Source organism: Ambystoma mexicanum, chromosome 2p (genome assembly GCF_040938575.1).
Source record: "Ambystoma mexicanum isolate Mex_15411 chromosome 2p, UKY_AmexF1_1, whole genome shotgun sequence".
Classification (NCBI taxonomy): Eukaryota; Metazoa; Chordata; class Amphibia; order Caudata; family Ambystomatidae; genus Ambystoma; species Ambystoma mexicanum.
In genome coordinates, this window is record NC_090923.1 from 1,139,123,261 (window position 1) to 1,139,195,144 (window position 71,884).

A 71,884-nucleotide genomic window follows, 5' to 3' on the forward strand; every position below is an offset into this window, starting at 1 on the left:
CAAAATCTTCCCCATTGTCATCCTCCGAGATTGTGGTCTTCTTTTTCTTAAAGGTACCCTCTTGACTCGACGATGACACCATTTCCACTTCCTCCTCCGAGGATTGGTCGGGCCACTCGTCATCTTCATCAGAATCCTCTGAGAATATATCTTGCCACAAACTTTCATCTTGGATCTCACTGCTTTTTTCCTTTCTCTCTTCTGTGGTGTGCCCGGGAGGGGTGTGGGGGGGCATGGAATCTCATGCCTTGCAGGCTCTCTTGCTTTCCCCTTTCATTCTCCCTGGTTTCCCTCTCAGCTCCTCCATACCAAACTGGCCCCCAGAGCCTTCTGAATAATTTGACCAATCCCTGGGTGGCTCCTCTTCTGGCTCACTTGTGCTCTACCCTCTGAGCTGGAGCTGGACATTGTAACCTTCACCTCAAAGGGAGTTGCCACAGATTCAATATACATATATATATATATATATACACACACACACACAAAACACACAGGTTTCTTGGGCCTGTACCCATCACAATCAACACACTACAGCGTGTGCAGTGGCCCACAATATGGCTTATCTTTGCCAACCAGGTTTTACTTGGGACTGTGCCGGTCAATCTGTTGCTTTTAGGCAACTTAATTCACTTTGCCACCAAGTGGCGCTCTTTCGCTGTCAAGCGATTCAAATATCAGAAGCTGACTGCTTCGAACGTAATTGTGCGTACTGGGCTTCTATATTCAGCCTTCCGGGCAACTAAACGCTGTCGGACTGATAAGGATATAACTCCTCATTATCACTCTCTCGTCGCAGTGGGTGAAGTTGTAGACACGGCTTGACATGGAGCAGGGGTGTGGCGAAAATACATCTTCCTGGCGTACTCTTCCCCTTAATGCTGGTTACGTCTCCTCCTCCAGAGCCTCCTGACCGGCGGACCGAAGTGATTTGCACCCAACTCCCCTGCAGAAATACTCCACCCTACTCCCTTATGCTGCGCGAAGAGTCCTACACGCTTGTGCTGCTGCTTCAATACAAATCACACATTAACTGTTCCTCACACATATTATAAATATATATAAAATCAAAAAATGGTACTTAACTGGCTGCCCGAGCAGCAAAGAAAGAGGAGGTTTTTAAGATGGTGGACAGATTTATGGACGTGATAATGGACTATTGGTGGAATAAGGTCACATGTTTAAGGACCACTAACGAGGAGAACTACTACAGACTCGATTTCATGGGATGTGCATTTTTTTTCTTCGCTTTATTGTTCACGTGCTTGTTTATTGTTGTGCTGCTCCAGATAGTAAGTATAAGAGAAGCATAATCCGAGCCTCCGGGTCTTGACATAGAATGTTCATCAGGACCTGAACTAGCATGGATTTGGTAATTAAGACACATTTGAATTATTAGTCTAATTGCCACCACTTTATAGATGCCTGTAAACAGGGGCGCAACACCATTGAGCTGATCGGGCTCTACCCACCACCTCCCACCCCCCTGAAATGTTGTGCTGTGTTGACTCGACCTGGCTGTCCTACAGAGCAATGGCCGGACAGAACAGGGCACAGACATTAAACGGTGCCTGGGCTTCGCTGTTAACAAAGGCCCTGCAATTTAAGCATTTCATTTCACATGCATACTTTTTTTAGGCATTTGTGATTAGTGCTTGCATGCCAGGGGAATGATTAGAATTGTGGGTGGGGGAGCAGGAGAATTCTTACAGCAGTGTGTGGTTTCAGATGTGAGGGTGAGAACTAACCGCCTGTAACAGTGATGCTGCACTAGACTACTCTCTTTAGAATACATAAAGAAGTTGGATGCCCCCACACAAGTAAGTTTGCCCCTCCCCCACAGTCTCTGAAGTGAAGTTGGTGCCTCTCTCAACATTTGAAGGGTTTGCCCTCCCCCGAAATGTTAGACTAGGTGCACCCCTGGGGAGAGCTCATGTGCGCACTTACTTTTTGTTAAGCAGAGAGGTGAGGGAAGCCTTTCCTGAACCTTGCAGTGTTAAAGTTTGACTGTGTTCATGCAGAAAAATGTATTTTCACAAATGAAGCTAAATTTTAAAGCTATTTCAGGAAAGGCTTCCCTCACCTCTCTGGCTAACAAAAATCAAATGCATACTTCTGCCAGCACCCCTCCCCACGGATGAAATATAAAATGTGCTCTTTCACATCCGAGGGGAGGGGTGTGGTGTCCCCTTTAAGGTGCGCACGCAGCAAAGTGATGTAACTCTGTCGCGTGCGGTTGAACAATAAAAGGGGTGTTGTCACGTGTGCTCGGGCAGAGCAGCGTGGAGGGCGGACGCGAGACGGTGCATCCTGTGTGTCTGTATGCGCATGGGCGGGGCTCACACTGAACAGGAGATCCCGACTCTGGGACTCCCTTGTTACACTGGCGGCGAGTTGGTCGTTCAGCTGAATCCAGACCCGCGGGGCCATGCGGCAGTGAAGGTAGGCGTTGGTTCGCTTAACAATGCTCTCTCCGGCCCATGGCCAGCATGCTTGGAAGCTTTCGGCCCCCATTGTAACGCGCGTGGTGCAGAAGGTTGCAGCTCTTTTAAGAGTGTCCGTGTGCCACCCGGGCTCGATTTTTGGACAACCCATGATCACGCTGGGCTGGATCATCATGGGGCGTGGGGTGGTAAAAAGCACCCACCCATTGGAAGAAAGAAAATCCTCTTTTTCTTCTCGCTGTGATTGTCAACCTTATGGTAGAGCCAAGTGAAACAACGCAACATTGGTGGTCACCTCTGCCATTTTCCAGTTTTCCTGCCCTGTGACTCTTCCTGTGTGGACATTGGTGAGTGCAGCTGGGGAAGACCCGATTTCCTAGCTGTGCTCAATATTAAAATCAGCCCTTCTGGTGTGTGGAAGGGCAGCTGTGTGCAAGGTGGTGAGGAGGAAGACGGGCACCGGTGGTGCTGGACTCTGGACTGTCCATTTTAATTCAACGTGGGTTGCAGCCCTGACCATAGTGGGGTGTTTGTGCGCTCATCAACATTGGGGATGAAGCCCAGGCAGATGGAGGGCCCTCTGCAGGTCTACCAGCCGCACCAAGGGGCGCATGAGTCCCGCGCTAACAGGGTGCACTGGCACCCATGCCTGAGTTTGATGTCTTGGGGACACCATCGAGTCTAGGCCCTCGCTAGAAGTCGCGGATTGAACGAATTGACATCTACTTCAGGGCCACGGGGAGAAACGGACGAAGACAGTAAGGTAGCGACACTGCTATACTCGGCTGGTCTGGCGGTGCACCAGATCTTCAGTCAATGGAACCTGCGGATGCTACGTATGCAGTGGCAAAAGATGCACTGTGCAAACATTTCATGCCCTTAGCATATGTGGACTACGAGAGATTTGTGATGTGCAGTGCCAAGCAAAACGGCGATGAATCTCTGGGTGGGTTCTATGGATGCCTCTGGCGGATGGCGATAGCTTGTGTGTGGGACAATGAGCAGGCCATGATCCGGAACCAACTCATCCAGGGCTGTGTGTCGGGGAAATGCCGACAGCATGTCCTTTGAGAGCCATGCCTTACGCTGCCACGCATTTTGGAGTTAGGGCGGTCAAATGAGGTGGCAGGGACGCGGGCTTCGCAATGGATGCAGCAATTCGCCCTGCCAGGTCGGCAGAGGTGTGTGTGATTAGCCGGAGCCATGGTGCGAAAGGGGCACGTCGGCCAGATATGCAGCAGAGAGACAGGTTTACTCCGGGGCCTGAGTCCTGTTTGAAGTGCAGATATGATCTGCCGCATCCCGCTGAGTGCCCCACTAAGGGCAAGGCCCGTGGGCGATGTGGCACGATGGACCATTATGCCCGAATGTGCAGAGCCCTGCTGCTGGTGATCGTCCAGAGGGGGGGCGATCAGGACTGGATTCTCCCAGCAACAACGTCCACCAAACATGGCGGTTGTTGATTAGGAAGAGGATGGAAACGTCCAGGACCTGGAGGAGAAGGACGTAGAAAACATCTTCTTTATTTCAAGCGTGAGCGTCCAGAAGGCCATGGCCAGCCCAAGTGCATGGTTCAAGTGGATGGATCGCCAATCCTGGTGCTGGTGGACACGGGTGCTTTGCTCCATGTCATGAGCAGGCTACACTATGAATTGCTGAGAGAACCCCCAACCCTGCAGCGCCCAAAGGCATGCATTTCCACATTTGGTGGGGACAGGCCCATCCTGCTGGTGGGGGCCTTTGTATCGAAGGTCGAGCATGGCAACACCTCTATCTTCTTTGTGACTGGACGTAAGCACCAAAACCCTTTTGAGCTGTGCGGTGGCTGAGGGTCTTGGCATGGTCAGTTTTGCCTACAGTGTGTACGTGGAGGAGGTACTGGCAGTCCTCAAGAGGTCTGAGGAGATGTTCACAGGAATCGGACAGATAGTAGGCCAGCCTGTGAGGCAACACATTGCTGAGTCCATTCAGCTGAATGGCTTTGGTGCTTGCCCCCAAGCACCAAAGAGTCCCATTCCATCTGCGGGATCTGGAGGATAAGGAATTGGACAACCTTGTGAACCTAGATATCATCGAGAAGGTTGAAGGCCCGGCGTCGTGGGTGTGCCCCATTGTGATTGCCCGCAAGCCCAAACAACCGGACTCAGTCAGGATTTGCGTCGTAAGACATAGCCTGATTAGACTGCCTCGCCCAGTCCGCCGGCCTCAACAGAGCCCAAAAAATAAATGAAGCCAAGAGCAAGAGAGAAGAATTACGCCAGTTGCAAGCGGATCACATTGTTTGTAAGCTTCAATACTTGAAACAAAAGCAATATGAGAAAGGGGACAAGGCAGACGGCCTCCTTGCCGCCAGACTCCGCGGGCAGCGTAAAGAAAGATGGGTATCAGTCATAGACAGTGAACTCGATTCCATAGATGACCATCCCCCGAGCATTCCAGAAGCCTTTGCCAGCTTCTATGAAAAGCTCTACACCTCGGACTCCACATCACACGAGCAAGCAATCACAGAATACATGAGCAAGATACCCCTCCCGAGCCTGTCCTTAGAAGTAGCCCAGACCATTGACGCCCCCATAACTGGAGAAGAGATAGCAGAAGCAATTAAGAGACTTCCAGCAGGGAAAGCCCCCGGAAACGATGGCTACACAGCCGGCTTCTACAAAACCTTCATGGTCGAGCTCTTCATAACATCCTCCAAACTGGGTCCGCCCCTGAATCCTTCTCTGAAGCATTAATTACGGTCATCACCAAAGAAGGTAAAGACCCCAAAATGTGCGCATCCTATCGCCCTATTTCCCTACTGAACACAGATGCCAAAATGTACATGCCAGCTATAATTCACAGCGACCAGGTGGGATTCATCCTCGGCAGACAAGGAGCATCCTCCACCCGCAAGACCCTCCATCTAATACACGAAGCCAGGAAAAAAACACACCAGTACTGTTCTCAATCGACGCCAAGAAAGCGTTCGACAGAGTCGAGTGGCACTTCCTAGAGGCCACGCTGAAGAAACTAGGACTAGGCCCCACTCTAAGACGAGGAATCAAAGCAGTCTACACCTCGCCGCAAGCATCTGTCGCGGTGAACTCCCAGTACTCACGCTGGTTCCCCTTGACCAGAGGTACAAGACAGGGATGCCCCCTTTCTGCCATACTATTTGCGTTGTCATTGGAACCACTGGCACAGTCTATCATAATGCGTGAAGGTGTTGAGGGACTACGCGTGGGTGGTCGTGAATACAAGCTGGCCCTGTACGCAGATGACATCTTACTGCATGTGCAAAACCCAATGACGTCAGTCCCCCAGGCGATCAAACTTAGAAGAATATGGGGCACTAGCGGGCTTCAAAATGAACAGAACCAAATCTACCCTCTTTCCGGTCCATGAACCAACTTCGGAACAACAAACGGAATTGGAAAGGCTGGGGCTCATCATTGGCGTGTCGACATTGAGGTCTCTAGGCATCAACCTGACCAGGGACGTTGCCAACTTGTACGAAGCCAACTTCCCCCAATTTCTTGAAGCTCTAAAAGCAGTTTTACAAAGTGGCAGCCTCTTACAATTTTGTGGATGGGGCGACTGAACGCCGTGAAAATGGTCAGTCTCCCACGATTCCTGTACCCTTTCCAGGTACTCCCAGTAACAGTACCAGAGTCCTTCTTCAAACAAGTGAGGATGGCTATAACTAGATTTCTATGGGCAGGGAAAAAACCCAGAATACTATACGCAACCCTGATACTACCCAAGTACCAAGGCGGAGTGGGCCTCCCCGACATTGAACGATACTACCAAGCTGCCCAATTACGGATCCTCATCCCCCACCTCAGGGACAGAAAGTATCTCCAATGGGTTCAACTGGACAATAACAACCTAACCCCGGCGACCCTCACAGAATGGATATGGGTCCCCCGGCCACAGCTCACAAGAAGATTGCGTAACCGTCCAATCTTAGGAACGATTTGGAATATATGGAAAGAAGGAAAAGGAATGTTGGGCGTAACCACATGGCCCTCCCTCCTTACTCACCTCTGGGCCCCAGGAGTCACAGAAGAGATCCTGGAACATCCAAGATATCAATCGTGGTTCGAAGCAGGACTTGAAAGAGTGGGCCAACTATGGAGGAATGACAAATTCATCTCAGTCACAGAACTAGAAGGGGCTCTCCCGATACATCCCAAACAGACTCTCCTATATTTGCGCTTGAAAAGCGTCATGTCCAAGAAAGAATGGAAAGATAAGATACGCAGAGATCTAACGCCCTTTGAAACAATTTTAGATACGATCACCACAAGCAAAGGGCACCTATGTATAGCGCCCTAATTGGGACTGATCGAACCTCTAGCACTCGTCTAAAAAGCAAATGGGAAAAAGACTCGGCATGGAATTAGACCAACCTACATGGGACAAGATCTGCTGCACACCATCCCGGATATTGATCGCATCATAATACAAGCTACATGCAACAAAACTACTTCATCGATGGCAGTACAATCCTCTTAGAGTTTCGAAAATGTATCAAAACAATAGCCCGCAATGCTGGAGAAGATGTGGAATGGAAGCAGACTATTGGCATATGTGGTGGGGCTGTCCCAGAGCCTGCATATACTGGACAGAGGTTTTAGGATGGATCAAACAGATTGATGGCATTGAGAGAAAACCAGCCCCCTTCCTAGTGTTGTTTGGCTTAGAAGAAGAGGAGGAGGAATTCACAAGGGTTAAAGGATTGGTGATGACGTTGCTGTTAGCAGCAAGAGCGTGCCTGGTCATCCGATGGAAGTCCTCTCACCTCCCAATCAAAAAAGAATGGATCAATGATGACAGAAACATCCACACGATGGAGAAAATCACAGCAGCCCTCCATGAAAAAGCAGCGAGACACGAAGAAACGTGGTGCAAGTTCATCAATCAACACATAGCGAGTGAATAAACAAACGGGCTGAAAACCAGAACTTGAGAAAATAACTTCATTGATAAAGAACAAAACGAGCCGCGGACATGTTGTAAAGAAACCTGGCCTGCCATGAAACCTAAGTACAAATGTATTTCAGGAAATCAAAGTCCCACTTAGCGGTATATATGCATAATTGGATATCCGTCAAAAGGTAGAGCATGATAAGCCGTTGGGGAAAGGGAGGGGGGAGGGAGTTTAACACTCTACCCTGAAAGGGAAGGGAAGGACAATAATGGTCTACTGCAATGTGTTTATCCAATCTATGTGTCAAACTGATGTACAATCCGAATTAACATTGCATGTAACTGTGCGCACTTCCCCTGTGATATAAAATCAATAAACTTAAATTTAGAAAAAAGTAAAAAAATAGCCCCTCTTGAAAGTAAGAAAGAAAAGAATCCTTCCACCACAACTCGTGGTTCTCAGATGAACTCCAAGCTCTCCGTTCACAAAAGCGGCAGGCACAAAAAAACTGGCAAGCAGACCCAACTGACTTAAACAGGAACATCTTCAAACAGATAGCTCTCCAATACAAAAAAGCAATTATCACAGAGAAAGCTAACTCTTTTAACAACAGGATCTCCAAGTCCAATTCGCAAGTCAAACAGATATTTACAATCTTCAATGAAATGGTCACACCTCCGGTTAGCACAGATGAGATAATCAAAGACGAAATCTGGTGCGCAGGCATCCAATCTGCAATGCTCAACAAAATTGATCTCCTCCAAAAAAAATTCATAACCATTGCAAAGCCCTCCCCAACCAAAATAACAACCGGCTCACACAAGCCAAGCAGAGAGAACCCCATCAAACCCAATTCAACTTTAGAGACACTACCGAATCTGAGGTCCTTGATCTCATCAAACACCTCAAACCATCACTCTGCAAAGGAGACATGTGCCCCCCTAAAATTATCAAGGAATGTGCCAAGGACTTACTGGTGACTGCATTCATTAACGCTTCATTTAGAACAGGCTCCGTACCTGACAGTCTCAAAGAAGTGCAGGTACGCCCCCTTCTAAAAAAAACGACTTTAGACCCAGCTCAGCCCAACAACTACAGGCCTATAACGACAGTCCCATTCCTTCTAACAATCCTGGACAAGGCAGCTCACAACCAGATCCAACTATACATAGAATCCAACTCTATATTGGGAAAAAGACAATCTGGGTTCCGCATAGGACATGGAACAGAATCCGCCCTACTAGACCTAAAAAATAAAATCTCACAGATTATCTCTCGGCAGCATTTGATTTGGTCGACCATAAAACCCTAACCACCCTTCTCACCCAGGCAGCCCACTTTTCCACACAAGCAGCTTCATGGATTACGTCCTTCCTGGAAGGCAGAGCCATGAAGGTATTCTCTAACATAGCAAATACTGATCCCACTACTATACACTGCAGAGTCCCCCAAGGCTCATGTACAGCCCTGACCCTCTATAACCTCTTCACTAAACCCCTCTTCAACCTACTTGACTCCATGGGTATAGCATATACTAACTATGCTGATGATACTCAAGTACTCCTACCACTATCGGGCTCCTACCACCAAGACTCCACTGCCTTACATGATACCTATGCCACTATCCAAGCATGGATGGCTGTTAATGGCTTGTGTCTTAACAGGGATAAGACTGAAATCCTTATCCTCGGGCAGAAAGCCACAATAGCTAAACTTAGTCCCCAATACGACAACTTTACCATCGATAATTCTACCATCACGGTTTCTTCCTCAGTCAAGACACTAGTTGTCCACATCGATGCTAACCTATCTATGAACAAACAAGCTAGCGCCATAGCCTCTGCGGCAGCATATAGCACCAAACTTATGAATGCCATTAAACCCTACCTACCTGCACCCAACTGCCTTGCAAAAGCCAGAGCAACTATAGGCGCCAAACTCGATTATTGCAATGCACTTTTGGCTGGCACATCCTCCAAAAACATACATAGACTACAAACTATACAAAACAATGCCCTATGAGCTGCCCTGAGCATTCCCAGGAGAGACCACATATCCCAAGCCAGACAAGCTGTGCGCTGGCTCCAGGTCAAAGACTGCATTACAGTCCACACTATTACCCATAGATGCCTCAACAACACAGCTCCCTCATACCTAGCTATATCAAGATCCACCTCAACACGCCCTATTAGAACTCAGTACACCAACCAGTTACACATCCCTGTATATGGAGAGCTAAAGCCAGAGGGCTAGGCTTCTCATACATTGCACCTAAACTATGGAACTCACTCCCTGCCCTCCTCAGAGCTGAACCGTCCATTCATGCTTTCCGTAAAAATCTAAAGACCACTTTCCAGAACTAACTCAGTAAGCAACGCACATCTTCCTAATGTATTCAAGGATATTCAAGGATAAAGTCAAACTCTGTATAAGATACATAGATGATATCTTTTTAATTTGGGAAGGATCCGACACTCTATTTCAAGAATTCACTGATAGATTATTGAATTCACTGGAGAACATAATGCCAAACTAATTAACTTTTTGGATCTCACCATCCATGTACAGAATGATCATCTAGAGACTTGGACCTTTCGTAAGCCAACTGAAGTGAATTCAATTTTACATGCACATAGTTGCCATCAACGCTCAACAATTCACAATATTCCTCTTGGAGAATATATCCGAGCGAGGCGTAATTGCAAAGATGACCAGAAATTCCAACAAGAGTGTACATTTCTAAGGAATCGTTTCAAAAAGAGAGGTTATCCAAACAAATGTCTGCAAAAAGCTTTTGAGAAAACCAAGAATCTACAACAGGAGGAGACTTTAACCCCTAAAAACATATCGGAGCAAAAACAGATGAAGCTAATGTTCATAACCCAATTCAATAAAGATTACCAAGTAATCAGAAAAACGTTACAAGAACATTGGCATTTACTTCAGTTGGATGAACATCTGTGCAAATTTATTGACGACAGACCGACAATCATTTTAAAAAAAGCTAGTACTCTCAAAACAATTATCTGTCCATCACTGTTACCAGACCTAGAGAAAGTGAAACAAGCCACCTGGCTCACCAAAAATGAACCAGGTTTTAGGAAATGTGGTTTCTTCACGATGTGCAAATTTGCAGGTGATAAAACTAAAGAACTTGAAGGCCCCAACGGAAAATGGATTACAATCAGACATATGATAAATTGCAGAACAAAGTATGTTGTTTATGCCATTAAGTGTACCTGAAATAAGTTGTATATAGGTAGCACTAAAAGGGAGCTAAGGACAAGAATCCGCGAGCACTTGGCTAAAATTGGAAGTCAGGACCTGTCTCTGCCATTATCTGCACATTGGCAAAAGAATCACCAGATGGATGATAAGTCAAGAATTCAATTCATCGGTCTACAACACATTACAATGAATAAAAGAGGTGGAGACAGAGTCAAAGCATTACGCCAAGCAGAGGCTAGAGTGATTTGCCTTTTTAACACAACTGCGCTTGGTTTGATTGGACACTGAAATGGCATTGTTCCTATAGAACAATTATGTATGCTGCACAATACTCTCTTCTGCGTTAGAAGCTTTAGTCATGTGTCTTACTACATAGGTAGATTATTTCCACATGTATATGTATTCGGATTACAGGGAATCTTAATTATGTTGCGCTATTATTATTCGTAATGTACTTTGAACACAACTCAGTTCATATAATTATTGCGAGCAGTGGTGACCTTTTTCCTTTTCAATCTTCCCCATTCCACTTTTTTAGGTTTCCAAATTCACTAGAATCATTGATGTAAGAACACACTTTAGCAGGTTTGAGTTGATGTACCCAACGGTATAGATAGTCAAGCATTATTGGAGTCAGTACACCTTTAACAAATCATGCATGTATCCAAGTTACTATGACAACCAGCATGAGTCTTTAACGGAACTCTTATCATTAACTGCGGTTTGTTTCAAAGCATAACTTTCATATGTTGTACACTCGGATGCATGTCTATGAAGTTAGACATGTACTTAATTTATCTTTAGTTTTTTGCTAAGCTCAGGAATCCGCGTGCCATTTGCCTAGGAACACTGTGCAGCGGCGGATTTGGCTATGCGTCGCCTTGGAACGACTTAACAAATAGTTCCAAGATGGCGTCCGCCACCTCAGTAATCGGAAGAAGCCAACGCGTATGACTGGTGTATCACTAAGTAAGTTTCACTTATGCTTATACGCTCTGGGCACTTATAAATTCTTTGTTATATTGGGCTACAACCTACAAGATCGAAGAGTTCACTTAATACGTATTACTGAATGGCTACGGCACGCATTTTGTGCTCCAAATGTAATGACATAACATATTGTGTTGACCGCAGTACTGGGACTAATGGGGCCTTTCTTATTTATTAGGACATTAGATCTCACGTAGATGGGATTAGACCCAATACACCTCAACCTGACAAAGACGAATTAATGACCCCCTGCATGGGTAAGTCATTACACTATGGAGACGTAGCTTTAACCAGTAACTTTTGATTTACACGATCGTGACTAATGAAAAAATCTTTTCTTGTGTTCTGTGTGTTTTTGTCCGTCCCCCTTTCGCTTTCCCTGCATCTCCTAATTTGCCATTTGTTCAATTTATTATATTGTTGTGCTTTTCACTTAGCCTGTGCTCTCCTTCCCAATGCCAACCCTATAATCTCTCTGTCTTTTGTGCACAATTGTTTATGGGTTTACACGTGAATATGGATCAATATTTATGTGCATTTGTGCGACTTAATGTATTCATTTTTTGTTGATTCTCACTCATGTTCGTTTGGCATTGGATATATGAACTGGGGGCTTTTCATAATTTGTGCTGTTTAAATTACTTTACATTAGAATCTTATGGATGTAAAAGTAATCAATTAGCCCTGATTTGAGAAAGGCCAGGAAGGGCCGAAACACCTGTTATCACCTTAGGGCAAACCTAGTAACCTAACAATAAACACGTTTTCACTCTATTGGGCGCAATGTCATGGATTTTCTTTGTATTTTTGTACTATAATCTTCCTAATGTATATTGTATTATAAATGTAATTGAAACACTATGTAACCATGTACATTCTTTCATATCCAACATTCACTTGACAAATGTACAAATATGTATCCAAATATGCTGTCACTATGTAATTAATGCCACGTGATAACTCTGCAACTAAGTTATGTTTCTGCCAAGTGCCATGATGTCTTTGGGCTGCTGCGCGCTATACAAATACAAATAAAATAAATAAATATTTTACTTTGGAAATTCCATGCTAAGGTTAGCACAGTCAGTAGATTAAACACGCACAGGATTGACAGAATAGTATACATAATCATTAATGTAGCGTACGGCAGCTGGTAAACACATAAGAGTCCCATTGCCACAGCCAACGGACTCTAACAGGAAGTAGAGATGCGTTTGTGAGGAATCGAACAACGAACGCTGGAAGGTAAGCAAGGATACTCTGGCGATTAAGGGGCCTTGATAAGCAGGGAAATTTGATATATTAACTGGAGACATATGTTTTTACTAACTCCTGTAGCCTGTACCACGGCACCCACGCCGCATTAAGGATTGGCTTAGCACCATTTAAGACCATTTAAGACGACCACATACAAACTACAAATACAGGTAACACAGGTCATAGATTTCACATACTTAAATGATTCTAAGCTCATTCATTGTATAATTGACATACTATTCCTATATTTCTCTCTTCCTTTTGGTTAGATGAGCTGACAACAATGTGAAACATGGGATCTATGATATGTTTTTACTCTACATTATCTTTACATTAATTGTGATTTTATTGCTACTGTATGCTCACAGATTATGAGGTTCGTCCTGATGAAGGAATAATCATTTTCCGAAATGCATTGGCACTAGGACATTTATATGTATCTGTATTTGTGCTTAAGTCTGCCTCACCAAAGAAATATTTAGTGAATGCAACTAAATATAGTCACTTCAAAACTGAAACTAATGACTACGGCTGATTTATTACAAAAATTAACAAGAAATACTAAAAACTACCTTTAGAGCAAAAAAACAATGGATTTTGGAAACCCCTTAGCTGGGGCAATACCAGAGAGCAACTGAATAGCTGCATCTTTTTATCCAGCTTTCCTGCTACACAGCCTGTGTATAGTGCTAGGCAGCATCCCCACTGCAGAAGGCCCCCCCCAATGGAGTCAATGCCTCGAGGAATGCAGCCATGGGAAGCAGTACATGCAGATTTTGGATCTCCGGGTCGCGATGTCCACTCCCTGGTGGTCGTGGACCAGTGGTCTAGGTACCCAGAAGTGCAGTTCATGGAATCAGTGGCATTTGAAGACGTGGCGGTGGCACTTGATAAAATCCCCCAGACCTTGCGCTTGGACAACGGACCACCCTTCCAAGGCGAGAGGTTCGCTGAATTCCCGAAAGAGTATGAGGTCACCACAGGAAAGTTACCCTGGTCTGGCCCGAGATAATGGCGAGGCCGAGCGCTTCATGAGGACGCTAAACACAGTGTTTCGGATCATCCGCGGACTGGGCGAGTGCCTTTGCACAGCCATATACTAGTTTCTTCGGGAGTATTGAGCTACTCCACACTGCTCGACCGGGGTGGCCGCTGCTGAGGCCATGTTTAGGAGATGCCTGAGGAGCCTGCAGCCAGATGCAAGTGACCGGGAGCCTGCTGTCATTGATCATGCTCAGGTGGAAGAAAAAAGGAGATACAGGAATGAGAGCAAGAGTGTGAGACGGGGACTTCAGTACCAGCTGGCACCAGGAGATGAGGTAATTGAGAAAATCGGCATCTCCAGGGGAAACGGTCACTGACATATGAGCCAAGCCCAATGGACGTGGTTGCTGTGAAGGGGTCGATGGCGACGGACACCAATAGAACAGACACAGTGACCATGAATGCCTGTTTTTTCAAGAGAGTTTCAGAAGGTACGAGGCTGGGGGTGTCCCAGGGCCGTGACTGCGTTGAAGAGCCTTGATGAAGGTGGTGGGGTGGCTAGCCTACAGGTTCCCCGGATTCGGGGGGATGCAGGAGAGGAGAGTCCGAGCTGGGAAGGGGGCAAGAGGTATCCTCAACGAACTGGGAGAGGGATGCCAGCCTACCTCAGTGATTATGTACTGGACCTCTGAATCATGCAGGCTTAGACTGTGATATGTGCCAGCTGTTTGCCACATGTTTGAGTGGGTGGTGGTTACGTGTTAAACTGTTAGTACATGCTAAACTGTTATTTTGTTTGTTATGAAAAAGGAGGAGTGTGGTGTCCCCTTTAAGGTACGCACACAGCGAAGTGATGTAACTCCATCGTGTGCAGTTGAACAATAAAAGGGGCATTGTCACGTGTGCTCGGGCAGAGTAGTGCGGACGCGAGACAGTGCATCCTGTGTGTGTATGCGGGTGGAGGGGCTCACGCTGAACGGATCCCGACCACGGTACTCACCCATTACAGGGGGCTGATGTGTGAACTTGCTTTTTGTTAAGCAGAGAGGTGAGGAAAGCATTGTTGCATTCTAGCTCATTGTGTATGTATGTATTTGTGCAAGGAGTGTATATTTGTATTACGTAATGTGTGTGTGAAGGAGTGCATGATGAATGGGGTACTGGTTGTGCATGCGAATGAGTGAGTCTATGATGAATAGGGCGCAAGTGAACTGAGGGGCGCAGCCTCTAAGTTTGCCCCACCCTGTTTCTAAAGTGGCCTCTCCTATCACGTCAGCCCCCCCGATCAGTGTTGCCAACTTGGCGGCTTTCTTGCTATATTTAGTAAGAAATCACGCCCCCTAGCGAGAAATCTAGCTACTTTCTTCCATTGGTATGGGGACTTGTGTCATTTATGCAAGTTTTCAAGCCAATAGAAAAAAGTAGCTAGATTTCTCGCTAGCCATGCGGCTAGTAGTTTGGCCATTGTTTCTGAATAAATATTCTCTAACCTGGACAACTTGCATCACATTTCATCAAAAACTCCTGCTTGCGTACTATTCAAAAAGTCTGTCCCAAAAAGAATGACGAGCCATTTGCAACCGTGGGCCACTTTTTCATTGGTGCCCGAGACAATTTTATGCCCCAGTCCAACCGTGACGCTGACCTAGCAGGGGGTTTGCAGATCAGAAGTAGCTAAATGAGGTGCTTTGGTAGAGCAGTGCATTGTGTCAGTACTGGAACTGTTGCTCTCCTTCATGTCAGGGGTGAGGTGCATTAGCAGAGCTGCATGTGAGTCCCAGTACGGAAACAGAAGAGAAAGCTTCAGGTCAGGATTATTGTTCACTTGCATGGCGGCTTCTGTGGGCTACAGGATTGACCTATCACTGGGTGCTGCAGGCAAGCAATGAAGTTCAATAGTGGAGGTGTCTGTGTGCCAAAATGCTAAACTGGCACAGGGTGCTGTAGTTCACTATTGATGCACATTCAGGGGCGTTGCTTATTCTGTAATATTGGGGCGCGTGCGTTTTTGAGAGTTCCCAAAAAGCAATGGTGCAGATCCAGCTAAAAAAGGACAGCATGATGAGACAGGAGCCATGTGCATATGCTGTTACAATGAATAATAGCGATATTCTACTGTGATTGCGGCACCGTCACTCCTTCCATTATATCGCGCCATGTTTGCGGGACGCAATCCTGATAATTATTCAGACTCAAACCACTTCGAGGGAAATTCAAAACACTCACATTCTGGCCAGTTCGAGGTTCCCATAGCGTTCAAACTTGTACAGCTATTTAGGGCTGAAATAGTTCCTGGTTTGAAAGCGAGCAAGGGCCCTGCACAGGAATTTTACACGTTTTTAGCTTTTTCCGGCAATTCATAAACAAGCAAAATATAGTTATTACAATTTCTGACAGGTGTTTACTTCTGGCAATGACAGATCAACATGCATGGTGTACTGCACTTATGCATTATGTTATGTACTGTCATCTGTAGGTGATCAGACCACGCCACACGCATACCTGCCTATATTTGAAAATCAAAATTCTTGATTCATGCCCCGCCCAGTCACACAAAACTCTGCCCATTTTCACATGACTCCGCCCACATGTCAAAAAGGTAAACTCTGCTGTAATGCGATGTGACGTCAGAAATGTGCAGTTCAAATTGAAATATGCATATTTCATTAAATTGCCTTTTCACAACCAACCAAATTACTTTCGCCTTCCATAAAATCAACACGTTAAAATGTGCACATGTAAACTCCAAGAACGAATACAAAGGTTTTCCCTGAATTTTGCAGTACCGAAATTGGACATTTCACCTTAGTTGTTTTTCATTAGGTTATGTAGTGCAGTGTTGAGTTGTCCAGCCTGCAAACCTGATGGCTGTGGTCCAATGGGGCTGAGTCCACCCCAACCTGGGCAAAAAGAACGAAAGCAAAAGAAACGCGCGTTCGCATTGAAAGTCGTCAAAAAAGAACGAAAGGTGAAGCAAAATAAACATGCATTATTTTGCTTCACCCGCCTTCTTTTGCCAATGTGCTGGAAGCGTTACAGTCATTGCTGCAGAGATAAAGCCACACTCAGGCAGGGAGTCTGCAGTGGTGCAGTCCTGCAAGCATAACAAAAAAAAAGCAATCAGTGAAAGCTGTCCCCCACCAAAATTCCTGAGATTCCAGGGTCTTTCCTGGTCACCCGGAGAAATGGTTAAAATTCCTGAGTCTTTGGGAAAAATCCAGAGGTTAGGCAGGTATGGCCACACGTACAATTAGGCAGCTAGCCGGCTGAAAAATTGAACGAGAGGCTACAACAAGCATGCCCTCGGCAATTACCCATCATGCAGATGGCAAATTATGCAAATTAGGCGATTACATCATTTAGCTACTTCTAGCTACTTTTAGGACAGCAATAGCTACTTTCCTTACTGAGGAGTTGGCAACACTGCCCCTGAAAAGTGGGATTCGTTGAGCCCCTGCCTGTAAATTACTGCTACACAAGTGGGAAAATGTCAGACACGTTGCTGTCACCCGAGTTTTATCCAAAAATACCACTTGGAATTTTTCCTCTCAGAAGTGCGATGGGTCTTCATTTATAAGTAACACAGCCTGTATTTCAGCTGTTTTTTTCTCCAATGTGCAGGGGGCGGCGTTATCGACGTGCTGCTCACCGATCAACTTTCCAAAATCCATTCAAAAACGAATTTTACCAAATATTCCAGGGCTGGATTCATCGTAGTGGTTTCTCCGCAACTACTATGTGTTTTCCTCCATGTTCTTCATTTTTTCTTTTACAATCGTCCTTATCTTCCGAGTTCAGTAAACAAATGTGCACTTACAACACAAAAATAATGATTAGTTCGGCCATGTTGGCTTGGGAATGGATTTGTGTTTATGCCTTACGGATGTTAATTTTGCGTCACGTAGACGTGCTGTCTGCATCCATTGCGTTGTGTTTACGGCTCTGAAGCTTGTTTTACGGCTCCATCTCCGACACTCTTTTTGGCCGTGGTGCTGTAACTCCTCCCTTTCTCTGCTTCACCAAGATGGCCACCGGGGTGAGAATATGGTGCTGTTCAACCCGGGGCAGGGAATCTGACCCCATCCTTCTCCAGGAGGGGTATAATGGGCTGGGAAAGTGTGGGTTTCTCTGTGGGTTGTTGTAAAGAGAGGTTTGGGCGGGCTGTAGGGCACGGGAATGAGTGCAAACACGACCCAGGATGTTAGAAATCGTAGACCCTCATATACGATTCTGAGCATTTACCTGAAATAACGTATCTTCTCCCTCTTCTTCCCTTGAGTCGAGGGCAGGGAGGGGCGAACCCTCGCACCTTCTCTACATGAAAAACCGGTGTACTGAAACACTCAATTGAAAAGCAATTGTAGTCTCTATGTCGTGGAAGATTTAATGGGTTGGAATTGCTCCGGGTGGACGGCGGTGAGAAGGGCTGGGAGACTCACTTATCCTTCGGACCCTTCGTTTAGAGTAGACTATAGCTGTAAGGAAGTACACTTGAACTAGGGAGCATGTCAAGGCTTGTGTTGGGTAAAAGACTGCCGTAAAATGTGAGCGGTCTTTATAGGCTAGCGTGTTGATTCTCTGTGTGTTATTTGGTTTATTAGCCGACTGGATAGTGCGAGAATCGGGAAATAGTGTCTGATATGAGAACTTTTTTTGTCAAAGCAACTGCCGGGTCACCTAGTAAGCGGGTGTTCTCTTGGATGGAGGTATGGGGTGGGGGCGGAAGTTGTTTTCTACACATTTTACCCTTTACCTAAGACTCAAGGTTTTAGATTTTGGCCATTGTGTTTGTCCCATTGAGTGCCCCTAAGCATACAGTTTATGCCACATAGATATTCTTGTATGGCACTAGTAGGCCAGAGTAGGCAAGTAGCACCAAATGTTGGCACAGGAGCTAAATAGCTGCCAGCTATTTCGATCCTGACTAGTGTAGAGGATAGGTGGGTTGGCAAGTTTTTGGCTTTGGTATAGTACACTGTAAGTGGGAGCAGGGCAGTTTTAGAATCTTTGGTAACAAAGATGGGGTGACACTGGTTGTAGGTCATGCTTTGACTTAAAGGTGGTCCTTTTTGTGGTTTGTGGCATTGTTTTGTTATCAGAACAGTCTTGTCTGCGCCAAGAAGCCGTAAAAATTGTCAAAGCTATGCTTTGCAAGGCAGTGTGTTGCACGGTCTGGCACTCATGTTGACATTGTTTTTACAGACTGGGGAGTATGGATGTGTGCTGTTGTTGGTTGTGCTAGGCTGATTTGCAGATCGTGGGCGAGATGACCTGTGTGAAGGTGATTGAGTGGACTAATAAGGATTCTCACCAACTGCATGTAATGGCTCCTTCTCTGCAGACTCTCTACACTTACCCTGAGAATTGGCGGGCGTTCAAGGCCCTTATTGCAGCCCAGTACAGTGGGGCCAAGATCAATGTCCAGTCTGGGCCCCCCCAGTTCCAGTTTGGACAAACCAACAAGACGCCCGAGTTCCTGAAGAAGTTTCCCCTTGGGAAGGTGAGTGATAACCATGTGTGTGGTCAGTATTGCGGGAAACGGGAAATGTGGGGTTCAGGCAGTGTTATGTTATCTTGCTTTTGTGTAGCGCCTTCTGTTAAAGCTCATGGCTTCGAAAAGCGTTGCCTCTCAAGAGAGGGAAAGGGGAAGTGTCATAGAACATTCAGTAGTGGTATGGAGAAGTAAAGACGGGTAGGTAGTAGCGATGAGGCAAGGGATAGATAAGATGCACAGTAAGGCATACAAATGAAAAGGTATATAAGCTAGGTGTACCTTTGTACCAAAATGATAGCTGTATTCAATGCAGCACAGTGCCAAGAGGAGAGTTGGCTAGAGAGGTGTCCTCTGCCAAGTTGAGGGTATGTCTGGAAGTTAATTACTGCATGATGAGCCTGGGCATGTTGAAGCCATGCCCGAATAAATACATGCAGCAAAGCCAATGCTCTTACTTTACTATGCCCCAATATGTGGCAAGGGTTGTATGTCAAATCTTAATTTCGCAGGTTTGCAAAAGCTCCCTGAAAAATGATTAAAATCCCATCCCACAATTTTTGGTTAACCCATTTGTGTCATGGTTGCCGTAACCCTACGCAGGTGCGCGAAGTGCTTATGACCCGACTTTGAGCTCTTCCACATGTAATGGAGAGCCAAGCAATGTAAAAATATATTCCAAAGAAAATTCACTCTGTAAAGCCCTTACACCCAGAGATTCTATAAACGGTGTGACGAATACATAAATGTCAGCCTTTCTCCTGAAAAGGCAGCCTCTTCCCATGAGGTCAGGGTGTTGAGGCCGCTACCTGATAGTCCCCTTCGAGATGGTACACAGCAGGAGGCACTCATGGGGAGATATCCCATACAGTCGTCCGTTTCCCTGGAGGGAGTATGGGCCTGATGGAATCCTCACACCTTCACATACCCTAGCCTCTTTTCCATCTAATAACTCCTTGACTAAAACCATGTACTGTTGTAAGGCAGAGGATGTTGCTCTTCTAACTACCTGGGCGAAGAAGAGTGAAAAGATCCCATTTAAGACATCCTGACGGATCCTTTAGAGGTTTTCTTTTTGGTTCGACCTTGAATAACAGTTTTTATAACCAACACTATGACATCTGTCGGTCTCCTTCTATGCACACCCTTGAAGAGTGGTAGCAGTGAATATTTATTATTTATATTTTGCGTATGCTTCAGCAGAGTAAAAACAAACTTTTAATCGATTTAAACATTTCATTCTGACTGAACATTACTTTTCCAAACACCTCACTATACGTTCTCTATTTTCGGAGCATATTGCTTTTCCAAAGGCTGAATGTCTCCCAGGTGGATGTAAATCTTCCAAAGAGAATTTTATAGAACCCAAACATGTTTTCCAATGCAATAGCCAGATTTCTTTCTGCTGTGGGCCACTTTGTATCCACCACAAACGGTATCTACTACTCCAAAGATTTCCATTTGAGCGCGGCTTTTGTGGTCCATAAGTGATGCTTATGAGCAAATCTATTTGCATGTGGCGTGAAGATGGAGAGATAGTATATCAGAAGAGGCATGCAACCTGTTTTCTTTTAACCCATAAAACATACTCGCCTTGGAAACAAGATGACACGAAGCAACACAGGATTGATCCCCGGGTCCGCGCTTAGAAACCAAAGTGCATTATAAATACGGCAAAGTCAAAATTTGAGTATTAGATATGCATTTGCTACACCCTGCCATAAAATTGTATTGTGGCCTGGTGGTACTATTACGGCAGTTCCTAAAAAATGCCTCCATTAAATTGTATTTTTAACACTCGTCTTGGCTGTGTACCCAGACGCCAGCGATTGCGATGAGGTGCTTTTTCCTACATGCAGGAAAACTGGGCAGCAGAAGGGTCTCTGTTCATATCGTCACACCGAATACTTCCAAGATCAGCTGCAACTCTTCCACCTCCCCACCCCCTTTAAATGAAAGGGACCAATTCCGGACTAGATTAAACCGTCTGGGTAAATTTTGCTCCTCTGATTTGGCAACCAGAGCATCTTTGTATGGGAAAAGATGCTTTTTTTTGTGGTGGTAGGGCCTGGGATTTTGAGTGCTGGTTCCTCTGGGGCTGATTTGTCAACATGATAGTTGCAATTTGATCTGCCAGTGATGTCTCCTGGCTACTTTTTTTTAATGCTGATTTTGCATAAGGAGGATAGGCGCAATGTTTTGCACTCATTGGGTCTCTTTGTGAGTTCTGGCTGCTTCTATTTCCCTCCAGGTTCCAGCCTTCGAGGCAGGTGACGGGTTCTGTGTATTTGAGAGTAATGCCATCGCTCACTATGGTAAGTAGGGGCCATGCTATAATTCTGGTTGTGAGCACACTCGATCATAAACAGTTGGTCCCCCTGCCATGACATCATTCAGGCTATCTCCTTTATTCCTCTTGTAGTGAGTAGCGATGAGCTCCGTGGCATCAGCCGGGAGGCAGCAGCCCAGGTTATCCAGTGGGTCAGCTTTGCAGACAGTGAGATCGTCCCTCCCGCCAGCACCTGGCTGTTCCCCACCTTTGGGATCATGCAGTACAACAAGCAGGTATGTGTTACGTTGGGGTTGGGAAGGATGTTGCTGGTGCGACTGCTTCCTGCTGTCCACGTTGAGGTGGGTTTGAGGACTGCGAAGGCTGGTGCAGAATCGTTCTTCTATCTCCCTTCCTCTCACTATGCCCTGTTATTTAAGCCCCTCCATTGACATTCCAATTTGTGACATGCTGTGCTGCATAGTCTTTCTTTTAGGGGCACTGTGGAGTATCTACATGCTATTGTGATGCTTTCAGTTTTTCTTTGGCTTGACTCTCCTTTCTGTTCAGGCCACGGAACATGCCAAAGAGGAGGTGAAGCGGGTGCTGAGCACACTGGATGCCCACCTGAGGACACGCACCTTCCTGGTGGGGGAGAGAGTCAGCCTGGCCGATATCTCTGTGGTGTGCGCGCTCCTCTGGCTCTACAAACAGGTGAGGATGTTAGCTCAAGACTGAAGATGTCGGCTTGTGAGTGGGTGGGCCTTCCAAAACCAACTTGGCCTCCTGAGATCTGAAGTGGATATGGGCTCTGGTATGGCTTGTCAGTATTTCAGTTGTGAATGCTTTACAGGACTTTGGTTGACATTCATAAACTTCTATGTGCAGGTGTTCGGAACACTTAAATGGATCCAAAAAAAATAATTTTAGCAAAATGTAATGAATTTCTGACATTTTCTAAATACAAAAACATCCCCATCATTGACAAATTACCTGTTTTGCTATTTTCAGTGTATAGACACCACGTTGATGTACTAGCTGTGTACTTTGTCTCTCTTCCCCTATCTACCCCCGCCCACCTTTTCTGCCATAACCAAGGGAACTGCTGAGGAATCCAAAATCTGTTTCTAATTGGGGGTGGGGATTTGTCACTTTGATCCCTGCACTATATTCCACCAGCTATCTGCTACTTTTTTTAAAAAAGATTTTTTTTTTTACAAACTTTATTTTCTCAAGAGCACAAGTTACAAGCATCATTCCCATCTTTTGGTTTCGTCGCATTAGTACTCGTGAGTAAAACTGTTATAACACCACCCCCTTCCCCCACCCTTTCTGGGCAATATAACTTCCAACTTTGATCAAGGCAGCACAACCGTGTCCGAGATGCATAGTGTACCAACTCCTATCGTTAATACTCAATGTTCACAGGATGGAAACTCTGCGCAGGTGATTAGGCTTAAAGTACATTTGTTCCTTATCGTCCATAAACTCATGGAATGGCAGCCATGTGTTCTGGTATCTCGGGAGCGATCCGTATACCAGTGCCGTTACCTTTTCCATGGCCATCACTCCCCACAGTCTCACCCACCATCTGGCTACTGCTTGTTTTTCCATGTTTGTGCCAGGTTGATTCTAGCCGAGTTCAGCATATGGGTGATAAGGTCTGCTCTATACCCAGTGTTCGCATAACAACCCTCATCCGCCTTTCCCAACAGGATCACCAATGGATCTAAGGGGAGTTGTACGCCCACCACCTCTTTGATGTGGCTCAGGATTTTCTTAGATTATGTCTCCGCCACTGGGCAGGCCCACCACATATGGATCAAGTCCCCCTACTTGCCTGCATCCTCTTCAGCATGTTGTGGGGTGGGGTGGGGGGGTCTTCTGGGTTAATAGAGCGCAGCTGGGTTAATAGAGCGCAGCTGCGGCCGAGTTATATACCACTGAAGGTGCATTTTGTACGCCGCCTCTTGTTGAGGCGCATTTAGAACTTTTGGTGGCCGGTCGCCATATTTTACGCCATACCTCCCCGGGTACCGGTACCCCCACGTCCTGCTCCCATTTTTTGCATATGCAGTAAATTCTCCTCTGGGTCAGCCCCATTCATCAGCTTATAGTCTTGACGCCCCTTTCTCCGGTGCCCCCTCTTTTATGGTAAGCTCTAGGCCGACTGGATCTTGAGTGGCCCCTTCCTTTGTTTTAGTTTTTGTAATCCAATGTCTGACTTGGGTGTAGCGAAAGCGTTCCCCCTCTGGGATTTGGAATTTGTTCTTACACCCTTCGAATGTCAGGGGTGTCCCCTCCACGTACAGGTCCCCCCGTGTCAAGGATTGCCCTCCTATACAGTGTGTCAAGAAGCCAGGTTGTAGTCCCGGTGTAACGTCCGGGTGGACCTCTGCCTATTCTAATCCTCCTTCCCTGCAATGCCTTGTCCCAGTACCATTGTGGCTTTGGTTGTTTCCAGGAGTGTGCCTCATGACCTCTATGCCTGCCTGGTAGGAACCCCAAGTTCTCAAGAGGGACCTTGGTTGCCTCCCTCTTCACCGTTGTCCACCCATTTTGGTTCTCTTCAGGTGCCCATTGCATGATTGGTGGCACTTGTGCCTCCGACAAGTACCTATGGAGTTCCGATACCCCCAGCACCTGCGGCTGATGTAGGAGCCCCTTCCCCCCCGGCACCCCAGGTTTTTTCTTGTTCCATATGAAAGCCATCATTTCCTTTTGTAGGTTTCTAATCGCTGGGCCCTGGATACGCACTGGCAGCGCCCCCACAATTTACAGGAACCTAGGGAGAAGGGACACTTTCACTGCCGTAATGCGAGCAAGCCAGGATTACTCCTGCATGTCCCAGCGATTTAAGGTCTGTGATCAATATTTTCAATAGCTCAGGGATATTTGCCCCATATAGCCTCCTATAATCGTGTCAAGTGGATCCACAGATCTCTTTTGTCCCCATTTCAATGCATACCGTCTTTTCCATTCCGACACTCGGTCTGGGTCTTCACTGATATTGAGGGCCTTGGATTTGGGGTAATTAATGTAGAACCCGGAGACCCTGGCAAACCTGTCAAGCAATTTGTTGGTTGCAGGGAGTGAATAAGTTGTCTTTCAAAAAACATCATGATGTCATCGGCATAAAGCACACATTTTTTTGGGGCCCCTTGGTTCCCACTTCCATTCCTCTAATTTCTTGATCATTGTGGGCCCTCTGCGCTAGGGGCTCCGTGGCCATGGCAAACATCAGTGGTGACAGTGGGCACCCTGGCCTTGTCCCCTTGCTAATCGGTATGCTGACTGTAAATTAGCTGTTAACCATTAGCCGCGTGGTAGGGTTGACATAGTTGACTAGAATCATTTGGGGATCCCTGTCTGGCTTTAACAAGAGAACCGTATTGGCTGGTCCCATGTCCGGTAAGCCCGCCCAGAGTCCCTTATATAATTGAACAGCCTTGCCAGGGGGCCTACAAGGGAGGGCCTTAACTTTTTGTAATCGTTACAGAACCCATCCGGACCGGGGGATTTGTGTTCTTTCAGAGCGCCTATCACCCATCCCACTTCCTCCGTTATAGGCGCCTCCAACATTTGTCTCTGCCTCCTGTAATCTGCAGCAGTTCCACCTGCCCCAAAAATGCTTCTTGCGCCTTCCGGTCTATCTGTCCCCCTTCAGATTGTGCATGTAGTATGAGTGCATTATCTCTTTTTTTCCCCCCTCTTTAGGCTATCTGCTACCTTTTTTAAGAAGTCATCAAGGGGGCTGCTGCTCAAGTTTTAACATTACATTACTTTCGAAACCTTGTGCGTCCATCGTTTTGAAACTCTACAGTCAACGGTACATGTTTGTCCTCTCCTGTTTGTACCAGTGATTCTGGAACACATTCTAGACACGTTCATGACATCATGCCATTTCAAGTGTAGCAGGGGGAAAAGTGCTGGTATCCAGGATTCTTTTTTTCCAATGCTAGCAGCAAATTCACTCCTTGTTGATGGTTTATCTGACATCCTTGACACCAACTTCTAATCCGTCCACCCCCCAGACATGAATGAACGTCTGTCGGCAAGAAGATTCAGCCACACCAGTGAGGTATCAAGCTCTTATGCTTTGTGGGCATGTTGTGAACCTGATCTGTGGGAGACTTCAGCCAGCACACACAAATTTGTAATGGAGAGATGTTTGCTTGCTAGTCGCATCATTTGATAAGGATGTGGCTAATACAAGCCACCCCTCCTATAGTTTACCATGCTACAATGACCTTTCCGGCAGAGGAGGAAAGCAGTTGCTTCAAAACTGCCTTCATCAGCAATACAGTGGCCTTGCAAGACCCCTTCTACAAGGCACCCACTTTTGAGAGAGCATGTGACTGCCCATTTTCCACACGGCAGGCGAGGCAAAAATGGGTGCTGTTACAATACTCTTCTATTCTGCACCACCAAACTTTCCTTCGAGGAAAGTGTGCATTTAAGACTCTGGCTGTTCCGCAAGGTATGAACCAGTATTAAAAAAATAAATCTGCAATTGAAGAGGATCTCTAGCTACCCGGGGATAGGGAGTCTATTCTTATTTGGTAGTAAAGAAATGCCTAAGCTGTTTCTGCACCTCAAAATGCTAGCCAGTCATTGAGAGAGGATAAATTCAGAATGTTTGCTTTTTCAAATTTAGGATGGATGTGATAGCGCCATTCCTATTGGCTACACATCTGCCTGAACGTCGTGCTAGATGTGTGGCTGCCAACTGACCAGCTACTCTCGGTGTGATTCTATTCACAAATCATTATTTGGTATATTTAGTGATGTAGCAAACCATTATCTCGGCTTAGAATTAACCCAATCCTAAACACTTGTTTCTGTTGCCCCAGTGCCTTATTTTCAGAAATTAGTATCTTCAGCCCAGCCCCACCAATAACATTTGTGCCTGACTCCAATGCTCTTAAATTGGCATTTTTTTTGTTTTGTTGGGGAGATGAGGCAGCAAAGACTATATACTTTGCATTTTGGGCTGGAAATTCTGCCAACTTTACGAGGTCACAGGAGGTCAAATGACTGGCTGAAACTGTCAGTGTACAAAACCACTGTCAGATGAAGGATCGCTTTGCATCTGAACCGATTATCACTGTAGGAACGTAATTACTCAGTTTTAGAGCCTGCTTGTCTCAACGTGTTTCCCTGACACCTTTGCTGCCCCGAGGTAGTGGGTTCGTCCAGTCCTATGTAGAAGTGGTGAGACCATTAGGCTGTTTTGTCCATGGCCAGGACAGTAAACTTGTGAGTTCTTCAGTCACTGGGGTTAGAAATGGCTCACTCGCCCTTCGCAGGATGCAGGTCACTTGGCGTTAAAACATTTAATGAACGTTAGTGGCTGCTACTATGTTAAGATGTTTGTGTTCACCGAAGCCTTGGTGGAGCTCCTGCCACTTACTAAGTGTTTTCTTTACCCTCAAGGTCCTGGAACCATCCTTTCGGGAGCCGTACGTCAACACCAACCGTTGGTTTGAGACCTGTGTAAACCAGCCACAATTCAAGAGCGTTCTGGGCGAGACAAAGCTGTGTGAAAAGATGGCACAGTTTGATGGTGAGTATGTGAGGCACTGTTGCCCGTTTCTCATCCCTCAGTTATGATTGCTTTATACCTGGTGAGGCAAGGCTTTGACTTTGCAATGTTGAAAATGTTGCCAGTAGGTGGCAAGTTGACCTCACAAACGCCAATGTGTGTGATAAACACACAATGACATGGTTCTTGAGGTCACTGGAGAGAATACTGCCATTTTTTTATTTTAACAGGAACACTTGTGGGACTGAATTGCCTTAACCTTTTATGTATGGATGTTGTCACTGGTGTGCGGACTCTTCAGGGATTGTAATAACTGAGCTAGTTGGCTCTTGCTTGTGTCTTCGGTCCTGGCAAGCTTTACACAGACCCCACCAGGAGCTGGATTCCAGGACAACTCGTGGCATGTACATGTATGCATACGACATTAAAAGTCGTTTTGCCAATTGTCTCCATTGTTCATCATAGGCAGAATACTGAGCAGATACAAATAACTGTTTTCATTTTGATTAGTGCTTTTGCCGGAATTCATTTTTACGTTTGGTATGCTGCACGTCATGCTACTAGCCGGTTGTCTGCATGGGCAAGAAGACGTGTGTTTCAATGGCTAGTGCTACTAGCCGGTTGTCTGCATGGGCAAGAAGACGTGTGTTTCAATGGCTAGTGCACGTTTTGTTGCCTGATTTTGTTCTAGTCTATTGTCCCCCAGAAGTATCTCCTAATCAACGTGATATCCTATAAACCGGGGTGTGGAGGGCCTACTTCTAGTTCCTGCTGTTAAAATAATCGCTGCCTTGAGAGCATCGTCTCTGACACTGTCACGTTTCCTTTGCAGCAAAGAAGTTCTCTGAGTCCCAACCAAAGAAAGAGGCCCCAAAAAAAGAGAAGGAGCCCAAGAAAGAAGAGAAAAAGAAAGAAGATAAGAAAAAAGAGGAAAAGAAGCCTGCAGCAGAGGATGAGCCAGATGAAACTGATGAGGTGCTGGCTTCAGAGCCAAAGGCAAAGGACCCTTATGCACACCTACCGAAGAGGTAGGGCTGAGTGTGTGTGCACTTGGGGAACCCACATGCGCATGCCAGGAGGACAGGTGGGAGTGGCTTTTTGTGGAATACTCTGCAGTAGAAGTAGGGCTTTTTGCAGCACCTGCATGCCTCCTTAGGAAATGTGCTGGGAAAGCAGGAACGCGAAATCATTGAACTCCAGCTAAATGGTAGAGGAACAAATCTAGAGACCCTGTGATACCCCTGTCTGTGGTATTCGGAGAAGTGCGTGAAACCTGTGGTGGAAAATAATTGCATGGCCTGACTGGTCAAGAGGCACTTCTTTGGCCGACGTTCATTCGGCGGGGCCAGCCAGTAAGGGTTCTCGGGAGTTTTTTGGTAGAGGGCTGGGTTGGGTCACTGACTTTGGGAAATTTATTTTGTAAAACATTTTTTGGGTTCATCTCTGGGCGGCAACAACATTGGAGGCGTGGTATTCTAGTACCTCATTTGGTTTCTTGCCTGCATTGTGCATGCCTGGCACACTTAACCTTTTAGGTGCAGCTCCTCACCTTGATGTCTGTGAATGAAATGCGGCAGACAGTGTTTTCATTTATTGGGAAGAATGGTTAAGTGCTTTGGTATAAGACTACATTATCGATGGCCACAGCAAGCAATGCACTCTGTCTAGCAAGTTGCTTTACAATGATATTCGAGCGATCAACATGTCTGCCAGGTGATTGGACTGTGTTGATAACTCTGGGGGCAACAGGCTGACACAGCCAGTCTACATTATGTGAATTTGAGCGTGATGATGTAATTCGGAGAAACTATACTACTGCATTTCTCGGTTGCCCCCCCCACCGCCCCTTATCTGGAGCAGTGTTGAAGGCCTGTGCAGCTGCATTGTTCGTAAATATCGTGGTATGGCGCAAGGGTTGAACGCAGGATACCATGCAGTGAGTGTGGTTGGAACTAGGTGGGTTGTGGGTAGTGGCGGGTCTTGGCATAAGGGTGGAGAAATGGACCTAGCCCGCTGAGCATGGTGGAAAAAACAGGTGTTGGAGTAGTAGGATTGAACAATATATATATTTTTTTGTGGATGTGTTAGGGTGCACTACGCATGACCGCTGAGGCATTGGTGGTCATGCATGGAGATTACAAAAGGATCATGGGGAGTTGCAAGCCTTGTGGGAAGGGGTAGGATATAGGAGAGGTGAGAAATGAGGATGGTGGTCGAGTCTTTGCTCATTTATGCTAAACACTCCATGAAATTGTTATTGTTATTTTGCATTTATATAGCGCCTTATATACCATTGGTATGGTCTGAAGGCGCTGGTAGGTTGAACGCCCTTGGGAACCGAAGTTCGGGTCAGTAGAGAGAGTAGAGAGAGTCCTAAGGTGCGTGTGCGCACCCGGTATGTGTGCAGCTGGTGCGGAATTCGTGTGGTAGCTGCTTCTTAGCGGTAGGTGTGGTGGTTGAGAGATCAGGAGTATGTGTTCGCTCTGGCAGGATTTATCCAGACCGAGTGTGGCTGCGTTAGGCCTGAGGAGAACGCCTGGCTGGGGGTGTGAAACCAGCAGTGATTACTTAGAGTGATGGGGAGTGAGCGGGAGATGTTGATATGAGAACAGTTATACCGAATGGTGTCATAGTATCTCTGTGTTCTATTTGAGTGGTGGTGTAAAGAAGAGAGTAAGCGTGGGGTGTGGTATGATATATGCTCTTTCAGATGTTCCCTGCATTCCAAAACATATTATGTAAGTCACGCAATTCTATGCTATCAGGTCCGTTCTATGCATTATTATTCATTTCAGGCGTTCAAGATTGCCCTACACACTCCTGTCTGCTCGACACACTCACGCACTCTAAATGCAATTGGGTACACTTCTAAATGCAATTGGGTACACTTCTAAATGCAACTTTTTCAGAGAGGCTATTGGTCACAACTTCTAAATGCAATTGGGTACACTTCTAAATGCAACTTTTTCAGAGAGACTATTGGGCACAACTTCTAAATGCAATTGGGTACACTTTTAAATGCAATTGGGTACACTTCTGTCATTTGGTGATAGATGGCAGCTAGAATGATGCAAGAGGAGACCTAATAAGTAATTTTGGGGAGGTGGGGTTCACCTTGATGGCTAGGTGGTAGAACCAAAAAGTGGTTGTGTGAGGTTCAACAAGGACAGACCTGGGGGTAAATGATGTGAGTTGGCAGTTTCTGTCAGATGTAGTGTTCATCGGTAAGAGGCATTGGCCTGTAATCCACGGTTGGAGAGAAGAGCAGATAGGTTAATAGCATAGGGCAGCCTAGAATGGAGACAAACGCCCTTAATTGTGGGTTCCATAGACCTAATTTGGTTTGGAGGTGATCTGGTTAAATACCACACGTTCAAATTTGAGTAACATGGCAGAATGTAGACAGGCAGCGAGTTGTTGTGAACAGATTCTTTTCAAGGGTAGCCATCTTTATTTGTAGCGAGCTGGAAGCACAGGCACAACACAGATTATTGCATGAGAGGCAAACTATTTTATCTGGTCTGCTTTCAATATTTTCTAGCTGTGTCCTGATGCTTCTTTAGAAACATTTCCCATAAAGGTATGGAATGAGTTGGCAATGGGCAGTACAATGTAGCTGTGGGTAGCCATTGCTGTCAAGCTAAAAGGCTCTTGGTTTGCAAGGAGGTACGACGTAGCTCTAGGCTCCTGGCAATTTCAAATCCTTGGCTACCAGGGCTTGCAAAATTTACCCTACTTGCGTTGGTGAGATTTTTATGAACGAGTACTATTTGTATGGTACCTAACATTGCTGGCGAGTATGGGGTTATTTGACACTGTAAACAAGCTTGTTTGCAATTAATGTCAAAGGCCAGTGTCCATGCATGCCACCAAATGAAGTAAACTTATGACGTGCACCATTTTTATAGAAGGCACTGGTATATTTGATCACCTGCTGACATGGGGTGAGTGCATTGCTTTTAGGTAAAGTATGTCAATTAAGGAACTCGTCCGGCGGCTCTGGTGGGATTTTTAAGAATTTGAGAAGGCTGGCAATGATGGTATCTTTGAGGTGAAGTTAACAGAAGGGTTGGTATAGACGGGAGTAGGGTGACGTGATTTGGTGTTTGAAAGAGAGCTTGCCAGGATGGCAGTTGAGTAGATTAGTAGTATTTAGCAAAGCCCAGAGATTCCTTGTAGAGGACCGGAACTCTTTGTATCACCCTGCTCTCAGAGTTGTAGACATGTTAATTGTGGGCTCTTTAACCAACGGGGAGGTCTCCCAAGCAAGCTCAATACAGACCCAGACTTTGTATTCACTTTCGAGAGGGGACCAGTGGGGGGAGATCGACTGGTTCTAGTCCAAGTAGGGGGGGAGGCAACCAGTCGCCTGAGGAAGGCTTCCAACGAATGCCTATTGGCTCCGGCTCACGTGGGTTATAACCAAGTGAGGACAGGGCACCCCATGCTAAGCGGGCGGGAACACTTAACGAGACCAGGCATGACGCTATGCTTCCTGGCAATAGAGGGGTCACTTTCCCAGACACTTGGGGTGTGGAGACAAAGCCTGAGGCCCCTAAGGGCGCATCAGCAGCAAAAAGCTTTTCGCCTTCATACTTGGTCGGATGTCTGGAAGTGCCATGGTCTCACAAAGCCGTCTTTGGGGGACTGGGGAGCACCCTCCCAAGCAACACTCACCCACTGAGCACCATGGCAGGGGGGACAAACTGTTAGTACGGGTAGCCAGTCCTTTGACCTATTGAATTGTATGTATCAACCAAGACTTGGACACCGAACCAGTTACTTCCACGACAAAAAAGGGGGCCTACAACCTCTGGATGCAAGAGAAATCCCGGGGCAGCAGAAAGGCTTCCAAATTACGTTGTCGCACACGATGGGGGCAGGCCTACTTGTTATGTCTAACTAGGACAAATCTCCTATTGATATTCGCTGAAATACTGAAGCTGCAGGTCCTGGCTTCTGGTGATTGACAGAATTGTATTCCCTGACCAAAGGGATTCAAACTGCTGTTGTGCATTTGAATTCTAAACTAGTTTACGAGTCAGTCATATTGGAAAGCAAAAGCCTTCACAACCTAGGGTTTTACGGTTGCCCCCAATCGGTGTTACCACTACAAAAGGCTCAGTAACAATTTACTTAACAAACCGGGTCCAGAAAAAGTTGGAACTAAACACGTCTGCAGAGTTTGAACACTTACCGTATTAACTGGGTTAATTGGGCCACTGTTATCTCTTCATTGTGGAAAACAGCAACTGGGTGAGGGAGCTTCTTGCGTGGCTATCGGGAACAGCAAGATAGTGCTTGTAGCTGTTGACCGAAGCACCAAAATGTTCACTTTAGCTTCTTGGAATGTGAGGGGGTTTTACGAAACTGACCCAAGTCTCAAGTGTGCTGGAAACACTAAATTCTTTTCAATTGTATGCTTTCAAGAAACTTGTGCTTTTCAATAATTTGCTTGTGATGGGCACCTCCTATTCCAGCAAATGGCTCTGAGAACAAACTGGAGGGGGGGGGCGTCCTTCAGGGGGCCTTTGAATTGTTATCAGGGAGGGCATAGGAATAAAAGGGACCTTGATTGCTGGTATTGCAGGGGGCTTTTGATGGTGGCCATAGAGCTGGTAGAAAAGGCAGTGAGGAAACCTATCCTGGCACCCTGCAAATTGTATCCGTTTTTGGAAAATGTTGGGATGATGATCGCAGATTGTTGGCCACATCCGACGAGTGGGATATTGTTGTGGAAGGAGACCTATTTGCCCCTTCCTTTTCAACGTCCTTGTGTTAAAGACATTGATACTGCACTTTCTCTCCCAGATGGAGCAGAGATTTTTGGGAAGGGTGGGCAACACACATCCTCAATGGTTAGGTTTTCGGTTAGGTTTTACCCACTTGGCACAGAAAAAATCTTTACTCCTGGATAGATGGTCATTATGACGGAGGGCCTCTTAATAGACCCCATGGGCCTAGAATTGCCTAGAAATGAGGTTAGTGACCGCAGCATATTAGTCTAAAAATAAAGATGCAGATAAAAACACCAGACCAAGTGGTTAAAGGAAATCTAAACCAGCAAAAAGAATAGACTTCGTTGGAACTGAAAAACTTGAGCTTTTGGGGGGGGGGGGTGACATTCCCGATTTTATAAAAGGAGCGGAGTGACTAGATCAATATCGAACAGCAAGAGGCTTTCGTCCCTGCAGGCCTAATGGGTACATAAAAGAAATCCAGTGCAGGAAAAGAGGGATGCTGAGGGAAATCGGGGAGCTTGGATCTAGTAAGCTGGGGGAGATGGACAAAGCAGAACTGATCAGAAAGGCTAAGCAAGCCTATAAAAACTTGATTAAAAACCATATGCGCCTAATGGCTCAACGGGAAGGGCATAGGATGTTGAAAGCTATGCTACTAAAATCACTGCAAAGCTTCTGGTGCATCATTAACGAACTAAAGGATGCTCCGGAATTGATGAACCCTGTCTCTGAAGAAGCCTGGTAGTTATTACAGGCAGTTAAGATTGACAAGTGTGCTGGTTGACTTTAGATGGGACATGGATCTCTCTAAGGAAAATCTCTGTGCGATTAATTAAAGCAGGGTCTAGTTCCCTGGCCCAAATGGGTTATGTAATGTTAATTTTAAAACAGGACCCGGATATGTGGGCACACTCTATTTATTTTTACATTTGTAAAGCCCCCTAAACCCAGAGGATACAAAAGCTTCAACAGAATTGTCATCCCGTCCACGACACACAGACACTGTAACAATACAGTTTATTGCGCTAGTGGCTCCTTGTTCTTTGACTGGTTTAAGGAGGACCGCTAGGCAAATAGCCAGGTTTTGAGTGCTTTACGGAAGGCCCAGTACGAGTGCTCTGTTCTTCAGGATGCAGGGCGTTCCATTGGTTTGCAGCCATCGAATGGAAGCTCACCCCACCTCCTTTTGGCTCGTTTCACTTTGGGCTGGGCCAGCCAGTCTGCGTGGAGAGACCTAACCGGCCTGCCAGACTTTTCTTAGCACGGTATTGCAGGGGGCGGTGTTGCTCAGGCATCTGTGGGACAATGTTTCGAAAATCCTTTCCCCAATAAGGAGCCAGTGTGCCTTTTTTCTGGCAGCAGTGATGTGTTCTCTCTTCTGAATGTTTACGGCTGCTCTGAGTATCTAACTTATTGATGATCCGTTTGGAGGTCCTGGCAAAGAGGACATTGCAATAATCTTTCTTATGGTGTTGCGTGCTGTCGCTCCCTTCACCAATTGTAGATTCCTCGTTGCTAGCTGATTTGTTAGTTTTAGGTGAGTCTTTTCTTTGAACCAGGTATTGATTTCATGTTTTATGGCGCTGTTGGTGATTGCGTTGACGGGTGTGTCCATGGAAGCAGGGTTGTACGTCAGTGGTCTGTAGATGCGCAGAAGTGATACTTTGGTTTGGTGGTCAAAGACAGTGCAGAAGCAGCGGTTTGGGATGTTTAGTGGTGCTGTTGTTTTTAGCTGGCCTTTGAATGCAGTGGTGAGACCTCCCCTCCTTTTTCCTTCTCTATTGCCTTTCTTCATTTTGATGTTTGGAAATGGGATGTCTGCCGCGCCATCATTTAGCAGATTGTATTTCTGTGTCGACTCGGTTGCAGTGTATTTTGTTTTTGTATTTTGTTTGACGGTAGCATTGGGGATTGATATTGATTTTGTTAACATCAAATTGTGCATTCGGTTTTGTATTTCTTCATTGAGTAGGTCAAAAAGGGTCTTTTTGGTTGATTTCTTCGGCGTCTGTCTGCTTGCTTTGCTGATTCTTATGTCACCAACTTTTTGTGACAAATGGTATTGAGGTGGTTTTAGTTAATTTGTGCTGTGGATTTCACGTCGGTTTCTGGCATTCCTCCTTATGTTCTTGGTGCTTGTGGGTGGTTGTGCGAGCGGATGGTAGGTTGATGGATAGCGTGATAAAGAAGTGATTTTTGGTCTTGTTCCAGCAAAGGGGCACTCTTCCAGTAGGTGGTTGGGTGTGCTGTTTGTTGGCGGTGGTGGTACAGTGGTGTGTTTTGAGATGGATGGTCTTCCATCTGGTTATTTTGTCGGTCTTTCCTGTTACAATGCATCTTTGTGGTGCCTGCTTGTTGCTTGGGTGCTGGGTTTCTTGTTGGGTTCGGAGTTCTTTCATATCGTGCTGATTGTCCAGGTTTTTCCTGGTAGGATCTGTTTTTTTTTTTTTTATTTCTATTTATTATTATTTTTCTCTTTACTTGTGCTATTTGAAGTGTCACAGGCGGCCTAGTGTAGGATTTTATAGGGCAAGCGATCCCTGGGACAGCTCGACCACTGGGATAGAGTATTTCAGGCAACTGTCCAAGGGCAAACCTATCCCATGGGCGGGAACTTATCCCGCAGCAGGTGCTTGTGTACAAGTATTGGGCATTTGCGAGGCACAGCTATAAGATGCCCAAGTCCTTGCACCAGCTACCGTCAATAGCCAGCTAATCACTAGGGCAGTGCCTGCCAAGTGACTTTCCCATGCCTACACAAGCCCAAACTTTTGACATTGCCAGTACCTCTTTGAACATATCCTTGATCTGTGCTCAGAATCTTTTAGGTTCATTAACTAGTTTTACCAATATACAGTTTGTTGCATGGGCTTTTAATATAATGGACTGATAGTCTAGCAGTAGAGGACAAGATATGTCAACGGAGCAATAGGAGGGGTTCAAGCAATGTGAATTTGTATGTGTTTGCCAAATAAGTTCTTCCATCTGTCACACTTCCATGTGGACGGACGTAATGGCTCATGAGTCATAGTAACTCCTTGTTCGATGAAAATCCTGACATTTCGAGCACTTTCCATTCAATCTTAGTTTTCAGATGACCATGAAATGCACTATGTATACCATCTTAAAACAAGAGAGCAGTTAGGTCTTCAGTGCTATAGCAATTACACTGCTTTAATCTCTTGCATGTGTGATTATGTGTAGAACAGTGGATGGCGCTCCAGGGACACCTTTTCTTGTCATTTCCATATAAATTAAAAAACATAGTAATGTTTTCATATGGTTCCTCATGTTGGATTCACAAGCGGTGTGAATCAATTTTAGTACTCGTTTTAGTGACTTTGAAGGTGAAAGGGCTAAGCAGGTCTTTATGGTCTCAACTTGTGAAATGTAGGCTGGCTCCATTTCTAACTCGCTGATGTGTCTTCACACTTTGATATTATAAATGCATGTGACCATGTTACAATGGCAAACCACATCTCTTGCGTGGCAACAGCCAGAATAGTTGGCTATGCTTACTTTCATGGTTGGTGTTGCACAATCGTGCTGTCCGGGCACCACCCTTTGTTCAGAAATGGATGAGTGACGTGTGTGGCTAGGAGTTTGACGTAACATGTTGCACTTGGGTCTGTCTCACTGGCCTCTCTGCCTGGCATGGTTACAAGTCTAGTGTGCTGAGACCTAGCTGGTTGTTAGATCTGAGGCTTTGGTCCAAGGGGGCGGGACTGGTATAGACCCCGCCCCCAACATTGAGCTATGGACGTTTGGAATGTTTGAAACCCAATGCATATTTGTGGATTAATCGGGGGCCATACTCGACACTGGCTGGGCACAAGTGCTTGTAGCATACTTGTACTCTTAGGAGGGTTTTGGGTGGGAATGGTGGAACTTTCTAAATAGGAGGCATGCAGGGCATTTTTCTGATCGGGCATGCAATAGGGAGAAAGGCGCTGCAACTCTTATAGGACGGAGGCTCAAGTTCTTGTGTGTGAGAAGACATGCACTCTGGATACCATGGTGTGTGAGGGTGAAGTGCACAGTTTTGAGTTCGGGAAGAGATGGACTATGAAGAAGTGCTCCTTAGTGGATGGGGCATTGGTCTTTTGAGACTAACTGGTAGAAGTTGTCTGGGTGTGTGGTTCTTGGTGGTAAAAGTAACCCATTTCTTTTTCCAGCGCCTTCATTATGGACGAGTTTAAAAGAAAGTACTCAAATGAGGATACTTTGACGGTGGCCATCCCCTATTTTTGGGAACACTTTGACAAGGAGGGCTGGTCCATCTGGTACGGAGAGTACCGCTTCCCTGATGAGCTAACACAGACGTTCATGAGCTGCAATCTCATCACAGGTAGTGTATGCAGAGGTTTCTGGGCTGGGTACAGGGTTGTAACCTCCCACAATCCTCTCAGCTGCCCCAATAAAAGACTGTCCCTTCTCAGTAGATGTATTCTGTGGGAGGTTTGTTGTACTACACTATACTGGGATTACTCTGAGCTGGGGGTAAAGGGGTACTAGACTTGGATCCGAGCACTTGCCCTGGGAAGCTTCAGGGGTGGTGGCTGAATTTACTTTGTCATCGTGTGGGTGTAACTGACTTTGCTTGAACTTTGAAGCTGGGGCAAGATGATAATTTGGCCTTTACTCAAACTGAGGAATCTGTTGGGTCTATTTCTATTCATTAAAGTACAATTTAACCATGCCATGTTGAATTGAAGAGGCCACTTAATTTACATCTGATTCGTAATTTGTAAGTTTGTCTTTATGAGATGTTATAACGCACCTGTACATAGGTGTGATATAATTTTATGTTTCTGCTATCTCAGCAGCTGATGGTGGGATGGGCCCGGCATAGCTCTTATGAAGAATGCTGGGGGAACGGGCAGAGAGGTGTCCTGTTGTGAGACAGCAGTATGGCGGGTTGGACACCTTTCTCTGGGTGGAGCTTCTTTGGTCTATTGTGTCCTCCATCCGTCTAAACCTAATGTGACTTTCTTCAGGAATGTTTCAGCGTCTGGATAAACTACGAAAGACTGGATTTGCTAGTGTCATCCTTTCCGGAACCAACAATGATAGCACCATATCTGGCATCTGGGTGTTCCGTGGGCAGGACTTGGCTTTCACGGTAAGATTGAATGTTTATTTTGAAGGACTGATGCTCAGGCAGGTCTGGACCTTCTCTGGCAGGTTTATATTTTGTTTTTGCATTTTCTTAGTGATGTGCTATCCAACACTTTCTGGACAACCACCAAACCTTTTCCAGGTGCATGAGCTGTGTCAGGGAGCTGTAGTAATTGGTGAAGACCAGAATGTGACTAGGTCTTTCCAGGGCTGCTGCCCTTTACTCTGCTTGTTAAACTGCTCAGAATCACATGCTGTGCATATAGTCCGACATCTAGTGATAACCGCAGAGTGTTTCGAGGATCAAAAGGGGACTTCGACATGTGCGTGCCTGTAACACTATCCCTGACGTGTAGTGTACCCAAAATCCCTTTCACGTTGAGGTCCCTCAGATTGTAGCTGGTCGCCTTATGCGCAGCTCCTACTTATTGCAAAATTGTTATCTCCCGCCCTTCAGTCGTTTGTTATTCTTCGTCCCCTCTTCGATTACTTCCTAAACCGCCGCCGAAGACCGCAAAGAACAGACTTCGACTGCTGGTGCTCCGGTCAGCGCTGCCGGCCTTTACAGTAGGGAGTGGGGTCTGGGAGTTTCTATTCTTTTCAAGAATGTCTTTTCTTCCCCTCCCCTCTTTGCCCTTTTGGTTTTGCCGTCTTTCACACACCTGAGCTATCGACAGAAAACCATTTAAATTTTCCCCTTCCTGTAAGGGAAAATACTCCTGGAAAGCACCGAAGAGGCGTCCTGTAAGTTCTGCCAACTCCTGCGTCCTAAGAAGATAAAAGAGCGTAAAGCGGTGGGCGGCCTATGCCATGTTGCAGGCCGAAGGTAGCTCCCCCGCCGCTACAGCCGCCGAGTGATGAGGAGCTAAGCGACGGTCATGGCTCCGATCCGACTGCCCTGCCACTGACCTCACATCGGAGCGCTTGCGCTCCACGTCGTCTGTCCCCAGCCCCACCAGGCACGACGATAGTCCTGCTATGGGGAAGGTATACCCCGGCGACAGGGAAGCACGCGATGCCCATAGGACCAAACGCGCAACCACCAGTGCCGCCTCGGCAGATCGGTCGAAGCGGACCAAGGCGCCAACAGGTACGTCTAGTTCCTCGGCAGTACCCGCCGATTCGCGTGATCGGCAGCCCTCCCCGAAACCGCGGCATGCATCCAGGCTGTCTACGAGTAAGTGCGCCAGCACCCAAACTCGCATGGCCGTTGAGGAGACTCCTAGGAGCGCACCGACACACACAGCTCTGGTCGCGTCAAAGTCTTTAGCGCAACCGGCTAAACGGCCTAAACCCCTCCCGGTCTCGCTAAGATAATTTTGGCGGACAGTAAACAAAGGGACAGGTCTTAAGATATGTTGAAAGACGCGTCTAAACGCCCGGAAGAGTGGGAGGGTTATTCTGAAAGTCCCCAGCCCATATCTAGGACCCTCCTTAACAAATATGTGTCCTAGGCTAGAAAATCCACAGGAGGAGCCCCACACCCCCCTCTGTACCCCTCTGGCTCATCTCCATGGACCAGAGAAAGATTTGAAGGGTGTATGGACAGGTTGGCTAAATTTGTGGACTTTGAGAGGTTCACCCCTAAAAGACCTAGTGAAGATGACCTTTATCCTGCAGTGACCAAATTTCAGAAGACATCGTGCCCTCTTCATGAGGAGGTCTTTCACCTTACATATCAAGAGCCTCTTGATCCTTATTTTGCAGGAGGATGATCCTTTTGTGGATACCACTGATCAGCTGAGGATTGGGGCGGTGACAGCAGGTGGATGACACGCCTTGGCTGTCCCCTACCCATACCGCAGACCCTGATATATATGGACCCACCTTTTTTCCCCTCCTGTGCGTCAGGCATCACCTGTAGATGAGCAGATGGCGTTACTGCCATTCTGAAAAGGGCAGTGGAACACTTCAGATAGCCACCCAAGAGGCAGTGTTGGTTTCAGATTTCGTGGAAGACCTATTAAAGGAGAAGCCTCCTATTAGCCAGGCTGTCCCTTTACTGAATTCCATCAAGAGGTGCACCGCCCCTTCCTTATGAACACCCTCTCAAACCAGGTCTGTGAACCCTCGGGTGGAAAAACTTAATCGACCATCACCTTCTGACCCACTCTATATTAGGGGTCATGCCACCCCAGATTCTCTTGTGGTTATGAGGCAAAGAGGGCAGGGCTCCCCTCGTCTACAGGCGAGGCACTGCCAGACAGTGTAAAAATGTGTATGCTCTTGGAAAGAGAATCACCACTGCGGCAGCATGTTCTACCTGCATAGCCAACACCACCACGCTGTTGGCCAGCTTTTCTGATGTCCAATGGAACCTGCTGCAGGAGGGCCTACAGGAAGTCCCTGAACCAGTGCGTTCTCGTCTGCTTACAATTGTGTCGGACGGTAAGCAGGTTAAACACAACATCCTTCAGAACACGTAGGATGCTGCTGAAACGCCACGCCTGGTTGAAAAACTCGATTCAAACCAGAGACACGGGCGTCGTTAGACACGGGCGTCGTTAATCAACAAACTGGTGGAAGACTTGAACCTATTTGGCAAGGCTGTTGATGAGGCACTGTAAATGGCCAAGAAGGAACACAAGACCCTAAACTTTTAATCAAATCAATCAAAGACCCTTTCAACAGAGGGGGCACTTCTCGCTGCTCCTTTCGTGGGCAATCCTACTCTCGTTCCTCACGCAGCCAATATGGCTCGGGCGACAATTGGTCCTCAGGACAGGGGTCTGCATCCACAAACCCGTATCCACCCAGGTGACGACGCCGTGGGAAAGGAAGGCGTTGCAACACCAACCCATAGTCTCCCACCAGTCAGTAATGACTCAAATCTATGCCTCCCCGGTTGGGGGACGTATAACATTCCTGCCCGCGTGGGAGGGTATTACCACAGACCTGTGGGTGCTCATGGCAGTCACCCACGGTTGTTGCATTAAGTTCAGCCGGCCACCTCGATACAGACCTCCAAGATCCAGGCGCCTAACCCCAGAACACCTAAGATCCTGTTGCAAGAGGTCAAGATCCTGCAGGAAAAGGGCGCAATCTAAGTCCCGTTCTACAGGTAAACAAGGGTATTTATTCACTGTACTTCCTTGTACCCAAAAAGGATCTTCCCATGCGCCCTGTACTAGACTTGAGCTCAGCGAACAAATCTGTCAAACCACAAAAGTTTCGAATGGTAACATTTGCAAGAGTTAATACCTCTGCTAACACGGGGATTACATGGCAACATTGGACATGAAGGATGCATACTTTCATACTTCAATGTTGCCAGCGCACAGGAAATGTTCATGATAAAGGACAAAGGCTATCAGTTCAAGGTCCTTCTCTTTGGCATTGTCTCAGCCCCAAGGGTATTTTATATCCTTCCCTCGATGACTGGCTCATAACGAGGGACTCCTTCGGAACATGCCTGTCGGACACTGAAAAGACAATAGACCTTCAGTCTGAGATTCTACATAAATGAGAAGAAATCCAGCCTAGACCCCAGCCAAGTCGAGCAGTTTCTGGGGGGCTCTAATTTGAGACTGCCTAGTCTTCCCCTCCAACGAGAGGGTTCAAAACCTACTGTTTCAGATCCCTCAGTATGTGGCCACTCGAGAGGTGACCATACCCATGCGACTGTTGGGTATGGTGGCATCCTGCATTTACCTGGTCCCTCGCGCAAGTTTGTGCATGCGCCCCATGCAAGAGTGGCTCAACAGCCAGTGGACAATGGGACGATCTAGTGGTTGTCTCGGCAGCCCTTCTCTCTGCAGTGATGGTCGAGGGGAAAACAACCCCCGCAGTAGATGCCACTCTCACGATTTGACTCATCTCTCACGGGGTGGGGAGCCCACCTCCTTCAAAATACGGCGCACAACGTTTGGTCCCTAGCAGTAACATCCAACCACATAAACCTGTTGGAGCTTTTAGCGGTTTTCAAAGCACTGAAGGCCTTTCAGACTGTTACGGGGGAAAAACAGTACTGATCCTCACAGAGCACCACGACAATGTATTACCTGAACAAGCAAGGGGGCACTCACTCTCCAGGACTGTCCAAACTGTCACAGAACATTTGGCAATGGACTCTCAAACACAAGATATTTCTGTTTCAACACGTTCCAGGGGAACTCTTATCTTCTGGCAGACTTGCTCAGCAGAGACTTCCCGTTGCCCTTTAGAGTACAAAGACAAGTCTCCACCCTTTTCGCAGAATGGGGCTTCCCAGAGATCGACGTGTTCTCAACTCTGGAGAACTCGCAATGCCCAGATTACGCATCGGGTACCCTCAGAACCGATCCAAGGGGAACGGTCTCTGGATAACTCAGGGAAATTTGTTTACACTTTATCCCCCCACCCCCCGAACTCCCTCCTACTCAACAAGATTGTGCACAAGTTGCACCAGGAACCAGTAACCATGATATTGGTGGCACCGATGTGGGCCCGCCAACCCTGGTTCTCAGATGACATTAACTTGCCCTTACAACATGCTATCACAGGACAAGAAACACTACACCCTTGCCTGCAGACTGAGTTTAGCGGCCTGGCCTAGCTCCTGAGGTCATAGAGTTCAGGCATTTCCAACTTCCTCAGAGATGCATGGATATTCTTGGCGAAGCAAGAAAGCCTAACGCCAGACATTGCTACTCCAATAAATGGAAACGCTTCGTCATCTGGTGTAGATCCAAGAGCATCAATCCTGTTGACTGCTCTCCTACTCGTTTTGTGTTATACCTGACTCCCCTACTAGACTCATGTCTGGTGTTTATTCCCTGAAGGTTCACACCTGCACTCGGCCCAAACCACATCCCAACGCAAAGTGTTGTGGTGGAAAATTCCACCCATCTGTCTCCACCCAGCCCACATCTGTGCCAGTCTGTCCATGATTGCACAGCCCCTTCCAAGTATGATTGGTGCATATCCTTGCCATTGTGTGCTTGGGGTAAAATCGAGCCTGGATTCTGGATAAGAGGTGCACTCCACAGCCATTCTTCAGATCGTTGGAGCCAAGACCCCCTACAGAGGAGAGGAGACTGCTGAACACCCTGACCTAGTCACTGGAAGCTTGCAAGCAGTGTTTTTTGCCAGGCGAGGCCCTGTCTCTCTGCATATCTCCTGAAGACCTTTTGTCTGTGCTTGACCCCTATACTGGTAGGAACAACTAGTGAATACCACTTTTCAACAAGCATAAAATGTCAAAGCTTTATCTCAAGGGTTCATTAGGCAATTCTCCATGAAGGGCCTTGCCAGGAATAATGCAGAACCAGGATCAAAATAAGGATCTGATGAAGAAACAGCTGCTCCTAGTTATATGCTATCATCTAGTAAGCCGGAGCTACTTCTGGGGAATGAGGTGCTAGTACACAGTGGCAGCATTCGAATTTCTGGTAACTATTTAGCTCCTAGGTGGGGCTTCGAAGCTTCACACCATCAGCTACCGGGAGCTGCTTTTGGCTCCCCAAGCCAACTGTTGAACCTTTCCAACACTAACATTGTCTAGGAATTTGCATAAACGGTTCAATAGTAAGCATTTAGAAGGCATGTAAAGCATGAATGCCATATGTACTGGACAGTTACCTCATTTGAAGGTGAATTTGTTACATGCTATGTATTGGCACCCTCACAGTAGCAGTAGAGAGCGAGTATGTTCTCATCACTGAATGAGGTGGCCACAGATATAAAAACGTTGTGGCAGGAACAGCTTAGTTGCCAACATCCATTCCAATGTAGTCTCCATTTTTACAAACGTTTATTGACATTTTCAACAGTAGAAGTAAGACTACCAGTTGGTGCACTCAACTACAAACCATCAATCACCAAGTACCAGAATTCCCTAATGCAGCCGCTTCTGGCCCAAAAGTGAAAACCGGGCCCAAGGACCGAATACAAACTACAAACAACCTTTACGAGCATTTTAACAGCATTCCAACTGTGTCTAGGACATTTGAGCGTTTGCTAGTCCCACATTAACCCCCCCTTCCCAACGGCAATGCTTTGAGTATCAAAGTTTTTCCAGTGGCTCTTTGCTTCTGGGGTGGCTGGCTTTCTTGTTCAGGCCTCTTTAAAAAAGAGAACACAGAACAGGGGTTCCACAAGTCTTAACACTTTCAGTACTGACCCTAAATAAGAAAGTATAGGAATACCAAATAAATGTGTCTTTCTGGAATTCTATACAGTAATTGCTAGACTCATTAAAGGTTATTTCAGGCGCACTTCAGTCGGTGAGTCACTGATTTAGTCTGTTCTTAAACACCTCAACTCAGCCTTTCATCCTTTTGAGGTCGATAAAGGAGTACGAACACAGGTTCAGTGATACTGGATGTATATTTTTTTTATGTAAAGCGCTTAAGCGTCAGTGCTATATAATAACTCATCATTTGGACGTCTGCTTGCAGTCAGTCATTTGGTAATATGGGCCTATATACACTGATCTTAACGACACATATGGCGATCCGTTCTTGTATGAAATAAACATCACAGTATAGTGATATCGTTATACGGTTATCTGATGCCACTTCCTGTTTTGTCAAGGCGGGAAAGGTTGTGTTCCATCGCTTCCCACAATATCACTTGGGGGTGGTGTCAAATGACATCACTTTCTGTGATGTCAAGGGTCATGTGATGTCACTTCCGCTACCCCAGGCATTTTGGTGAAATGACGTCCCTGCTCCCTTCATTATCATGGCTTCTTTGTGCCACATTTGCCCAGCTCTAATTAGACCAGCCTTGTACAGTAACTAAAAACGTTGGTCAGCTAAGAGATCCCCTATTGGTGGGGCCCATATGCCACTAAGCAGAGGGCCAAAATCATTCCTACTGTGTCCCCACATCTCTGCCACAATGACCAGAAGACAGACAACACAGGGTGTGTTTGGTTTCTTTCGTTTTGGGGGCTGGGGGGGGGGGGAGAGTGGGTCGGTTTTGCGGGACCCACCGCCATTTCCCCCATTGTGACGGGCGCAAAGAGATTGCAACCCATTGTGTTTTCACAATTTTCTCGCACGCGATGAAGCAGTATTCACAGCTGGGCAGCTCTATAATACTCTGGGGACCCCATCCCGCCTTTTGTCTTTTGGCAGAATTAGTGTCTCCTATGCGAAACTAGGCCTCTGCTCTGCACGTAGGCATGAGGAGTTCCTTCATCTCTGGATGAAAGGCTGATGACCGGCAATGTTTGAAATGGAAACAACAACTTGGGAAGACATTCAGCTTTATGGTCGTGAACCTGCATGCCAAGGACAGGGTGAGTTTCGCCCATCCTATCTTGAAAGATCTTGTCCAACAGCCGCATGAGTGTAACCCTTGGGCATTTAATGCCCTCTCCTCGAATTTTAACGCCTTGTGCTGTAATGTGCGAGGCCCGGGTATTGTTTGATGTTGGTGGCTTAGCAGTGGTTTTGTGCAAGTTGATTCGAAACCCTGGGTCTGTGCCATACTCTGCTATGGCTTCCAAAAGGGCCAGTACGGAGGAGTCTGGATGAATGATGTTAGCTATGTCGTCTGCAAACTTTGCAAGCTTGTAACCCTTTCCACTCCGCGTGAGCCAATGTTTTTTCACTCTTGCGAATTGGTGCGTCAGTGGTTTTACCACAAGCACATACAGCAAGGGCGATATCTGGCATCCCTGGCGTGTCCCCCTTCTTAACTGAAAACTATCGGACTATCCCATTGACTACCACTTGGGCTTTTGTGTTCTTGTACAGCGCCCGAGACTCTGTTCATTGCTCGTCCAGGCCGAACTTGTTAAGGACAGCGTGTAGAAAGGGCTGCTTTACCTTATCAAAGGCCACTTCGTCATTGCTTTATATGAAAATCTGGTCTATATCCCCTACGTTCCGGCTGGCGATGAGGTTTAGGGTTGTCTGAACCCTGCTGTCCCGTTGCTTGCCCCACTTTATCATTGTGTACCAACTTGCGAAGGACGTTACTCAACCTGGCTGCCAGAACACATGTTTTTATTTTTGCATCTAAGATAATGAGTGATATTGGGTGGAATGAGCCGCAGTCTGTCCTGTCTCTCCCCTTCTTAGACAGAACTTTGATCCTTGCCTGAGTAAATGACGGTGTTGCCTAGCCTGTCTGCAATATGTTAAACTTTGTGAGACCCGTGGGGGGCTGGGGGGGGGAAGTCAGCCCATATGCCTTTTTTAAAAAGCTCAGGTTTAGCCATCCTGCCCTAGCGCTGAGCCCGCTTTGAAATTGCTTTGAGGGCATGAAGCGTTTCAATCTCTTCTGCAGTAATTGTCTTGGGTACCGGTCCCATGGGGTACTGCTCGCTTCCACTAGCCTCTTCTGGGTTCTCGTGTATAATGCTGCATAGAACTGGGCAAAGGTTGATCAGGACTTGCCCTGATGAGCCTGCGATCTTATTCACTGCTCTATCCGCCCTTTGTGCCCTTAATCTGGATGCTAGCATCGTGTGTGCCTTGACCTCCTTTTGAAAGTACTGCTGCTTCAGGTATTAAAGCTGTGTGAGGGCCTTTGCCTTTCATAGGTTGCCGAACTCCTTTCGGAGCTCCCTAATCGCTGCTAACTTGTATTTAATTGGATTTAGCTCTGTGAAGGACTGCTTGTTTGGCCCAATATCTTTTTTCAAGGCCGCTTCCCCTGTGTGCAAGCATGCTGTGCCTTCCGCAATCAACACCCCTCGGATGGTTGCCTTGGCTGCCTCCCGCACTATGTTGAGCGAGGTCTTCCCTTTGTCGTTAAGTAATCCTATTTCCCCAGGAAGCTTTTCCAGGAAGAGGGGGCTTTTGTACAGGGTGTCATTACACACCCACCTGTGACCTGTTGGTGTGCTTGAATGAAGTTCCAATGTGACGGTAGTCATGTCGTGGTCCGGCCAACCAACAATTGTAGTCACTGTGTATTAATTTGTGAGCTGCCTCTATCTGCATATAGTCGATGCGGGAATAGGTCTAATTCGGTGGGGAGTAGAAAGTGTAAGCTTTTGCAGCAGGGTGTATTATCCACCATGTGTCTTATCAGATATTCCTCACTTAGGAGATCAGTGACATTGCCTTTACTTGGGATTTGTGGTGATTGTGCACCTCGCCTCTGTGCTCCATAACGTGGGATCCGCTATCCTGTTCCCTCCCAGCCCCCCCAGAGATTAGGATTCCCTCCTCTCCACCCCCCCCCCCCCCCCCAGAGATTAGGATTCCCTCCTCTCCACGCCTCCCCAAGTACTTGTCAACCGATTTTGCAAAATGAGACTGCTGCTGGTTAGGTGCACATATGAAGAAGTCATTATTTGCCCAATGGTCCCCTTCACTGCCAGGTACCGTCCCTCTAAATGCCTGTATGTCTTGGTCACTGTGATGCCTAACGAAGCCCTATATAACATGCCCACCCCTGCTTTCTTGGCAGCACTTGAGGCCAAAATACCGCCCTCCATATCTTTGCCCTGGAGTGTGTATTCCTCCCCATTTCTATACTTCGTTTCTTGTATGAATAAAACATGTCATCCTGAAATTGAATTCTCTTAAAAGCATAGGGTTTCTGTGGGGAGTTCAGTAATATCATGTTTAATGGCCCACGCTTCAGTGTGCCGCTTACTGACATCCCGTTGCATGCAGTATTCTTTTGCCGCCTTCAGCTTGGGGCTAAGCTGCTTGGCTTGCTGTTGGGATTCGCCCCATAATGTCCTAAGGGGTGTTTTGTGACCTTTCGCCTCTCATTCACTAGTGCGTCAGTGCTCGGGTTTATTAGAGTGCAACTCCCCTACCTAAAAAGAAACAACAAACAACCGTTTTCCGAGACGCCATTCAAAAACTAGGGCCACTCTTGGGAGACCCCTTGCTTTGCTGGGCAGCTAAACTCTTAAACTTAACAATGAATGCAGCAATTTTCTGCGTCGGCTTGGTTCGTTCTAGGTATTGACTCAAGCTGCTCAGTGCAAGTTTCGCCAGCCTTGTGGCCTCACTCGTGTCCTGCCCAGTCAATCGTCCTCCCTTGACCTGGAATTGTGGCCTTATGGTGCGTTGCCACTTGTGCCATCAAGCTGACCTTCATGGAGTGTTGAACCTGCAATATTTCCTGGATCCTCCTGCTTGGCCTTGCCTCGGCAAGGGCATGTGGGCCTTCCTTGATAACCTGCGTATTCCTAATCTTGCCTAGTGCTTGACCCCCTCTCTTCTGATTTCAGCTGTTGAAGGACGTTCAGTCTTTTGTCCCCCGTTTTCACCCAGTGATCCATTTCCCCCAGACACCCTGATGCTCAAGTATAGGGAGAGTGGGAACCCCCACTGGTATCTGATGCCTTGATCTTGTCGCCATGCTGTCTGTTTACCGTCCTGCCTCTTTAGCAGAGTTGCCGCTGACGGATCTTGGTACATGCAACACTCGACCCCTCAAGTCCATCTTGTCTCGTTCTCTCGCTTTTTGCTTATAATGGTGGCATTTTGCTATCGGCGACCGCAAGCTGTTTAGGGGCGGGGGGGACTCCCCTCTATGAATCCTGTCAAATTCAGTTGCGGTGGCTGGTGGCTCTTCAGACTGAGTTTGAGAGCTTTGACCTGCTGTTAAGAGATAGTGGCGCCTCTCCCTATTTTCGAGGTCATCTACATTTGCTGCCAAGTCTGCCTCCCTTACGCTCCACTCATTTTGGTTAGCACTGCAGACTACTGGTTTTCTAACGCCTCCAACTTGTCTTCCATTTTATCCATGCTTGTCTGGATAGCAGTTATGGTTACTGAGATGCTTTTCATTTGACCTGATTTCGTCCAGCAAGAGGCATAGTTTCACCTTTGTGGAAGCCTTGTGAAGGCAAGCGTCCCCAACCAGCACGATCCTCCCCGCAATGAGAGACAATGAAGGACTCTCCCAAGTCGGGAATAAAGCCAAGACAGAGTGCGGGTGAGCTTAAATGGGAGTTTATCAGAATAGGGCATGCAAAGAACTCTGCAAACTCCAAGAGCGCTGTCTGACAATAGCAAAGACAGGCGTATATATTTACAAAAAACGTCATAAGAACCTACATACTATAGGGGGCACAAGTTCAATGGGATTGGGTGGCAATGACTAGCTATAGGTGCTGCTGCGATGTGGTTGGCCTTGGCTGGAGGACGTCACTGGTCAACCTCGTGGGTTGGGCTGGGCCTGGCAGGTCAGCTGAGTTCATCTGGGCTGTGTTGTTGTGCCATTGTGGCCAGTGTCAGAGATGAATGTCTTTTCCTGACTTATTTGCCCTATGCCATGCACACCGCAGTCATTCAGTCATTGCAATATCATCTTCTTTAGTAAATCTTTCAATAGGTTATTCTACAGGTTAATGCAACAAAGGAGGAATGCACCTTGTGAGGGGTCTGATGGTAATACGTCAGGACATGGTTACCAGTGTCCTGTTGACCGGTGCCATAGGTCGAGGAGCTAAGCTTCAGGGCCTGGGACGGGCGGTACATGTCTTTCTGTCTTGTTAGAAGTTGTTATGGATGTGCCGCTGTGTGTTGCCACAGTATTGGATGTCCTAATTGCACAGGGCCAATAGTCTAAGATGATCCGGTGGGTTTTACGAGGGGGCGCCTTTGGATTTTATGTATTCAGGCAGAGGTTTACTGCTGTGCTGTAAATAATGCAGGTGGCGGGCCGTGGCCTTGGGCGCTGCGGTGGGAACTACAAATCTTTGAAGCGGCTCCAGTCTGGTTGGGGGAGGTGGAGCAGCGCGGCGCGGGCCTCTGCTCCCTTGTTTGGCAGTCTTCGCAGGGCGGGAGGGGGAATGGCCTTGCACATATTCACAAAAGGTATCTTCCTCGTATGTTGCCGACTTTAGGTGAAAACATCACAAACATTTGAACACTCTATAATACTTACTTTAAAACATACATTTCAACTTTGCGGGATGTGTCTCGATTATATCCAGTCTGAGCACCTTTTTCGTACACTGTTTTAACAACTACAGTATTTAGTTATATGCATACACATTTGCAGTAAGTGAGGTAGTAGTGAGGTTGGTGGAGTACATAGAAAATGACCCGCCACCGTACGTGACGGTGGTGGCACATAAGGGGCTTAGACATACCCGCATGACAAGTGCATTCTCGCGCATCCTTCACATGAGCCCTCTGTATGGTTACATTCGTCTTCTCGTGTACTCTAGCAGCATTAGTTTGGTTATGCGCAGGACCATGGAGTGTAAGTTGTCCAGTGATACATATAACAAATAGACCCCTGGAACGCTCTTTCATTGTTAGTACCCAACTGCAGTGGTGTGGGCTCTTCATTGCTAATATCATGGAAGCATACTTTTTATCATGGTTATACATTTTACAGGTTTTTGTAATAGAAGAGATTTTGTGGAGAAATGCACACTTTGCAAGTGGTCTTGGCATTAATATGTAGAGACTTTCTGCCATCTGATGACCATTTTACCGTTCTTTTCATCGCCCAGGCCCGCTGGCCGGGTCATGCTGGGAGCAATGATACACTGCGGAAGGTGAACTGTTACAATGTTAGTATCTTATGCTAGCTCATGTCCGTCTTGTTCGTGGGAACGGGCTCACAGCGGATCTGCCAGGGTGCTGCGGCAACAGGGATAACAAACTCTCCGAGGGTGGGGGCCGCGCTACAGTGCGCTGAGCTCACACCATCTTTGTTAGACAAAAATGGTTTCTGAGGCCTAGCTAAATTCAATACGTGCGGGCAATGTCTTCAGCAGGTGAGCCATCCACCACCTGGGCCCTGGTGGAAAGGAGGGGGCGCCCGATGAGCCATGGCCCCCACTTGGGGTGGGAATGTAGGCAAGGGGGGTCTTTTGGACCACTCCTCCCCTACACTTGCAATCTTTTCCCGGGATGCTTGGCTCACTTGCCTGGGGTTGGCTCCCCATTGTGTGAACTTCTCGACAGGACAGCAGGGCTGCTCTTGTACCGGTGTCCAGTGTGGCTGCTGCCGTGACTGGGTTAACCGTGCGCTGGGAGGGGTTGCTGATATGCTTTGCGCACTGTTCTCTCGCAGCATCCCTTTTTATACAATGGCCCGCTCTGCCATCAGGTCCCAGGCGCTAAGTGATCCTGCTTTCGCTGGAGAGGTTTCCCTTATGTAGTGGCCCAACGATGGTCGCAGCCTCCAGGCACTGTGTGTCTGGTGCCAATGCCCCGAAACCCCAACAAGCCCGGACTCCTCCTGCCCTCATACGATGTCCTCGGCTCCACTGTCCACCTCTGCTCCTCGGGACTCTATGGGGTGTTGGTCACACGCTATACTTCTACTGCGGCTTGCCTGGAGTGCGCCTCAACTCTGTGCCACAATCTTTCTGCCATGTCTAAAAAAGACCCATCGGTTTTTATTGGGAAAAGGAGCCAGCTTGTCTGCTCGCTTAACCAAACCCTTTTTAATAGGGCACAGAAAAATAGGACCTACATTGGAAATCTGAGGGGTTACAATGACAGTGGGGTTTTAGGCATTAGGGATATATTGCACTAGTCAAAATAATAGTCTATAGTGCCTCAATTTAAGGGAGTTGCAGCATTGACAGTGTCGCTCCTGCACACAGCATGTTACCTTATAACATTTACTCTGGAGGAAAGTGGCTCCTGCAGTACTGGAGGAAAGTGGCTCCTGCAGTACTAGGCTTCTTCCCTCATTTTGTATGTTGCCCATTTAATGAGGGCCCTCCCCAATACCTTTGCCTCTGCTGGGGTGGTGTTGATAATGTGCATATTTATTTTTTTTCTTCAAGGATTTGTTCCAGTAATTCATTTCTCCTGTTTTGGCTTACAGCTCAGCGATGACTGGCAGATCGATTACGAGTCCTATTCATGGCGGAAACTGGATGTTGACAGTGAGGAATGCAAGACAATGGTGAAGGAGTATTTCACATGGGAGGGCGACTTCAAGCACATTGGGAAACCATTCAACCAAGGAAAGATCTTCAAGTGAGGTTGCTGCCCGCCCTTGTGATACATCAGGAAGTGAAGGGACCCATCTCACACGGCAGGAATGTTTTGCTCCGTTGCACTGCCACTGAGGACTAATGCACAAGGAGCCCCTCACCAGCCTATCAAGTTTACAATTAAATTGATCATGCGAAATAAAGAAAAGTGGCCTGTCTGTCAATTCGTTTATTGTACTTGTGAGGAACTGGGCCTCAGTGAGGAGGGCTCTGTGTTTTGGAACGAGTAAACTACAAAAGCTGTAAGCTTTTTACATTGGACCAGCCAATGTCCAGGTTCTGCACACTTGTAGAAGTTCATTTTTAAGTTCCTTGCTTCCATGTTTTGTTAGGCTGCCGGATTGTATATCTTAATGTTACTGAACTGATGCTAGATATGGAACTCGTATAAGCCAAAATGCTCAGATGGCCAGCCTAAGGAGTGCCTGTCGGTCTTTCAGCTTCATACGAGTGCTTGAAACAACCAGTTTCATACCTTGCTGTAACTAAGCCGTACTCTTGTATAAAATCATTTTATTGCACCAAAGACACTAAAATCAAGTTAATGTGTTGAACCCATTGTCATGGTGGCTCTTGGCGCTGTCACACATTTCTTCTCGGCTAATACATGCACATACCATATTATTACTCAATGAGACAGAGGTAGTGTTGCAGGATGTTTTCCTAATTCAACACGTTGTGCTCACAGAGAACCATATTACTGATGCTCCAGTTTAGAGTTTTTCTTGGGTAATCAAGTTTTGATTGTCCTTGATGCTGTCATATTACTAAAATGGCGTATGATAACAATCGGTTGTACTGGGACCGGTTTCCCATAAATTACCTGACAAATCCTCTGTACACACAACCACCACTGAGTTGATCCCTGCTTCCTAGACCAAGGCACCAACTAAAAACAAAATGCCGTCTAGGGGTTCAGTACTCCAAAGACGACATAAGGAGGTTTATAGTTATGTTACTTTGCATTTATATAGCGCTTTATGTACCATTGGTATGGTCTGAAGGCGCTAGTAGGTTTTAACGCCCTTGGGAACCGAAGTTCAAGTCAGTAGAAGAGTAGAGGGAGTCAAAGGTGCGTGTGAGCACCGGATATGTCTGCAGCTGGTGTGGCATTCGTGTAATAGCTGCTTCTTAGCGATAGGTGTGGTGGTTGAGAGATCAAGAGTATGTGTTCGTTTTGGCAGGATTTATCCAGAGCGATTGTGGCTGCGTTAGGCCTGAGGAGACCGCCTGGCTGGGGGTGTGTAACCAGCAGTGTTTAGTTAGTGATGGGAGTATGAGGAAGATGTTGGTATGAGAACAGCTATACTGAATGGTGTCATAGTATCTCTGTGTTCTAGTTGAATGTTGGTGTAAGGAACAGAGTAAGCGTGGTGATGTGATATGATGGGTTACATGCTCTTTCAAACGTTCCATGCATTCCAAGCCATTCCATGAAAGTCGCGTAATTCTATGCACTCCAGCCAGCTCCATGCGCTCCAGCCCACTCCTCCGCTCTACGCGCTCGTACGCTCTACACTCATCCCCTCTGCACATTCATCTGCTCTATGTACTCCTGCGCTCTGCACACTCGTCGCTAAATGCTTTAATCCGCTCAGCGCACTCGTCCGTTCCACTCGCTTCATCCATTCTAACGATTTCATCCGCTCCATTCACTTAGTTCATTCATCATGCATTATCGATTCAGTCCATGTCAATTGTCATACGCACTGGATCCGTTCCGTGCTCTGTTTCATGCACTACACCCGTCTCATGTACTTGAATCGTCTATTCTGTACTTTCCATTTATGCCATGCACTACAGTCGGTGTCATGTCTTTGTACTCTTCAGTCACTTGTATTCATTTTTCCATCCTCTTCTCTTTATTCATTTCGCCCATTTTGTTCATTGCACTCATTACATCCATTGATTTAAACCTCATTACTGTTTTTGTACGATTTATTCTTTTTATCCACTTCACTGCTTTGATCTACTTTACTCGTTCTATTGTTTGTCTTTTTAGTTTACATTAGCGGTTATTAGTTGTTGATTTCTCACATGGATCTTGATGTATTGCCATTTGTCTTATTATTCAAGATCTAGTTTGTTGGGTTGGTGTCATTGAGATGATGTTATTCAGTTTGGGTTAGTTTGCGTACGGGTTGGTTTTAGGGAAAGAACCAAGTTTTCAGTAGTTTTCGAAAAGACATTAGATCTTCAGTTGGTCGGATGTGGGGTGGGAATGCGTTCCATAGCGTGGGGGCAAAGGCTGAGAATGATCCGCCTAACCTGACTGTTTTAGGTATGACTAGGAGGCCGGCTGAGCTTTATCTTGGAGTATGTGGAGGGTGATAGGGTTTTAGCTTGTCTTGAAGATATGAGGTCCGGTTTTATGCAATGCTCAATAAGAAATGCATAAGGTTTTGAAAGTCATCCTTCGGGCCACTGGAAGCCAGTGCAGAGTTTTAAGGGCTGGGGAGATGTGGTCTCTCAGGCCGAGCGCTAGTAGCAGTTTGTCTGTTGGGAAAGGAGAGATATGGAAAGATGCGTCTAAGAGTGAAGGGCAAGTAAGACAATGTTTTCAAATACAGGTGTGTAAACTCTGCTGTCATCCTCTCCATGACCATTGCCGTCCAAACCGTGTTCAACCAGACAAGTTCTAGGCAGGATCTGCCCTTCCCATAAAGAACCCACACTACATTGGCTGTCACAAATAGGGTTGTGGTTTCTTATGAGCCTGTAGCGTATATTCTGCCCACCAGTCTACCCCATTGGAGCGCATTTCCATTCATTTGTTATATTTTGCCACAAGATCATGATGCCGCAGTAACTCAATTGCAAATCTGCTTCTGTGTTTACCTCTTTAACTTTTCATGACACCTCCTGGTCCTCCCTTTTCCCACTTCTGGTCCCAGCTCTTTCCCCTTCCCTCTGCTTGCATCATCAAGCCTTGATTTTCTCTTGACACAGGATGGCTGCCTGAGCACCGAGTCTTTAGGTTGTCTGTGATAGATCGGGTCATAGGGTTTGTGGGTGAGTCCAATCCGAAGTTGAAATCCCCTATGGATGGGAATTGAATGGAGGTTGAGGGTGGTTTGTTACAGCATCGCAGAGTGTGTCTGCAAAGTTTTTGTTGTAGCCAGGGGGTCTGCAGAGGAGTAGGAAGCTGTGAGGCGGAGCGTGATTTTACCAGAAGGGATTCGTAGTCTGGTGTTGGCTGAGGTGTCCTTAATTATAAGTGGGAATTGGTGTTTGTGTAGTATTGCAAGTCTTCCACCCCATGCGAACTGTTCTGAACAGGAAGGCCTTGTGCGCAGTGGACTCTAAATACTGCAAACCAGGTTTCTGTGATGGAAAAGACATCTGGATTTTCTTCTGTGATGAAGTCCAACAAGTTGAATTTGTTTTTGGAGACTGACCATGCGTTGATGAGGGCACAAGAGAAGTCGGTGGGTTATGCTTGAAGTGCTGGAAGGGTGGGAGTGGAGGGCGGGTTTTGGGGGGGGGGGGGTGTGACCAAGAGCGTTGATGTAAAGTTGTTAGTAGGGGTGGACGGTGGAGAGTGTGGGGAGGCGTTGGTGGGTGGGGTGTAGGCGCACCAGGGGGAGGGAGGGTGTGGAAATAGGGTATTAGGGCTAGGACTAGTTTGGGTGCCGCCGGGCCCTATAGTGAGGTGGCAGGGATTTGGATGTAGGTTGGAGAACTGGTGATGCTAGGAGGTGCCGGAGGTGTCCTTGGTCTGGGCCGTTCCTTGATTGTGGCGGTCCATGGGGTGTGGGCGAGAGCAGGGGGCTGTGGAGGTTGGGGTTTTGGCCAGGGCTGCTCTTGTTGCGCCAAGAGAAGCGCAGCGTGATTTGGGGCCAGGGTGCTATATTCGTGAGAGGTACAAGCAGAGGTTGCAGGTGAGTTGCTAGCGGGTGGGAAGGTTGGTCGCTGGGCGGTCTTGTATGTTCAGGGGGGTCAATGTTTTCAGCTCCAGCTCGCCATCTTGCTTCTCTTGATTGAGCGGAGGAAGATCTATGTGATGGGTGGAGGTGGGTTTAGCCGGTGAGGAGGGACGTATACCAAGCCGTTTGAAGAGTGGACGGGGGCTGCAAGAATAGGGTTGGGATGATGGGCTGTGCTTTGGAGGTGGCTGGGTCAGGGTGTGGTGGGTTTTGTCAGGCCTACTGGTGCTCCAGCGTGCGGCTATGATTTGACCAGTGTGGCATGGTGTCAATGTGGGAAGGGTACTTCTCCAGCATGGGGTCTGGCATGGATTCACATGCTCATGAATATTCCCCGTCGTCAGGCTGGGAATCCTCGGTAAAGAAAAAACCAGTATCAGTTTCGTTTCTGATCTGTCTTTCGTAGTAATAACCAATCACTGGTCTCCGCGTCATACTGACCACAGCCAATGACTGCCCTCTACCTAAGCACCGCCTCTGGCAGCCATCTTCAGATTTTTACCGCACGTTCATGTGTTGGGATCCTCGTGCTATTGCTCTCGAGCGTTAGTGCTATTTTTTTTTTCACGTTTTTTCTCAAAAACTTCGTTTTTTCGGTCAAAAGAGCCTCAAGCTCCACCGACTCTCTATCCGATCAACGGGGACCCGTGTCGGATTCGTCTGCGCCCCTCAAGGGTGAAGATTCGTCGAGCTACGCTTTTGGAGGACTCCAGAAGTTTCTCAGGCCTGGTCATGGCCCAGGAGAAGGGAAGCTCGACGCCCGGAAAGCTGTTCAGGGTCTGCCCTGGATGCCAGCTGCAGAACGTCTTCAAGGAGGACGAACACTCTTTTTGTCTCTACTGCCTACATGAGGACAAGACGCACGTGGAGAAGGACTGTGCGTTTTGCGGCAACATGTCGGAGCGGACCATGAAGGACCGCCATCAACGTCTCGCCAACTGGCTAGAAGGGAAGAGCCCGTCCGGCGAGAAGAAGAAGAAATCTGAGCGGTCTTCTAAGACCTTTGAGGACGCCCCGGCGACGGGGGTCCAACATAAGGCCAAGCACCGCGAGTCTGCTGGCACCGGGAGCGCCGAACAGTCGGGCTCTACGGACGCCAGGCAGGGCGCACCCTCCCCGGCACCATCAACCATGAGCCAACGCTCTGGGTCGGGTAAGAGGAAGGCCGAGCACCCGGCGAAGCTCCTGGAGAGGCCCCGGTCGAGCTCGAAGGCCCCATCGGAGGGGGAGCGAGGCGGTGTCCCCCCCCCCTCAAGGATAAGGCGGTGAGCGCACCTAAGGTGGTGAAGGCCTTAATCCATCCGGCCAAGCCCTCTATCGAAACTGTCGCGGCGGCCCTGGCTCAGCCTGTGCAGGCTACACCAGTGGTGGCGACCTCGGGGCTTAGAGTCTCCCTGCCACCTCGGAGGGAGTCATCTTTTGTGCCCATTGATAGGACCCCCGTGAAATCCCCCGTGGGGAAGAAAAAGGGGGGGCAGGGCGTCGTCGTAGATTCGGCCTCAACCTCGGAGGAGGAGCTGGTCGAAGTCTTAAGCCACGGCCTCGGCGTGGAAGAAGACCGACCCGTCGGGATGGATCCCGACGCAGGTGACGACGACATCGTCGAGGGTACCGACGGGGCCCCTGATCGCCCGTCGGATTCCCCTCTGCCAGCGCCGCGAGACAACTCGGCGGCCATTTTGTTGGCTATACAGTCCTTATGCTCAGAGATAAGGACGAGACTACCGTTGCCGACGGAACCTCTCCCGTCGGGGGACCCAGAACCGGGACCTTCTGGGGTTACCCCTAGCAAGAAAAGAAGGATCCACCCTCCGCCTCCTTTTCAGCCGTCGCGCCCCTTCCAGCCCTCATCCCCGTCCACCCGAGGGGATGATACGGGGACTGACACGGCAGCGACGGGTACGGACGACGAGGTATACGACGAGGATGTACCGTCGTCGCCTCCCACCAGGGCTTCTCCGCCCGACGAGATTGGATCGTTCCACTCCATGATCACCAGGGCATCCGAGCTTTTTCAACTCTGCCCTGAGGAGAAGAAGAAGGAAGGTTTCCTTTATCAGCGGCGCGAGGCCAAGAGGAAGACGGTCCTCTCAGTGCCTCTATTGGACGACATTTGGGATGAGGGCCTCACCCTCCTCAAGAACCCTTCCACGACGCCAGCTAGAAGAGACCGGTACGAGAAGAAGTACCGGGTCCCGGACACGGCCCCCGTGTGCCTCCGGGCGCAGCCTACCCCGGACTCCGTCGTCTCCGCGGCAGCCAGGAAGAAAGCGGGGGGGGTGCGGCCTCCACATCGACTTCCCCACCGGACGGTGAGGGAAAGAAATTGGACGCTATGGGACGCAGAGTCATCTCGTCGGCAGCGACGACGATTAAAGCGGCCAACGCCTTGGCTATCGTGGCCCGCTTCAGGGACAGGGAGCTCTGGTACAAACTGGCTCCCCTGCTGGACTTCCTGCCGGACGACAAGAGGACAGAGGCCCTGGAGATCCTGCAGGAAGGTGAGGTGGCTTCGGACCACGCCATTACCGTTGCGACGGACATCGCCGACACTGGGTTCCGCCAGTTGGGCAACAGCGTTTGCCTTAGGCGGCGTGGATGGCTCAAGGCTACGGACTTCCGTCAAGACGTTCAGACCAGAGTCCTGGACATGCCCTTCGATGGGAACAACCTGTTTGGGAAAACAGTGGACGATTCCCTTCAGGCCATTAAAGCGGACACTGAGACGGCCCGGGCCCTGGGAGTTCTGCAACAACGACGGACGCCCTTTCGGAGCAGCGGAGCCAAGGGCGCCTCCAAAGGTTCCGGCGGCGGTTTCTCCACCTACCGTCAAGCGGCCCGCTCGTCGGCTCAGGAGGCCTACAGAGGACGAGGCAAGTCTGGCGGACCCCGCCGTCGTCGCCAAGGAGGTCAAGGCGGCAAAGCCTCGTCCAAGCAGGATTGAACCGGCCGTGGGGTCGGGCCCCCACCGAAGCACCCCGGTGGGAGGCCGGCTGGCGAGCTTCGTCAGCGTGTGGGAGTCCATCTCCACCGACCGTTGGGTGCTGGACGCCTTGGCCCGGGGCCACGCGCTCGAGTTCCAGAGAAGGTGCCCGCGCGTCCCCCCCGTGGCCAGGAAAGAACTTCACGTCCCTCAACTTCTCCTGGAGGTAAAAGCGATGCTCAGGAAGGGCGCCATCGAACTCGTCCCAAAGAGGCTTCGGGGCTCCGGAGTTTACTCGAGATACTTCTCGTGAAGAAGAAGACGGGGGGATGGCGCCCCATCCTGGACCTGCGACGTCTGAACAAGTTCATCAAGGCGCAAAAGTTCCGGATGGTCACCCTCCAGCACGTCCTGGGTCAGCTGGAGGAAGGAGACTTCCTGTCGTCGTTGGATTTGGAGGATGCCTACTTCCATATTCCCATCCTAAAGGGGCACCGAAAATTTCTCAGGTTTGTGGTCCAAGGGCGTCACTACCAGTTCAAAGCCCTCCCCTTCGGACTACGGTCGGCACCCAGGGTATTCACCAAGTGCCTTGCACCGGTGGCGGCGCAGCTGCGCCGCGAGGGGATCCACGTCTACCCCTACCTGGACGACTGGCTCATCCGAGCCAAGACGAGGGAGCTCGCCGTGGATCACACGGCAAGGACCGTCCAACTTCTCACGGACCTGGGATTTTCCGTGAACTACGCCAAGTCCCACCTGGTACCCGCGCAAAACGCACTGTTTCTGGGAGCGAAGCTCGACACAGTGTCCCTTCTGGCCTCCCAGTCGGAGGAAAGGACCAGGTCCATCCTGGGCAAGGTACAGCGGATGTTGGTTTCCGACGCGGCCAAGGTGAGGTCCATCAAGTCCCTCCTCGGAATGATGTCTTCTTGCATCTACCTCATCCCCTTGTGCAGGCTCCGGATGCGCCCGTTGCAGGAGTTCCTGGACGCGCGCTGGATCCAAACGACGGGCGGCTTCGAGGAGAGGATCACACTCGACGAGAGTTTCCGCCGAGCGGTCCGGTGGTGGGGCATCCGCGCGCATCTGATGGCGGGCATGGACTTCCAGACCCCAGACCACCAGGAGACAGTGACCACGGATGCCTCCCTGGAAGGGTGGGGAGCGCACACCGAAAATCTGCACGCGAGAGGCCTTTGGCTCCCGACGGAGAAGTCCCTCCATATCAACGTCCTGGAGCTCCGTGCAGTGTTCTGGGCCCTCAGGTCCTTCCTTCCGTCCCTCAAGGGCAAGGTGGTGAGGATCTTCACCGACAACACCACCACCATGTTTTACATCAGGAAACAGGGCGGAACCAGGTCCCCAGCACTGTCCAAGGAGGCGCAGGACCTGTGGCATTGGGCCGTCGCCCAAAGGATGTTTCTGGTGCCGTTTCATCTGGCAGGGATAAAAAACACCATCGCCGACTCACTCAGCAGGGAGCTGCGCTCGTGCCACGAGTGGGAACTACGGCAGGATCTAGTGGATCGCCTCTTCCGACGGTGGGGCACACCCCAGATCGACCTGTTCGCGACGGCGACGAACTCCAAGTGCCGGAGGTTCGCCAGCAGGTTTCCCCAGGCGAGGAGCATGGGCGATGCTTTCTCGTTCCCCTGGGAGGGCCTGTTCCTCTACGCGTTCCCTCCTTTGCCACTGCTAATCCGGCTCGTCAACCAGCTCAAGAGGTCACGGTGCAGGATGATCCTCGTAGCACCTGCGTGGCCGAGGCAGATATGGTTCCCGGACCTTCTGGACTTGTCAGCGTCCCCGCCAATCAAGCTGCCGGTGGACGCGGATCTACTCTCCAGGGAAGGAGGCGCCATCCTCCACCACGACCCGAAATCGCTGAACTTGCAGGCCTGGCTCCTGCAGCGCTAGAGTTTGGAGGATACGACATACCGGCCGACTGCAGAGAGGTTCTTGCAAAGGCCAGGGCGTCCTCGACTCTTAAATGCTACGGACACAAATGGAAGAGGTTCTCTGTCTGGTGCCACGCACAGAAGATTAACCCTCTACGGATTACGGCTCCCCAGGTACTGCCGTACCTGCTGACGCTGGCCAAAGCTGGACTGACACACGCGTCCATCAAGATTCATCTTGCTGCGATCTCCCGATACACCAGAACCACGGGCCGGACGTCCTTGTGGTCTCATCGTCTGGTGAAAGAGTTCATGAAGGGACTGTTCAGATCGTTCCCGCCGGTGAAGGCTCCGGCCCCGGCGTGGGAGCTCAACGTGGTGCTGACCAAGCTCATGGGACCTCCTTTCGAGCCTCTGCACTCGGCCCCATTGAAGTTTCTGTCGTGGAAAACAGCGTTTCTTGTGGCCATCACCTCCGCACGACGGGTGGGAGAGATCCAGGCCCTTTCCTGCAAGGCCCCGTACTTGACTTTTCACGACACGAGGGTAGTGCTCAGGACGCACCCCTCCTTCATGCCCAAGGTACCGTCGGACTTCCATCTCAACGAACCCTTGGTGTTGCCTGTGTTCTTCCCGTCGCCTTCGTCGCCGGCTGAGAGGACTTTGCACTCGCTGGATGTGGCTAGAGCGCTGAAGTTCTACGTGGACCGCACGAAGTGTTTTCGGAAGACGTCACAACTCTTTGTGAACTTTGGACCTGTCAATCAGGGGAAGGCTCTCTCGAAGGCTTCCATTTCCAGATGGCTCTCCGGCTGTATCATGTACTGTCATCGGTTGGCAAACCGACCGCTGCCTGGCCGTCCGAGAGCCCATTCCACCAGAGCGATCGCAGCTACCACGGCGTTCCTATCTGGTGTGCCCCTGCTGGACATATGCAGGGCTGCTACGTGGAGGTCGACGCACACGTTCACGAAATTCTACTGCGTCGACCGGGATTCCAGGGAGGAGTCCAGGGTCGGCCAAGCAGTGCTGCGCAACCTGTTCGCCTGAGGTGAGCCTGGTGAGGAGGTAAGATGCTTAATGTTGAGTTTGATGTAATGCTTAATGTTGAGCCTTTGCCACCTCCCGTGGTTGTGCATGTGTGTACTGCTATGTATTCTTTATTCATGAGCATGTGAATCCATGCCAGACCCCATGCTGGAGAAGGAAAAAGTTACTTACCTGTAACTGTTCTCCAGCATGGGTCTGGCATGGATTCACATGCGAACCCTCCCGCCTACCCCTCTGCGGCTCTTCACTTGGTCATACTGCCACTTCACGTGCTTCCAAATCTGAAGATGGCTGCCAGAGGCGGTGCTTAGGTAGAGGGCAGTCATTGGCTGTGGTCAGTATGACGCGGAGACCAGTGATTGGTTATTACTACGAAAGACAGATCAGAAACGAAACTGATACTGGTTTTTTCTTTACCGAGGATTCCCAGCCTGACGACGGGGAATATTCAGGAGCATGTGAATCCATGCCAGACCCATGCTGGAGAACAACAGTTACAGGTAAGTAACTTGTTCCATCTTGAGTACCTGGTCAGGGGGAGGAGTGTTGGGGGGCAGTAGGAATGGGTTTTGGCACTCCTGGATAGAAGGGTGGGGGGCATGCCTAAAAAGGGGGGTACCAGAGACAGTATAAAATAGCACCTAGGTTTGGCACACATGGCTAGCAGGAGGGATGCCTTAATGGGGGTTGCAACAGTGGATAGTAAAATGCAGAAATACCTAGATTTGTGAAATGCTAGATGGGGGCAGAACGTTGCAGGCAGTAACTAGGTTTAGGATACCGAGGGGGTTAAAAGCCTTTCCTAGGACTGCTCTTTGACGTCCACCTTCTATATTGCCATCTATAACATTACTGATATTTTCTTTTTGGCTCTTTCGTGGTCTCGGTCCTTTGTTCTAGCTTGTTTTTTGTGCTGATTTTTTTTCTCTTGTCAGCGCCCCGAGGCCTGTGGGTTAGTGGCGCAATATAAGAACTCTGAGTACAACCTGGCCCAATCTACCTATATGCAAGATATGGCTGAGCAACAGTTTGGACAGTTTGCATAGGCGTTGGATATGGCTAACAAACTAGTCGTTTAGATAATGGGATTATCAGATGGTTGGACAATCTAATGGGGAGCAGTAATTGTTGGTCTCCCTGGCCAGACCCTCGCCTACTGTTGTTGGCTGCAGGCTCCACAGGCCAATGCAGTCTGTAGCTTCTTCAGGACCTGCCCTTTGCCTCGGGCCCTTAGCTGGAGGGGGCTGCTGTAGAAGATCCACTTGGGTAGGACAAAGGACCAATGAACCAGCAGGGCAGGGGAGGGAGGGAACCAGGAATGGAGAATCACAGGCTTGAAGGGCTCACAGGCTGAGGGGCGGCAGCCAAAGAATTACAATCCTGCTCCAATAATGTTTTTCCAATGCAGGCAACAAAATGATGCTAACACAAGGATGCTTCTTCGATGTAACTCACTGCAGTTAAGAACAGGGAAAAAGCAGCCATTCACACCTTACTAGTACACCAACAGGTGTTGAAAATGCTGGGACTAGGGCAGGGGGATATGGTAACAGGGTGCCGGGGAATTTGGACACCAAGTAAGCCGCGATGCAGGGAAATGTGCACAAATTGAGCAATATATTTTCAAAAATGCAGCTTTGACCCCATGTGAGCAGAAGCTCACAATACACCCATGCACGTTTTACCAGAACACGGGCTGCTGGGGGAAAAGCAGCGCTGACCTCTGTGCACTAGTACACCAAAAAGTGTTACAAACTACTGATGCCACGGTTAATGTAAATCTGCTTCTGTGCCTTTACCGTGTTTTCCACTTTAACCTCCTGGTCGTGCTTTACCTTCTACCTCTCAGTCCTTCCTCTTGCAGCACCATGGAGCCTTAATTTGGCTCATGATCCACCCATGTGACTGGAAGTCCTCCATTTAAGTTGTACTTCTAGGGCAGCCCTACCTGTGCAGCTGGCTAAGGCTATAGAGGCAAAGGGCACCCTCCTCCCAGTTTCCCCGTTTGCCCGCTGATGCATGACGAGGCATCCTACAACGACAACGGGTGCTTCCGGCAGGGAGCACAGCCATTACTTTAGTAAAGACCCTGCCACTCCCGTGTTACTATTATTGATGATCCGCACATTGCCCTGGTATTAGTGCATATCACTTAGCTGAATTGTGAGGGCAGGTCCATGTTTGAACGTGGAGGAACACCCAGCGAGAACCAATGCATTGCAATTGTGTAGTTGGCCTTTGTGCCACACTTAGAATTAAGTAGCCTATGTATTACACTTAACAGTTTTGCAAAGGCTCGCCACTGTTTTTCTTAGATTTGTGAAAGTTACCCAGTGTACTGATCCTAGAGGAATCTTGAAGGTTAGCCCCCTTGTTACTCAGAAAATTGTGTAGTTTTGTACCAAGAGCTGTGAAGGTTAGCCTATCTAGTGCTCTTCGAAGAATTGAGAAGGTTAGCTAATGTTTGTACTTGAAGGAATTGCAAGGGTAGTCATGTACTGCACTCTGATAATTCTTAGAGGGTAGCCATCATACTACACTTACATCATATTCTAGATTGATTCTACGTTATTGTAGAAATTAGCTGTCACATTGTAATACAAGTGAAGGCAGAATGTAGTGTGGTTTTTTAACGGGTGGATGTAAAATGTAGCCATTGGATTGAATCGAAATGAGTGACATTAGTCTAGGTAATAGTTAAAATGTAGCCAATGTATCAAACTTTTGACAGTCCATGCTTATGAAAATAAGCCGGAGTGTATCAATCTACCATCATACACCACTCAAGGACACTTCGCACAACACCTCTGCCATAAGAATGCAGCTACTGTTCAAGATGAACGCTGCAATCATAATGACTATCCCGCAGTCGATACCCTCTAGACTACCTCATCACCCATCCGCATGCCGGCTCAACATGCGTGGCTGGCAGGGACTTGGCCCCCAGTTTGCATCTTCGTACTGGCAGTTATCTACACAAGCATACTAGCACTTTTTTGGGGCCATACCAATGATGCAAGGTGCTATACAAATGACGCACTACAATATGGTTGCCAGGTCATTATTCCAGAACTCACACTGTGGGTACAGGCCCCCAAATATGCAGCAAATATCAAACGCCTCTGCAAGTGTTTGGCTTATCCTTTGCCATGCATTTGAGATTAAGTGTTATCGAAGAATGAGTTTTCTTGACTAAATACCGGGAGGAACTCCTTGCCTGGTTCAATTTTTCTTCTAGTCTCCAATTTTGCAGCTGGTAAGTCCATCCAGTCATTGATTGGGCACCAGATATGGTCTTCATAGAGGGTTGAAATTTGGTGCCGGAGAGGTTCTAAAAAAAAATATGGGCTGGCTGGTTTTCCCTTTCCTTGTAGTCTGTTGAATTACCCAGTCAATTGATATGGAAGTATTTTAATATATACAACTCAGCTAACCAAGTTCCAACTTTCGTTTCTGGAAGGCTTTATTTCTGCCTCCCACAAACATCTGATATTTAAGAAGACACAACCCCTCCCCCCCCCCACACTGTTGATCATGCATTATAACCAGGTTTTCATACGCTAGGTACATAGGGAAAAGGAAATGATGCAACCAGATTTCACCACCAAGACCCTAGATTTCAAATGCGTCACTGGGCTAGGACATTCAGAGTTGGTAAAGTGGTTTTGGGGAACCACCCTGTTCCATATGTAGTGCCCCCAACAGCCATTTCCCACCACAGTGTAGCTTAGCTCTATTCTCCAGCATGGGGTCTGGCATGGATTCACGTGCTCATGAATATTCCCCCGTCTTCAGGCCGGGAATCCTCAGTAAAGAAGAAATCCGTATCAGTTTCGTTTCTGATCTGTCTTTCTTAGTAGTAACCAATCACTGATCTCTGGGTCATACTGCCCCAGCCAATGACTGCCCTCTACCTAAGCCCCTCCCCTGGCAGCCATCCTCAGATTTGGTAGCATGTAAAGTGGCAGTATGACCAAGTGAAGAGCCGCAGAGGGGAAGGAGGGAGGGTTTGCATGTGAATCCATGCCAGACCCATGCTGGAGAACAACTATTACAGGCAAGTAACTTGTTCCTTCTCCAGCATGGGGTCTGGCATGGATTCACATGTTCATGAATACAAGAATACATAGCAGTATAGGTGGCAACAGGCTCAACATTAAGCATCTCTTACCTCCTCACCAGGCTTACCTTATGCGAACAGGTTGGGGAGCACTGCTTGGCTGACCCTGGAGTCCCGATCGACGCAGTAGAATCTTGTGAAGGTGTGCGTCGACCTCCACGTAGCAGCCCTGCAGATGTCCAGCAGGGGCACACCAGACAGGAACGCTGTGGTAGCAGCGATCGCTCTGGTCGCATGGGCTCTCGGACGGCCGGGCAGCGGTCGGTTTGCCAACCTGTGACAGTGCATGATGCAGCCGGAGAGCCATCTGGAAATGGAAGCCTTCGAGACAGCCTTCCCTTGATTCACAGGTCCAAAGTTCACAAACAGCTGTGATGTCTTCCGAAAACTCTTCGTGCGGTCCACGTAGAACTTCAGCGCTCTAGCCACATCCAGCGAGTGCAAAGTCATCTCGGCCGGAGACTAAGGTGACGGGAAGAAAACTGGCAACACCAAGGGCTCGTTGAGGTGGAAGTCCCAACGGCACCTTGGGCATAAAGGAGGGGTGCGTCCTCAGCACCACCCTTGTGTCGTGAAAAGGCAAGTATAGAGGCTTGCAAGATAGGGTCTGGATCTCTGGCCTGACTGGGAATATTCATGAGCATGTGAATCCATGCCAGACCCATGCTGGAGAACAACGGTTACAGGTAAGTAACTGGTTCCTTATGGTCATAATCAAATATTTGTAGTTTTTTTTCCTAATTGAGCCCCTGTCCCCTACCCAGTACATTTTGCAGTTTTGTGTTCGTCCTTCTGGTACACACTGGTTCCTCTGGTGTTCAGTTATTGACCTTGCAACAGAATTTGATTCCGCCTTGTGAGGACTAGTCGGCCGCATAGCTAAGTATGTGCTTGTCTAGATGACCATGAACCTATTCAAACTTTTTTAGTCCCATCGAGTCGCACTGAATAGATCAAAAGTGGTCCATAAAACGTTAATCAATAACCTGCCAAATTATTCCTCCATTGTTTTTCTATGGATTCCTTGATCAAGGTGCTGTTTTGATTAGCAACATTTTTATTTATATATGCTGAAGATCCATCTAATGAACTGTAGCCTAATGTTTGCTTCCCTTAGTAATATCTCGCGGTTCAGCATCTAGTTTTCCTATGAAATATCACAGGTCCGTTGGAGGATGTAATTGGCACCAATAAGAGACAGAACCCAGTTGCCTACAGTAGCATTCCTAATATACCACACTCTTCTCCAACAAACTGTTCAAAATCACAGCTAGGGATAAACAGATTTCTTATTCTGTGAGTATCTATTCTATATACAATATAAGATTCCTAATATACCTGCATTGGATCCAATGTGTTAGCTCAACATGTCTGATCTATGAAGTACAAAGTTGATAGAGCATGCAATATAAGAAAACAATATTGTAGAAATAGTAGTTTGCCATTTTATATAGTACCTTTATCCCATTACTTTGTTCTCAACATGTTTGTGGTGGGGAACGGCCGTGGGGGACTGAAGTCCAGGTATAGGAAAATTGTCAGAATGATTAGAATGCTTGTGTGCATTTGGCCAAGATGGGGAGCTAGGTGGGATGGTCGAGCTCCAGTAAGCTACCTCTGAAGGTCGGGCATGTGGATGGGAGCTGAGGTGGTCAGGATAGTGCACAAGTGCAGTGCAAGAGATTTGTGGCCAGCTAGACCGAATTCTGTTGTAGGCCGTCATTGCATTCTGATGGCTGAGGTGTTGTGTTTTTAGTCTGGGTAATGAAGCCGAAACAGTGTGCAGCTAGACCTGAATTTTGGTCGTAGGTAGTCTCTGCATTCTGATGCATGTGAGTCGGTAGCCGTATCTGTGGCAGATATCAACCGAAGTGGTGCATGAATACGTACGTGCCTTGAGGCTCAGATGGAGCTTTGTTTTTGTTGTAGCTGTGTGATCAGATCTTCTGTATAATAAGCAGGCTATCCTCATATCTTTTAAGTGCAATAGACCGACTACCTGCAAGTGCAATATCCGGGTTAAGTGCAATGGACAGGCTATCCTAATACATCTTCAAAAAGCATGAGACGGGTTACTTCAAGTGCAATTTCAAGGCTGCCTGCATTTATCTTTTATGTGCATAACTTTGGGTAATTCAGATCTTATGAGTGCAATAGACCGGCTACAATGATGATCTAAATGTAGTAGACGGGCTGTCCCTATACAACTACTAGTGTTGTACAGGCTGTCCTAATGGTTGCAATACCTTGCCCGCCCCCAAATTCCAGCTCACTGCATCACATTGCCTGCACAGTGACTATCTAGAGAGCATAGGAAGGTTTAACACTGGCAAACCATGACTCTGGTCCTTGGCCTGCTGCCTTGGCACGGCTGCCCTGGAAGCCCTAGCTAAGAGTGTTTTCTTTGCAACTCCTACTAGCCAATCACTGGGAAAGGTGGGTAGGTGTGGGGGTTGAAGGGTGGGGGAGGGGGGGGGTGACAGCGAAGAGAGGGCGAAGGAAGAAAAGCAAATGCAGTGCTGGAAGAAATCAAGCCCTGAAGCGGCTTGTTGGATTGCACCGGCTCAATTGTAACGGTGGAAGTACCGATTTTTAGGCATGATGCCCGAGGTGAAAAGGAGGGGTATGCTGGCTGAGGGGTTTGAATTGCTGGGTATACTTGCAATGCCTAGCCAATCCCTGCGGTGGGAGGGGAGTAGGACAGAGTTGCGGGGGGGGGGGGGAGGTTTGAAACCACATGGAGGAGAGGTCTAAGGGAGAATCTCACATGCAGTGCTTGAAGAAATCTCGGCAAGCCAAATCAGTGCACATTATTACATCATATTGTTGAAGGGGCAGTCTCAATTGTAACTACACCAGTATACACTGATATTTTTTCATTATGTGTTATTGTTTCTGGTTAGTTTAGTCTTTAATCGTCCCATGTTGTCGGATACTAAAGTGGTCTATGACCTCTAAATGTAGCATCTTACAGACAGGGCAGACTAATTTCTAGCTTCCTACGTATGTGAAGATCTTGTATCCACCAAATGGAGAGTATAGGCTTAAGTTCTGATAGTTTCCACAACCTGTATGCCATCTCTGGATTAATGTGCTTTCTGTAGGCCCCTCATCCTAACACTGTACAGCAGAAGAGGTTTATTGGTTATTCAGTCATCTTCAGCATGGGCCTGGCATTTATTCACATGCTCATGAATATTCCCAGTCAGGCTGGGAATCCTCAGTTAAAGAAAAAATCAGTTTAATTTCTGAACTGTCTTTCTCCTAACAACCAATCACTGAGCTCTTGGCAATACAGCCCCCCGCCAATGACTGCCCTCCACCTAAGCCCCTCCCCGGGCAGCCATCTTCCTATTTTTACCGCACATTCAAGTGGTGGGAGTCCTCGTGCTTTGCTTTGTGTTTTTTTATTTTTCTTGCTTTTTGGAAGTTTTTATTTATTTATTTTTTGGTCAATCGAGCCTTGTGCTCAATCGATCATCCTTCCGATTAACTGGGACCTGTCTTCAGCGCCCCTCAAGGGCGAACTTCGTTGAGTTTCTTCAGAGAAGCTTCCAGAAGATTCTTCAAGGCCTACACCGCATGGATCATGTTGGATGAGAAGGATTCCTCTTCCCAAGCTTTGCTCTTACTGCGGTTTGCGGAATGTTTACATGGATGACAAACATTCCCAGTCCCTGTACTGCCTGTATCCAACGCGTAAGCAGGAAGATTGTGCGTTTTGCTGTGAACTCTCGAAGCGCACTTTGAAGGATCGGCGGAAGCGACTGGAGGGGTGGCTGCAGGCCAAGGCCTCTGCACCGGGTTATTCCCAGGTGCATGCCTCTCCCGGATCCGAGAAAGCTAAGCAGGCTTCTAAGTCCTTTGAGGGTCCCCCTCCCATGGGGGTCCAACAAAAGGCCAAGCACTGCGAGTCCGCTACCATCGTGAGTGCGGTTGCGGCGGGCTCCTTGGCTGACAGCACGTGTTCGACATTGCCAGCTACATCGGTCTCCAGTCAAGGCTTCAGATCTTCATCCAAGAAGAAGTTGGATCACCCGGGCAAGCTGAAGGTGGCCCCTGGAGAAGACAAAGCTGGGCATGGCGTCCGGCCTACCCTCGGCGGAGAAGGCCAAAGGGGACTGGGCCTCTGACCCGCCCCCCTAAGGACAAGGACTGGTGGATGCGTACTTCCACATCCCCATTACAAAGGACACCGCAGTACCTGCGCTTCATCATTCAGGGGAAACGTGACCAATTCAAGGCCCTTTCCTTTGGGCTGAAGTCGGCGCCCAGAGTCTTCAAGTGGCTGGCGCCACTTCTATCTGTACGTGCATGACTGGCTCATCTGGGCCAGGTCAAGGGACTTTGCCATCGACCACGCAGCGAGGACTGGCCGCCTACTGATGGATGTGGGGTTCTCAGTGAATTATGCAAAGTCCTGCTTGACTCCATTGCAGGACGCGATGTTACTGTGATCCCGGCTCAACAATGTCATGCCTGGCGTCACCATCGGAGGAGAGAGTAGTGGCCATCCTGGGCAAGGTTAATGGCTGCTAGCTCTGCAGATCGCCACAGTGAGGGCCATCAAGTCTCTGCTCGGCATGATGTCGTCATGACATCGTCACCTCATTCGACTCTGCAGGTTATGGATGCGCCCACTGCAGGAGTTCCTCGACGCCCGTTGGATTCAGGTGTCTGGAAGCTTCCAGGGCACGATTACGCTCGATGGATTCCGTCGGGCGTTAAGGTGGTGGGGGCGTGCGCTCTCACCTGACGGGAGGTGTGGATTTCCAAGCTCCGCCGCACCAGGAAACCGTCACTACGGACGCTTCCCTGGAAGGATGGGGAGCCCACACTGGAAGTCTTCATGCGAGAGGCCTGTGGCTGCCGGAGGAGAAGACGTTTAACATCAACGTTCTGGAACTATGGGCAGTGTTTTGGGCCCTCAAGTCATCCCTCAAGGGCAAGGTGGTGCGGGTCTTCACAGACAATACCACCACAATGTTTTACATCAGGTAACTTGGGGGGGTGGGTAAGGGATACCAGATCCCCAGCACTCTCCAAAGAGGCGTAGAACTTATGGCACCGGCTGGTCGCCCAGGGGATGTTTCTCATCCCGTTTCATCTGGCAGGAGTAAAGAACACAGTCGCGGACTCTCTCAGCAGGGAGCTTCGCTCTTGCCACGAGTGGCCACTTCGGCAGGACCTAGTGGAGAATCTTTTTTTCCAAATGGGGCAATCCCCAGATTGACTTGTTTGCGACGAACACCAAGTGCCCGCAGGTTTTGCCAGCAAGGCAGCATGGGGGACGAATTCTAGTTCCTGTGGGATGTCCTCTTTCTGTATGTGCTTCCCTCCGTTGCCACTTCGAGTCATCAGTTATCTCAGCCAGTGCCGGATGATCCTTGTTGCAGCGGCGTGGCAGATCTGGTACCTGAACATTCTTGGCATGTCAGCGTCCCCACCAGTGGTCGTGGATCTTCTCACCAGGGAAGGAGGTGCCATTCTTCACCACGATCCAGGATCTCTGAACCTGAAGGCCTGGCTCCTGCAGCACTAGAATTTGGTGGCTACGATCTCACGGCGGACTGCTAGGGAGGTCTCACCAAGGCTAGAGCATCGTCTACTTTGAAATGCTATGGACGCAAGTGGAAGAGATTTGCTATTTGGTGCTGTTCCCAGAAGATCGACCCTGGGAGGGTCACGGCTCCTCAGGTACATCCATATTTGCTGTCGTTGGCCAAATCGGGGCTGGCGCACTCCTCCATCTGGTGGCTATCTCCTACACCAGATCCCCAGGACAACCCTCTTTGTGGTTGCACCGGTTGGTCAAGGAATTCGTCAAGGGACTATTACGCTTGTTTCCGCTGGTGAAGGCTCTGGCCCCGGTGTGGGAGCTCAATGTGGTACTTACTAGACTCATGGGACCCCCATTCGAGCTTATGCATTCCCTTCCACTCAAGTTGTTGTGGAAAACAGCTTTTCTCGTGGCCATCACCTCGGCACAATGTGTGGGTGAAATCCAGGCCCTCTCCTGTAAACCACCTTACTTGACTTTCCACAAGGTGAGGGTGGTGCTGCAGATGCACCCCTCCGTGCCCAAGGTGCTGTTGGACTTTCTTCTAAATGA

General features: G+C 48.1%; 1 protein-coding gene across 2 annotated transcripts; it reads left to right on the forward strand.

The window, feature by feature from the left end:
• Positions 1 to 17,646: 17,646 nt before the first annotated feature.
• Positions 17,647 to 52,010, forward strand: EEF1G (eukaryotic translation elongation factor 1 gamma). Of its 2 annotated transcripts, XM_069645216.1 has the most exons (10): positions 17,647 to 17,851; positions 19,157 to 19,315; positions 21,558 to 21,621; positions 21,729 to 21,871; positions 22,146 to 22,289; positions 27,012 to 27,141; positions 27,953 to 28,148; positions 37,037 to 37,209; positions 37,859 to 37,983; positions 51,681 to 52,010. In XM_069645216.1, exons 1-10 carry the CDS (start codon positions 17,840 to 17,842, stop codon positions 51,837 to 51,839), a joined length of 1,305 nt encoding a protein of 434 aa, XP_069501317.1. In that variant the 5' UTR covers positions 17,647 to 17,839; the 3' UTR covers positions 51,840 to 52,010. The 2 variants fall into 2 exon arrangements, with proteins under 2 accessions (XP_069501317.1, XP_069501316.1); XM_069645215.1 differs by lacking the exon at positions 17,647 to 17,851 and having other exon boundaries at positions 19,067 to 19,315.
• Positions 52,011 to 71,884: the final 19,874 nt, after the last annotated feature.

What these genes read in the sequence shown, in the direction of transcription:
- EEF1G (XM_069645215.1), top strand. Translation starts at nt 19,082, where the DNA reads ATGACCTGTGTGAAGGTGATTGAGTGGACTAATAAGGATTCTCACCAA. An exon ending in AAAGATGGCACAGTTTGATG is followed by an intron (nt 27,142 to 27,952) that starts GTGAGTATGTGA and finishes TTTCCTTTGCAG; the next exon opens with CAAAGAAGTTCTCTGAGTCC. An exon ending in GGCAGGACTTGGCTTTCACG is followed by an intron (nt 37,984 to 51,680) that starts GTAAGATTGAAT and finishes TTTGGCTTACAG; the next exon opens with CTCAGCGATGACTGGCAGAT.